The 72,089-nt window shown below is 38.2% G+C and overlaps 3 protein-coding genes and 2 long non-coding RNA genes across 12 annotated transcripts in view; 1 reads left to right on the forward strand and 4 right to left on the reverse strand.

The window, feature by feature from the left end:
- LOC118800903 (B-cell receptor CD22-like) overlaps window positions 1–2,112 on the reverse strand; it is a 22,434-nt gene extending 20,322 nt beyond the window's left edge. The window contains exons 1-3 of the mRNA XM_036561067.1: window positions 2,051–2,112; window positions 702–798; window positions 1–131 (exon numbers count right to left, since the gene is read on the reverse strand). The exon at window positions 1–131 is cut by the window's left edge and continues 205 nt beyond it. Coding sequence (XP_036416960.1) covers window positions 1–131; window positions 702–798; window positions 2,051–2,053 — 231 coding nt within the window. The 5' untranslated portion in view covers window positions 2,054–2,112. The remainder of the gene's footprint in view (window positions 132–701; window positions 799–2,050) is intronic.
- Window positions 2,113–9,432: 7,320 nt separating this feature from the next.
- LOC118800938 lies at window positions 9,433–10,881 on the reverse strand. Its single transcript, XR_005006406.1, has 4 exons — window positions 10,830–10,881; window positions 10,415–10,684; window positions 10,106–10,202; window positions 9,433–9,469 (listed from the first exon to the last, which is right to left on the reverse strand). It is a non-coding gene; the product is annotated as an uncharacterized LOC118800938 (long non-coding RNA).
- Window positions 10,882–10,897: 16 nt separating this feature from the next.
- On the reverse strand, window positions 10,898–32,390 carry LOC118800904. Its single transcript, XM_036561068.1, has 5 exons — window positions 32,132–32,390; window positions 31,762–31,992; window positions 21,572–21,841; window positions 21,218–21,454; window positions 10,898–11,491 (listed from the first exon to the last, which is right to left on the reverse strand). Exons 1-5 carry the CDS (start codon window positions 32,388–32,390, stop codon window positions 11,139–11,141), a joined length of 1,350 nt encoding a protein of 449 aa, XP_036416961.1. The 3' UTR covers window positions 10,898–11,138.
- A 17,778-nt stretch (window positions 32,391–50,168) lies between these two features.
- Window positions 50,169–58,978, reverse strand: LOC118800942 (beta-1,3-galactosyltransferase 1-like). 8 transcript variants are annotated; one of them, XM_036561119.1, is made up of 4 exons: window positions 56,310–56,786; window positions 55,521–56,010; window positions 54,289–54,353; window positions 50,169–52,199 (listed from the first exon to the last, which is right to left on the reverse strand). In XM_036561119.1, exon 4 carries the CDS (start codon window positions 52,184–52,186, stop codon window positions 50,939–50,941), a length of 1,248 nt encoding a protein of 415 aa, XP_036417012.1. In that variant the 5' UTR covers window positions 52,187–52,199; window positions 54,289–54,353; window positions 55,521–56,010; window positions 56,310–56,786; the 3' UTR covers window positions 50,169–50,938. The 8 variants fall into 8 exon arrangements, with proteins under 8 accessions (XP_036417012.1, XP_036417014.1, XP_036417016.1 ...); XM_036561121.1 differs by having other exon boundaries at window positions 55,981–56,103; XM_036561123.1 differs by having other exon boundaries at window positions 55,981–56,038; window positions 56,310–56,365.
- A 4,793-nt stretch (window positions 58,979–63,771) lies between these two features.
- On the forward strand, window positions 63,772–71,487 carry LOC118800950. The gene is made up of 8 exons (XR_005006411.1): window positions 63,772–64,061; window positions 64,158–64,239; window positions 64,431–64,520; window positions 64,960–65,026; window positions 65,175–65,240; window positions 65,318–65,353; window positions 65,431–65,703; window positions 65,792–71,487. It is a non-coding gene; the product is annotated as an uncharacterized LOC118800950 (long non-coding RNA).
- The last annotated feature ends 602 nt before the right edge of the window (window positions 71,488–72,089 follow it).

Below are 72,089 nucleotides of genomic sequence, written 5' to 3' on the forward strand. Positions count from 1 at the left end.
CTGATACCACTCTCTCTCTCTGACTCTGGAGGAATCAGCTGTTGTATATTTACAGGAGATTTTTACTGTAGATCCAGTAACAGCACAGAGACTCTGAGAGGAGAGAGTTACACTGTGCTGAGCCTGAACTCCTGAAACACACACACACACACACACACACACATACACACACATACATACACACACACACACACACGCAAGGAGCATAAGTTAGACATGAGGAGGAAACTCGTGGTGTGACCACAGTGTGAACTCCTGCTGCTGTTGCTATGAGCAACACACGGATGTTTGAAGTTAGCTGGAGGTGTTAAAAACAGAGGAAGTGACCTCAGTTTAAAAGTTGTTTAACGGGTTTATATGAAGCTTTGCACAGTTTAGACACTGATAACATGTCAACTTTAAATACACAAAGCTTTAAATAAACGAGGTTTAGAGTAGATCAGATTTGTACAGTTTAGTATGAACACTGATACAGAAAATCTCTAATTCAAATATAAAAAAGCTTTAACAGGTGATAAAAGTGTGCAGTTATTAATCACTTGTTACTGTTGCTGTTAAATGTTTTTTTTCTTCTGAAGCTTGTTTACACATAGTGTAGTCCAGATGTGTTCAGTTCTAGTCCTGAAGCATCAGTGTCCAGCTCAAACTCACCTAATAAACCTGGCAAATATAATCTAAACATAAAATATGTAAAAATGTACCTGTCAGTAATATGAGGATCACTGCTGCTGTGATATTTCCTGATGTTCTGGAAATCATGACGCCTTCACCCTTCAAACACTGCTGATTCTTAAAGATCTAGCAAATAAAATCAAAATTTGACTGATGAAGTAACAAGGAATGAATTCTGACTAAAATAAATGACCAATCAGAGCCTCTTTCATCTTAAAGAAGTTGATCACTACTCTGCTTACTGTTTCTCGCTCTACACTTGTAAATTATGATCGAACAAAGAACTGGAAGGCACGTTTGTGCATTCTGCACTCAGTCGTCACACCCTCACCCTTTTAGCTCTTCCTTTTGTCTCTTTATTCAAGACCACAGGAAGGAGATCTGTCTTGCCCATCCAGAGAGAGCAAGACTAAATACGCTGTCTTGCCACAGACGGCTGTCGCATCACTGTTATTTGTTTTATCGTCTCTGTAACATCTTTAGTTTAAAAGAAGAGTTAAAGATGCTCTGGGTCAGGCTTGGCCTCTCCTCTGTCCTGCATCATGTGTTCTTGTTTCTGTACTTCCTGTTAAATGCCTTGAGCTCTGGTCAGTCAGGTATGAGTTTGCTCAAACTGACTGGTAATGGACTTCTAGGGTTTTATTTACACCTTTATTTTATCTAAACTAATGTTTTTTGGCAACTGTTTTCCCACCAACAGATGCTATAATAATGAGACTGAATGAAATATGTGTTAAATCCATATGGGGAAATAAGAGGGAAGAGACAAAGAGAGAGGTTTTGCATAGAAATAAGCAAAATGGGGGTCTAGGAGCTGTTAAGATTAGGACTAAATTGAAAATACATTTGGCAGATATGTGAGCGCTTGTGCAGGTAGAAAAGCAAGATGGATTGGCAACATTAAATAATTACAGAAGCTAAAAGTTGAGAAAATAAAATATGTTCCTCATTCTAAGATTTTATTTGCAGATTTTTTTAGAAAGATATAAGGTTTAAAATATTAATTGGACAACACAGTCAAATAAGTTAATTTATAATTTGATCATACTTAATGAAGTTATACAATTTGGTGATTGTAGTATTTGTTAAATTGGCAGGAATGTAATTTAATCTCAGGGAAACAGAAGGACTTAATGTGTTTAGCTGCTTTAGGTGAACTTCCAGTACGAGATGTAGTGAAATGGAGCTGTTCAGTTAAAACCACCATGTGTCCAATGCCAGAGTGTTCAAAAGAAGAAACTATTGGTCACTTGACTGTTGACTGTTATAGGACAAAGGAAATCTGGGAACAGTTTTCGAAATATGGATAAAACATAGACTGTACTAAGAGAAATATAACATAGATAGAAGGCTATCACTATTTTAGGGAATTTACTACCATTCCGACTCCTCTCCCACTCGCTGCTGATCATTTTCTGGTACTAACTTTAACTGTTCAGGGGCTTGAACCAATGCTCAAATTGGTAAGGCTCAAGACTCCCTGCCCCACTGAAGATGGGGGGTGGTGGTGGAGAACAATGTTCGACTTCATAAGATCTCTCAGTTGCAGAAGTGCTGTTAGACTCTGTCTCACTATTTTTTCTATATTTTCTAGTAGCTAACGTTAGCTATAAAAACACAGCAGCCCACCCCACCCAGCTCCTCTCCCAGCCCCACCTCCAAACCCAATCACTGCAGTGCCCCTCCCAGAGTGCCCCTGCCATTTTTGAGCATTTTTCAAAGCTGAACTGGGGTGGAGTTTGCTGAAGTAAGGGGGTGTAGTTACACATCTGATATTGCGATGTTACAACATACTTGTACGATGTGACGAATTTTGTAAAAACTGTGGAACGTTTATATCATGTGATATGATGACCTTTGTTGATACAGAAGTGATGGTTTTGATGCATTTTATTGTATATGATTGTATGTATGTTAAAAAGTTCTTTAAAAACTCTTAAGAATCTGATCTGGAAACTGAAGATAATCTTTACTCATCATGGTTTCACAGAGCCTTTAGTCATGAACATCATCCTACAGTTTTCTCCCTCAGAGTGTGAAGCTGAGTCTGGGTAGAGTCTCTGTATGATATCAGTGCTTTTGGATTCTTCTTCAGCAGGATCTTCACTGTTCTCACTGCAGACACACTGTAGCTGTTCCAGTGTTTCTGTGGGATTAAAAATGAATAATATCTTGATCACAAGTCGTGTCTTTAGCAAATACTTCATATTCCACTGTGGGAAAATATGGGTCACTGTCTGCTGTCTGTCAGTAGCTACGTGCTGCAATGCTAGTAAAATTAGAGCTGTTGTTAAGACTATAGCTGTCTTCACCACAACTCACTCCTTCATCTGTTTGTATAACCTGGACAACTTAAAATATGCATGAGTTATACACTCTATACACCATAGGTCTCGAATTCAAGTTACCTGGGGGCAACTGGTGGGGTGGTCTTCTCAAAGGGGGGTCAACTGAAAATAATTTAGGGAAAAAAGTGCTGCATATTTTTTTCAAGCGTGAATTTTAACATTAAAAACTAAAATATGAGGATTTTTTTTTCCTACTATGAATTTGAACTACACTAGCAAGTTATCAGCAATTCTTCTGACATATTCTTCTTCTTATTATACTATAACTACACAGTGTTTCAATTAACTTCCATGTAAGAGTAGAATTATATGGGACTCTTATTTCGATAGCATTATCGTTCGTGCTGAACACAAGTGAAGTTTTTGAGAGGTCAAATCTGTTCTCAGCGTGTTTTATAATTTCGTTCATTTCTTAATTCTTGAGCATCAAGTTAGCAATGTTGGTTTTTAAATCAGTTATATAGAATTCCAAGCACCACAGAAGAGCTCGTCCTCACAGTCATGTGTGAAGGCTGAGGCCATATTTTGAAGAAAAAAAAACATGTTTTTCTGCAATTTTAACTACAATAATCTATACATGACTATGGAATATATAAATTAAACAGCATAAAGAAAACAAATGCCAAATAAATATTCTAAAATATATAATGAAAGTTGTGGTCCCCAGGAGTCGTGTCACTGGTGTTACTACAAAAATCTCTTATTTTGAAATAAAAATCACACTGATGACATCAATTGGCTTTCTGTTTCCTGAGTATCTATTAAGAAAAGCACATGGTGAGTCCACTGTGTCTTTTCAGTTATCAGAAATTTTCTCATTTAGCTCATGATTTCGTATGAAGCTTTTAGTTTAAGTCACTGGTGTGACCTACTTTATTCTTAGGTAGTTGTGGAAAAATAGAATACAAATGGATTAAATTGCATATTTTAGTGGATATTCCATGATTGACAACATGTGGTTTGATGTTCTGTAGCAGACATTTCGAAAAATGTATTTTTCATTAAAAATGTCTCTGGTGTTACCTTTCTTATGTGTAACACCAGTGAGGATTAGTGACACCAGTAACACCTACAGAGAGATAGAAAAGTGGACATTTCTGTAGAATGACCCAAACATTCTAACAATCACGCTTTGGAAGTAGCTAAAAAGTAGTGCACTACTTTTTCTGGAAAAGTAGCTGAATTGTAGCTGCTACAAATTTTGGGAAAGTAGCCAATTACTAATCACTACTAAAAAATCACTACTAATTTTTCAGTAGCTATTCCAACCCTGATCTGGGGTCACAGGTCGCAGGAGGAAGAAGGTCAAGCTTCAGCGTGTGGCTACAGATTCCAGAGGTGGGTAGAGGAGCCCAACAGTCCCAACAAGTAACTGTTTTATATTGTGTCATTCATGTGGAGCTCCACTCTTCCACAGCAGCCCTGGAGCTTTTTAGACTCTCATCTCCCCAACATAGCACAGTCTATACTAACATACAGCATAAATACTCCACTGAGATCAGGAGCTTTTCAGTTTTTATCATATTTTCATAAACATTTCATTAATCAGAAGCATTTAATACAGAAATATTCACTTTGTAGCATTTATTGTTTGCTAGCAAGATGCTAATTTCTATTAGCATGCTTATGGGATTTTTTTATAGGATGTTAGCGCCAAGCTAATGATGATGTACCTTCATTTTCCACACTGGACTTAATATTACTTATGGTAGTGTTGACATTTAAAGCTGGTAAGTCATAGATTTAAAATACTCTTTACTTTGTATGTTGCAGTTTTACAGTAAAATCTCTTAAATATTTAAACTTAGAGTCTAATTCTGAAAGTTACTGGATTAGCCTGTTAGCCTGTTAGCTATCTGTCGATCTGGTTGTTAAACAAGATCACATTCTTTTGTAGCATGAATATAGAATGATTTTAGACTGTCTGATTCATATACACACAATTTAATACTGCAAACATGCATTAATTCATTCTCTAATGTTCTACAGTAAAAACTGATTCCTACTAAAAATGACTCATCTGGTATTTTCTTATAGGCTGTAAGAACCATGTTAGTAGAGATGCTGTCTGTGAAAATGTAGCTCCTCTGAACGCTTCATCTGAAGTGCACATCAGTACATCTGTTAGGACTGCGTTTTATATCAGTGAGTTTATTTAGTGTCGGGAAAAAAACAAACATTGTTATTGTCTTTGTTGCCTGCTGCTTAAAAAAATGACTAAAGTATGTCCAAAATATAGAAAACCTGTCTGTAAAGAAATCAGAGATTCAGCATCTATCAGCACTGAAGTCTGTTTGGTGCTGTTCTTCTGTTTTTAGACCCTTTTGACCTAAAATTACATGCTAAATCTAGAAAGTAAGTTTTAAGCAACAACAAAGCAGAACAGATGCTGAACCAGTAGAACAGAATGAGACACAAAAAGAGAATTAGTAACTTAATATGAATGTCTAAAGTAGAACTGAGTAAAAAGTCGATCAGTTTCCTCACAAATAGACTTGAGTAGAAGTAAAACTGTGACTCACTGAGGTACAAATCAATCAAAAGTTTACAGAGGTACAAGTAACTGAGTAAATATAACTAGTTATCTTTACTCAGTTACGTATTTTATTTAAATACTCCACTGTAGATGCTTTGTAGATGGATTCAACTAAATAGTCTTTTAAATTCATATTACAAACTCTAACTCACTAACTCAACCTGGTCTTAAGCCTCACTCTGACTTTAGGATTAACTCAAAGTCTTAATCCTAATCTTGGTCCTAAAGCTGACCCTGGTCCAAAAACCCTCCAATACTGTTGAGAATCTACTGAGTTTCAGGTAGTTTGTTAACAGTTTGAACATTTGTAGATAATCTATTGTGGGCTGTTCAGATAAAGTGGAACAGGTTTAGTGCATTTGTGCATGTTTGTGGAATGAGATGAGAAAGTTAAGGTTAATTGTTTCTAGGTTTTATTTGTTGTAACAGGAGATCTGGATGTTTGTAAGATGTATTTTGAAGATATTTCCATTTGCAGTGTCTCATCACACTTTCTGTGTTTTTGCAGGTCTCACACTGGATCTGTCGTCTCCTACATTCGTTGCAGATAAATATAAAAATGCTTAAACTGCTATGCAGCTTTGTATTACTTGTAGCTGTAAAAATAGATTCCAGAGTCTAAAATCAGGAGAAAGCTGTAGACGCCCCCAAATTATTTTAAACATTAGTTCTTAAAATCTGTGACACAGTAATCAAATCCTGAGATCCGGTGTTGACCAGAGGAGGATGGGTTCCCCTTTTGAGTCTTGGTTCCTCTCAAGGTTTCTTCCTCTTGTTCTGAGGGAGTTTTTTCTTGCTCATCTGGGGCTCGGACCCGGATTTTCTGTAAAGCTGCTTTGTAACAGAGCCTGTTATAAAAAGCAATAAATAAATATGTCTTGAATTAAACTGAAATGAAGAGAGAACAATGATTACATTTACAGACTCACTAGATACATGATCCACAGTTCCATTTACAGAAATTTCTAAAAATAATACTAGAACATTTACTTCTTAAGAGTGTTTCTGTTGTTCATAAGTTTATTAACTATTAAAATTAAACTTTTTTTTTTTACCAAAAGTCATTTTCATGCAGAGAACTATTTATAATTTTTACACAACAAATTATTGTCTTATACAGTTTGTTTACTTGTGTTTTTTCAGTGTTGTTCTTCACAGTGTGGACTAAAGAGTAAAGAGGGAGATAAACAACTGAACAGCTAATGTAGTTTATCTGTATAGAAATGAAACAGAACATGATAAAGTAACAACATGTCAAATCACTTTAACAACACAATAATCTCTCATAGTCACTGCACTAAAACTGATGCAGTGAGATTAGATATAATAATGCTAATAAAGCTAACCAGTCCGTGTGGACGGTCATCAAAGTGTCCATCCGCAGGTCTCACTGTTAACTGCAGTGCTGCTCCATCACACAGACGAATGCAGGTAGAAAGAGAAGGATAAAGAGAGAAATCTGTGCTGAGAGGGTCTGTTAGTGCTTTTTAGACATACAGACAGATTGATTTACCCATCACACTGTTTTATTAGCAGAGAGTCATTAGATATTAGTTTAATTAGCAGATAATTAAGTTAGCTCTGTCAGTAATCTTCCATTCTTTACCAGATATTTTTCTTTATTTTGGTCAATTATGTCTATAATTACAAGGGGTTGGAATAACCAGAAGCCCCTGATTATGATACTATCATGACATTTATAAGCTAATAAGGAATAAAAAGTAAGGTGAGAAAAGAGAAAGTGAGACATCTCTCAACAAGTAATAAAATAACTGAACTATGAGAGTGCTGCCCTCCAGTGACTAAATTATGTTATTACTCCTACAATCATTTTAATTACAGTCTAAGATAAAACTCTGTATTAATAAATCATAATTAAACACGTGTAAAGATCTGCTGTTTTTGGAACAATCTAGTGTTTCTAAAATCAACGTTCTGTTTCTGAAACATTAATATTAAATGTATTTGCACCTCTGAATATTAATCACTCCACCTATAAAGATCCTCAAAGGAGCATCTGTTGATTTGTTGGGGATCAATGTTAAAGTCAGAGAGTCTCAGCTCTGGATCATTATGTGTGTTGATTTATTGATTATTGATCAGAGCTGTTCACTGTGATTAAAGATGATGAATTTATCTCAGACTCCAACAGGGTCACTTTCCTGGAGCTGTCCAGAGTGCTGAACTCACCTCTTACTGACCATAACTGGTCATTTTATTCTTTTTTTTATTCTTTATTTATTTATAGTCTGAAAAATGTTAGTTTTTGGAAATGTGAGCTATTTTAATGCAGCATAAACAGTAATAATGAACTAAACAGCTGAACAGAGAATCATCCAGGATCTTCTGAGACAGTGAAAGTCACCTCTGCAGGTGTTGCTCAGATATCGGTCATCGTCTCCAGCAGGTCCAGAATCTCTTCAGAGCAGAAAAGATCATCTTCAGATGAAACTATGGCATCATAGTGGAGTCAGTTCAAGGTCGAGTATGTAGAGGTTTCACTGTGGCCTCTTTATCAGAGGTGGAGTGACTATCAACAGAGCTCTGTGGTGGTCTTATTAAATTAAATGTACAGTGGAGGAAATAAGCAGGAGTGGAGTTCTGAAAATCATTACTTACTTCATTACAAGTATTAGTGAAGAAAATTACAAGTAAGAGTAAATATGTAGTTTACTGTAAAACTACTTGAGTATTTGAGTTACTTTTTTGTACATCTGCATCACAACCTGAGTATATTCACAAACTATTTTAAATAATCTGTATAAACAAAATTGAAGCCAAACATGATATTAAATGATAAAGTTCAGAGAGCTGAGATGATCACAGTCTACTCTGCTAGTGAACATCCACACATCTTTCTGTGAACTGAGTCAGAAACTAGAGGTGTATTAAAATCCATCCTTTTCATGATTAGATGATTATATGTGGTTTCCCAATTTATCTGTTTCCAATAAAGTAGTTTAGAATCCCTGAAAGGCTGAAAGGCTCTGTTTATTACTGTTTAATGCAGGCTGCTTTTTGGTGTGGCCTTTAAAAAACACAGATTATTTAATTAAGAGTCAAAATAATAAGATATGTATAACACATAATTAATAATGTAATTTTAGTGACAGCGCTACAGCCCATTAGCACCTTGTACGTTAGCTTACATTAATAAGTATTCAAACTGTGTAAATTAACTGATATCTATATAGTTTATTTCTGCAAATACAATTATTAGCAACAACAGCAATTTATCCCGCTTAGGTTTATTCCTAAGTATTCCATACTCCAGAGGTATGTTCCTCTGGAAAACAGTCTAATTACAGTTAAACAACCTCTCAGTTTCTTACATATACAAACACAAAGACAGTCAGACAGAGAGAAAAAGATACTTCAGAAATAAAATAACTCAGTTGATAAATATTACTGTAAGACAGTATCTGGTTTGTTATGACATTCATAAAACTGTTTAATCACAAAACCCCTCTCATTCTTCATTTCTGGAGCTCTTCTCTTCTCTGTGAGGATGAACAACCTGAAAAAATCACATCACAGAAGCTATTATATATTCCAACTAGTAAATAAACAAACAAGTCAACTAAGGTTGAGCATGTTTCACTGGGAGAGTCTGTAAGATGCTAAACACAAAAATGAAAACTAACACAACTAAACACACTCTGCAGGGCAACACACACGCACACGCACACACACACACACACGCACACACAGAGGCTTAAAGACTGCAGTCTTACTTGTAGAGTGTTATGATCTGAGGTCAAGGTGGTGGGATTCAGAGCTGTGTCTTTTAGAGAGATGAGGAGAACAACTTCAGTCTTTATTCAGTAGCAGCTTTATAGGAGTATGTAGAGAAAGAGTGAAATCCTCTCTCAGTACCTGAATATCTGAGTCTCTCTCTGCTCCTCTCTTCCTCCTGATCACACAAATGACATTTAAAACATGGCTGTTAATCCTTATTTTGATTTATACAAAACAAAGACATCCAGTGTAGGCCTGGGCGACAGCGCAATGTAATCAGATACTGTCGATGATGGACAATGAACCTGATGGCAAAAGAACTGAGAGAGGGAAAAGAACTGAGAGAGGATTAATTTGTAATTAAACAGATTATAAATATGTTGGGAAATTGGGGTTCACTTTTAAGACATGTGTGGAGAGAGAGAGAGAGAGAGAGAGAGAGTGAGAGAGAGAGAGAGAGAGAGAGAGAGAGAGAGAGAACTTTGTTAAGAAGCTCCCTGTTAATTCTCTGCTGTGCGTTAATGCTAGCTTTACTACACAGCTCTCCCCTTATACTTGCTTTAGAACTTGGACTCGCTGCAGTTCAAAAAATCCAAAAAAAACCTAAAGAAACCATTGAAAAATAATCAATAAAACACAAAAGTATTGTGCACCTTTGAAGTATTTTTAAATATTATTATTTTTAGATATCGCCCAGGCCTAATCCAGTGTAAGAACTTAATTTGAGTGTAAAGTTGAGGTTCTGCTTAATATAATATTTAAAGAAAGGTTCAGATATTCAGAGTAAAATCTACAGAATACAGTCACTCACTTAATGCACAGAACGGCAGTAAGAAGAGAGAGAGCCAGAACAGGAACGACTCCAACAGCTCCCCAAACAGCATTCAGCTTCCACAACTCAGCTGAGTCTTTAAAAACACCACACGCACACACACACACACACACACACACACACAATGCAGCACTGAACAAATGACTCAAATGTTGAACATTCATTACGGTCTGCTGTGAGGAATATGTGTGTCCAGCTATTTAATACAAATAATTTATTCTGATTAGAGAAAAACTGACCAACACAAATAATTAAACATCCTAATGATAGTTACTTTAAAGTACTTACGTAACACATCCAGACGGGTGGGTGTTGAGCTGTGCAGTCCTAGCTGGTTGTGAGCAGTGCAGTAGTAGAGTCCACTGTGCTGGGAGCTGATGTTGGTGATGGTGTAATTCTGGCCTGTTGTCAGTGGTGCGTCTGCAGCTGCTCTCTGCTTAAACCAGGAGTAGATGAGAACAGGAGGGTCTGCATCACTGCTGCAGCTCAGAGTCACTGATTCTCCCTCCACTCTCTCTCCAGAGGAAACTACCACTGCTCTGGTGTTTCTAGGAGAGTCTGAATGGAAATGTGATAAAGATACAAACATTTGAGAGTTGGTTACTAATGCCCAGCAAATTTATTCTGTAATTTGAAACTGCCCTTTATGACAATGTACTGTAGATATCTGTGTACATTAGTGCATGTAAAACTGCCCACTCACACACTGGAGGAGAGACGAGGCTCTCATGACCTTCAACAGCACAGCTGTAGCTGATCGCACCACTGACCACAGCTACAGAGCAGGAAGCAGATTTGCAGTGAATCACAAGTTGTCCGTTCTTGTACCAGATGTAAGTGAGGTTGTCTGGCAGAGTGCAGGTGCTGCTACACATCAGTTTCTTTCCTCCACTGTCTGTGTCTGACACTGTAACCTTCAGAACTAATTTTAAATATGTGCTGTTATTTTTTTTGCTGTTATTGTTAATTTCATCAATAGAATATTCTCACAGTTAACGAAACCTATTTTACTTTATGCAGCTCTACCTGTGACAAATAGAGTTACGCCAGGCTGTCCAGTGTATTCACCTCCATCAGTGTAGAATCTGAATATATATGTTTGAGCATCTCTCTTTCTCAGTTGATTGATTCTGATACTACAGTCATTCTGGGAGCTCTGTCTGTACTGCACTCGTCCCTGATACTCCTCATCCTCTCTCACATCCACAGGCTCAGTACCAGCCTGTTCTTTAATGAACCACACTGATTTAGTCACTGTTTGTCCTCCAGGGTAATAAGAGCAGGAGAGATCAACTGATGATCCTTTCAGAGCACACACACGTTCAGGAGTGTAAGTCACACCCCAACACTCTTTACCCAGAACACCTGCAACACACACACACACACACACACACACACACACACACACACACACACACACACACAGAGTCAGTAAGAATTAAAGGTAACGCGGATAAATGCAAGGCAAGCGTGGACTATTTTTCATCTCATCTTTTGCAGTTTTTTAAAGGAAACAATATTCAAAAATACAGTTTATTTTTTCTTTTTAGTTTGTTTTAGTTTGTTTTAGTTGTATTTAATAGGACCATCCTGCATGTTGTTATTAATGTCTGCAAGTATTGTAGTAACTCTTCTATTATTATTTGAACTCAAGTGCACCCACACTTGGTGCACACTTGGAACTCAAGATCAACCACAGAGCCACTAAGGTCATTTGGAAGCGACTTTATAATTAATATAATTAACCACTTATGTTGTGATGTCCAAAGGACGGGAGCAATTTAATGAGAAAAAACATCACTCTGGAACTAATTTTCCTTAAGCATTAGAACATGCAGCTACATCTGTAGCAGTTTTCAACTTTGTATTTGTTACATTAGTACCTGTAAAACAGCAAGAACTGATGGTGTGAGTGAACGTTTGCAGACACAGTAGCTAATGGCTCACCAGCATATGGAGCCTGAGTGATCTGAGGTTTAGTGAATGACACTTACACACTGAAGGAGAGTGGTGCCGTTTACCGCTGCTGTCTTCTACCTGACAGGAGTAGCTGCCCTCATCAGATGACCTGGTGGAGTCCAGCACAATAAAGGCATCATCTGTATAGGCCTTGTATACTTCATTTCTGTACCAGTCATAGTTAAGATTTGCATCAAGGCTGCAGGTGGAGCTACAGATCACTTTCACCTTTCTCTCTCCTGCAGTCTCACGATCCACCTTCACCTGCAACTCTACACACATCACATCATATACCAGAATTCTGCAAATCTCAGTTCTTGTTTATGTCTTATATATTTACATGTACAGAGACTCTATAAAAGTGTTGGTGTCTTTGTGTGTTTATTTACCTGTAACAGTCAGATTAACTCCAGATGAAGCTGATATCCAGTCACTGCTTGATGTTCTAAATCTGAAGTTATAAACTCCAGAGTCTCTCACTCTCACATCCCTCACTGTCAGATCACAGTCATTCCACCATGTACTTACAGAAACTCGTGCTGAGTATTGAGGATCTTTAGTCAAGACTCGTTCTTCTCTATCAGAGCTCTGGAGCTGATACCACTCTCTCTCTCTGACTCTGGAGGAATCAGCTGTTGTATATTTACAGGAGATTTTTACTGTAGATCCAGTAACAGCACAGAGACTCTGAGAGGAGAGAGTTACACTGTGCTGAGCCTGAACCCCTGAAACACACACACACACACACACACACACACACACACACACACACGCAAGGAGCATAAGTTAGACATGAGGAGGAAACTCGTGGTGTGACCACAGTGTGAACTCCTGCTGCTGTTGCTATGAGCAACACACGGATGTTTGAAGTTAGCTGGAGGTGTTAAAAACAGAGGAAGTGACCTCAGTTTAAAAGTTGTTTAACGGGTTTATATGAAGCTTTGCACAGTTTAGACACTGATAACATGTCAACTTTAAATACACAAAGCTTTAAATAAACGAGGTTTAGAGTAGATCAGATTTGTACAGTTTAGTATGAACACTGATACAGAAAATCTCTAATTCAAATATAAAAAAGCTTTAACAGGTGATAAAAGTGTGCAGTTATTAATCACTTGTTACTGTTGCTGTTAAATGTTTTTTTTCTTCTGAAGCTTGTTTACACATAGTGTAGTCCAGATGTGTTCAGTTCTAGTCCTGAAGCATCAGTGTCCAGCTCAAACTCACCTAATAAACCTGGCAAATATAATCTAAACATAAAATATGTAAAAATGTACCTGTCAGTAATATGAGGATCACTGCTGCTGTGATATTTCCTGATGTTCTGGAAATCATGACGCCTTCACCCTTCAAACACTGCTGATTCTTAAATATCTAGCAAATAAAATCAAAATTTGACTGATGAAGTAACAAGGAATGAATTCTGACTAAAATAAATGACCAATCAGAGCCTCTTTCATCTTAAAGAAGTTGATCACTACTCTGCTCACTCTTTCTCGCTCTACACTTGTAAATTATGATCGAACAAAGAACTGGAAGGCACGTTTGTGCATTCTGCACTCAGTCGTCACAACCCCACCCTTTTAGCTCTTCCTTTTGTCTCTTTATTCAAGACCACAAGAAGGAGATCTGTCTTGCCCATCCAGAGAGAGCAAGACTAAATACGCTGTCTTGCCACAGACGGCTGTCGCATCACTGTTATTTGTTTTATCGTCTCTGTAACATCTTTAGTTTAAAAGAAGAGTTAAAGATGCTCTGGGTCAGGCTTGGCCTCTCCTCTGTCCTGCATCATGTGTTCTTGTTTCTGTACTTCCTGTTAAATGCCTTGAGCTCTGGTCAGTCAGGTATGAGTTTGCTCAAACTGACTGGTAATGGACTTCTAGGGTTTTATTTACACCTTTATTTTATCTAAACTAATGTTTTTTGGCAACTGTTTTCCCACCAACAGATGCTATAATAATGAGACTGAATGAAATATGTGTTAAATCCATATGGGGAAATAAGAGGGAAGAGACAAAGAGAGAGGTTTTGCATAGAAATAAGCAAAATGGACGTCTAGGAGCTGTTAAAATTAGGACTAAATTGAAAATACGTTTGGCAGATATGTGAGCGCTTGTGCAGATAGAAAAGCAAGATGGATTGGCAACATTAAATAATTACAGAAGCTAAAAGTTGAGAAAATAAAATATGTTACTCATTCTAAGATTTTATTTGCAGATTTTTTTAGAAAGATATAAGGTTTAAAATATTAATTGGACAACACAGTCAAATAAGTTAATTTATAATTTGATCATACTTAATGAAGTTATACAATTTGGAGATTGTAGTATTTGTTAAACTGGCAGGAATGTAATTTAATCTCAGGGAAACAGAAGGACTTAATGTGTTTAGCTGCTTTAGGTGAACTTCCAGTACGAGATGTAGTGAAATGGAGCTGTTCAGTTAAAACCACCATGTGTCCAATGCCAGAGTGTTCAAAAGAAGAAACTATTGGTCACTTGACTGTTGACTGTTATAGGACAAAGGAAATCTGGGAACAGTTTTCGAAATATGGATAAAACATAGACTGTACTAAGAGAAATATAACATAGATAGAAGGCTATCAGTATTTTAGGGAATTTACTACCATTCCGACTCCTCTCCCACTCGCTGCTGTTCAGGGGCTTGAACCAATGCTCAAATTGGTAAGGCTCAAGACTCCCTGCCCCACTGAAGATGGGGGTGGTGGTGGAGAACAATGTTCGATCTCTCAGTTGCAGAAGTGCTGTTAGACTCTGTGTTACTATTTTTTCTATATTTTCTAGTAGCTAACGTTAGCTATAAAAACACAGCAGCCCACCCCACCCAGCTTCTCTCCCAGCCCCACCTCCAAACCCAATCACTGCAGTGCCCCTCCCAAAGTGCCCCTGCCATTTTTGAGCATTTTTCAAAGCTGAACTGGGGTGGAGTTTGCTGAAGTAAGGGGGTGTAGTTACACATCTGATATTGCGATGTTACAACATACTTGTACGATGTGACGAATTTTGTAAAAACTGTGGAACGTTTATATCATGTGATATGATGACCTTTGTTGATACAGAAGTGATGGTTTTGATGCATTTTATTGTATATGATTGTATGTATGTTAAAAAGTTCTTTAAAAACTCTTAAGAATCTGATCTGGAAACTGAAGATAATCTTTACTCATCATGGTTTCACAGAGCCTTTAGTCATGAACATCATCCTACAGTTTTCTCCCTCAGAGTGTGAAGCTGAGTCAGGGTAGAGTCTCTGTATGATATCAGTGCTTTTGGATTCTTCTTCAGCAGGATCTTCACTGTTCTCACTGCAGACACACTGTAGCTGTTCCAGTGTTTCTGTGGGATTAAAAATGAATAATATCTTGATCACAAGTCGTGTCTTTAGCAAATACTTCATATTCCACTGTGGGAAAATATGGGTCACTGTCTGCTGTCTGTCAGTAGCTACGTGCTGCAATGCTAGTAAAATTAGAGCTGTTGTTAAGACTATAGCAGTCTTCACCACAACTCACTCCTTCCATCTGTTTGTATAACCTGGACAACTTAAAATATGCATGAGTTATACACTCTATACACCATAGGTCTCGAATTCAAGTTACCTGGGGGCAACTGGTGGGGTGGTCTTCTCAAAGGGGGGTCAACTGAAAATAATTTAGGGAAAAAAGTGCTGCATATTTTTTTCAAGCGTGAATTTTAACATCGAAAACTAAAATATGAGGATTTTTTTTTCCTACTATGAATTTGAACTACACTAGCAAGTTATCAGCAATTCTTCTGACATATTCTTCTTCTTATTATACTATAACTACACAGTGTTTCAATTAACTTCCATGTAAGAGTAGAATTATATGGGACTCTTATTTCGATAGCATTATCGTTCGTGCTGAACACAAGTGAAGTTTTTGAGAGGTCAAATCTGTTCTCAGCGTGTTTTATAATTTCGTTCATTTCTTAATTCTTGAGCATCAAGTTAGCAATGTTGGTTTTTAAATCAGTTATATAGAATTCCAAGCACCACAGAAGAGCTCGTCCTCACAGTCATGTGTGAAGGCTGAGGCCATATTTTGAAGAAAAAAAAACATGTTTTTCTGCAATTTTAACTACAATAATCTATACATGACTATGGAATATATAAATTAAACAGCATAAAGAAAACAAATGCCAAATAAATATTCTAAAATATATAATGAAAGTTGTGGTCCCCAGGAGTCGTGTCACTGGTGTTACTACAAAAATCTCTTATTTTGAAATAAAAATCACACTGATGACATCAATTGGCTTTCTGTTTCCTGAGTATCTATTAAGAAAAGCACATGGTGAGTCCACGGTGTCTTTTCAGTTATCAGAAATTTTCTCATTTAGCTCATGATTTCGTATGAAGCTTTTAGTTTAAGTCACTGGTGTGACCTACTTTATTCTTAGGTAGTTGTGGAAAAATAGAATACAAATGGATTAAATTGCATATTTTAGTGGATATTCCATGATTGACAACATGTGGTTTGATGTTCTGTAGCAGACATTTCGAAAAATGTATTTTTCATTAAAAATGTCTCTGGTGTTACCTTTCTTATGTGTAACACCAGTGAGGATTAGTGACACCAGTAACACCTACAGAGAGATAGAAAAGTGGACATTTCTGTAGAATGACCCAAACATTCTAACAATCACGCTTTGGAAGTAGCTAAAAAGTAGTGCACTACTTTTTCTGGAAAAGTAGCTGAATTGTAGCTGCTACAAATTTTGGGAAAGTAGCCAATTACTAATCACTACTAAAAAATCACTACTAATTTTTCAGTAGCTATTCCAACCCTGATCTGGGGTCACAGGTCGCAGGAGGAAGAAGGTCAAGCTTCAGCGTGTGGCTACAGATTCCAGAGGTGGGTAGAGGAGCCCAACAGTCCCAACAAGTAACTGTTTTATATTGTGTCATTCATGTGGAGCTCCACTCTTCCACAGCAGCCCTGGAGCTTTTTAGACTCTCATCTCCCCAACATAGCCCAGTCTATACTAACATACAGCATAAATACTCCACTGAGATCAGGAGCTTTTCAGTTTTTATCATATTTTCATAAACATTTCATTAATCAGAAGCATTTAATACAGAAATATTCACTTTGTAGCATTTATTGTTTGCTAGCAAGATGCTAATTTCTATTAGCATGCTTATGGGATTTTTTATAGGATGTTAGCGCCAAGCTAATGATGATGTACCTTCATTTTCCACACTGGACTTAATATTACTTATGGTAGTGTTGACATTTAAAGCTGGTAAGTCATAGATTTAAAATACTCTTTACTTTGTATGTTGCAGTTTTACAGTAAAATCTCTTAAATATTTAAACTTAGAGTCTAATTCTGAAAGTTACTGGATTAGCCTGTTAGCCTGTTAGCTATCTGTCGATCTGGTTGTTAAACAAGATCACATTCTTTTGTAGCATGAATATAGAATGATTTTAGACTGTCTGATTCATATACACACAATTTAATACTGCAAACATGCATTAATTCATTCTCTAATGTTCTACAGTAAAAACTGATTCCTACTAGAAATGACTCATCTGGTATTTGCTTATAGGCTGTAAGAACCATGTTAGTAGAGATGCTGTCTGTGAAAATGTAACTCCTCTGAACGCTTCGTCTGAAGTGCACATCAGTACATCTGTTAGGACTGTGTTTTATATCAGTGAGTTTATTTAGTGTCGGGAAAAAAACAAACATTGTTATTGTCTTTGTTGCCTGCTGCTTAAAAAAATGACTAAAATATGTCCAAAATATAGAAAACTTGTCTGTAAAGAAATCAGAGATTCAGCATCTATCAGCACTGAAGTCTGTTTGGTGCTGTTCTTCTGTTTTTAGACCCTTTTGGCCTAAAATTACATGCTAAATCTAGAAAGTAAGTTTTAAGCAACAGCAAAGCAGAACAGATGCTGAACCAGTAGAACAGAATGAGACACAAAAAGAGAATTAGTAACTTAATATGAATGTCTAAAGTAGAACTGAGTAAAAAGTCGATCAGTTTCCTCACAAATAGACTTGAGTAGAAGTAAAACTGTGACTCACTGAGGTACAAATCAATCAAAAGTTTACAGAGGTACAAGTAACTGAGTAAATATAACTAGTTATCTTTACTCAGTTACTTATTTTATTTAAATACTCCACTGTAGATGCTTTGTAGATGGATTCAACTAAATAGTCTTTTAAATTCATATTACAAACTCTAACTCACTAACTCAACCTGGTCTTAATCCTCACTCTGACTTTAGGATTAACTCAAAGTCTTAATCTTAATCTTGGTCCTAAAGCTGACCCTGGTCCAAAAACCCTCCAATGTTGAGAATCTACTGAGTTTCAGGTAGTTTGTTAACAGTTTGAACATTTGTAGATAATCTATTGTGGGCTGTTCAGATAAAGTGGAACAGGTTTAGTGCATTTGTGCATGTTTGTGGAATGAGATGAGAAAGTTAAGGTTAATTGTTTCTAGGTTTTATTTGTTGTAACAGGAGATCTGGATGTTTGTAAGATGTATTTTGAAGATATTTCCATTTGCAGTGTCTCATCACACTTTCTGTGTTTTTGCAGGTCTCACACTGGATCTGTCGTCTCCTACATTCGTTGCAGATAAATATAAAAATGCTTAAACTGCTATGCAGCTTTATATTACTTGTAGCTGTAAAAATAGATTCTAGAGTCTAAAATCAGGAGAAAGCTGTAGACGCCCCCAAATTATTTTAAACATTAGTTCTTAAAATCTGTGACACAGTAATCAAATCCTGAGATCCGGTGTTGACCAGAGGAGGATGGGTTCCCCTTTTGAGTCTTGGTTCCTCTCAAGGTTTCTTCCTCTTGTTCTGAGGGAGTTTTTTCTTGCTCATCTGGGGCTTGGACCCGGATTTTCTGTAAAGCTGCTTTGTAACAGAGCCTGTTATAAAAAGCAATAAATAAATATGTCTTGAATTAAACTGAAATGAAGAGAGAACAATGATTACATTTACAGACTCACTAGATACATGATCCACAGTTCCATTTACAGAAATTTCTAAAAATAATACTAGAACATTTACTTCTTAAGAGTGTTTCTGTTGTTCATAAGTTTATTAACTATTAAAATTAAACTTTTTTTTTTACCAAAAGTCATTTTCATGCAGAGAACTATTTATAATTTTTACACAACAAATTATTGTCTTATACAGTTTGTTTACTTGTGTTTTTTCAGTGTTGTTCTTCACAGTGTGGACTAAAGAGTAAAGAGGGAGATAAACAACTGAACAGCTAATGTAGTTTATCTGTATAGAAATGAAACAGAACATGAGCTATTTAATACAAATAATTTATTATGATTAGAGAAAAACTAACCAACACAAATAATTAAACATCCTAATGATAGTTACTTTAAAGTACTTACGTAACACATCCAGACGGGTGGGTGTTGAGCTGTGCAGTCCTAGCTGGTTGTTAGCAGTGCAGTAGTAGAGTCCACTGTGCTGGGAGCTGATGTTGGTGATGGTGTAATTCTGGCCTGTTGTCAGTGGTGCGTCTGCAGCTGCTCTCTGCTTAAACCAGGAGTAGATGAGAACAGGAGGGTTTGCATCACTGCTGCAGCTCAGAGTCACTGATTCTCCCTCCACTCTCTCTCCAGAGGAAACTACCACTGCTCTGGTGTTTCTAGGAGAGTCTGAATGGAAATGTGATAAAGATACAAACATTTGAGAGTTGGTTACTAATGCCCAGCAAATTTATTCTGTAATTTGAAACTGCCCTTTATGACAATGTACTGTAGATATCTGTGTACATTAGTGCATGTAAAACTGCCCACTCACACACTGGAGGAGAGACGAGGCTCTCATGACCTTCAACAGCACAGCTGTAGCTGACCGCACCACTGACCACAGCCACAGAACAGGAAGCAGATTTGCAGTGAATCACAAGTTGTCCGTTCTTGTACCAGATGTAAGTGAGGTTGTCTGGCAGAGTGCAGGTGCTGCTACACATCAGTTTCTTTCTTCCACTGTCTGTGTCTGACACTGTAACCTTCAGAACTAATTTGAAACATTTGCTGTTATTTTTTTTTTGCTGTTATTGTTAATTTCATCAATAGAATATTCTCACAGTTAACGAAACCTATTTTACTTTATGCAGCTCTACCTGTGACAAATAGAGTTACGCCAGGCTGTCCAGTGTATTCACCTCCATCAGTGTAGAATCTGAATATATATGTTTGAGCATCTCTCTTTCTCAGTTGATTGATTCTGATACAACAGTCATTCTGGGAGCTCTGTCTGTACTGCACTCATCCCTGATACTCCTCATCCTCTCTCACATCCACAGGCTCAGCACCAGCCTGCTCTTTAATGAACCACACTGATTTAGTCACTGTTTGTCCTCCAGGGTAATAAGAGCAGGAGAGATCAACTGATGACCCTTTCAGAGCACAGACACGTTCAGGAGTGTAAGTCACACCTGAACACTCTTTACCCAGAACACCTGCAACACACACACACACACACACACACACACACACACACACACACACACACACACAAACAGAGTCAGTAAGAATTAAAGGTAACGCGGATAAATGCAAGGCAAGCGTGGACTATTTTTCATCTCATCTTTTGCAGTTTTTAAAAGGAAACAATATTCAAAAATACAGTTTATTTTTTCTTTTTAGTTTGTTTTAGTTTGTTTTAGTTGTATTTAATAGGACCATCCTGCATGCTGTTATTAATGTCTGCAAGTATTGTAGTAACTCTTCTATTATTATTTGAACTCAAGTGCACCCACACTTGGTGCACACTTGGAACTCAAGATCAACCACAGAGCCACTAAGGTCATTTGGAAGCGACTTTATAATTAATATAATTAACCACTTATGTTGTGATTTCCAAAGGACGGGAGCAATTTAATGAGAAAAAACATCACTCTGGAACTAATTTTCCTTAAGCATTAGAACATGCAGCTACATCTGTAGCAGTTTTCAACTTTGTATTTGTTACATTAGTACCTGTAAAACAGCAAGAACTGATGGTGTGAGTAAACGTTTGCAGACACAGTAGCTAATGGCTCACCAGCATATGGAGCCTGAGTGATCTGAGGTTTAGTGAATGACACTTACACACTGAAGGAGAGCGGTGCCGTTTACCACTGCTGTCTTCTACCTGACAGGAGTAGCTGCCCTCATCAGATGACCTGGTGGAGTCCAGCACAATAAAGGCATCATCTGTATAGGCCTTGTATACTTCATTTCTGTACCAGTCATAGTTAAGATTTGCATCAAGGCTGCAGGTGGAGCTACAGATCACTTTCACCTTTCTCTCTCCTGCAGTCTCACGATCCACCTTCACCTGCAACTCTACACACATCACATCATATAGCAGAATTCTGCAAATCTCAGTTCTTGTTTATGTCTTATATATTTACATGTACAGAGACTGTATATAAGTGTTGGTGTCTTTGTGTGTTTATTTACCTGTAACAGTCAGATTAACTCCAGATGAAGCTGATATCCAGTCACTGCTTGATGTTCTGAATCTGAAGTTATAAACTCCAGAGTCTCTCACTCTCACATCCCTCACTGTCAGATCACAGTCATTCTGCTCTGTTCTTACAGAAACTCGTGCTGAGTATTCAGGATCTTTACTCAGGACTCGTTCTTCTCCATCAGAGTTCTGGAACTGATACCACTCTCTCTTTCTGACTCTGGAGGAATCAGCTGTTGTATATTTACAGGAGATTTTTACTGTAGATCCAGTAACAGAACAGAGACTCTGAGAGGAGAGAGTTACACTGTAATGAGCCTGAACTCCTGAAACAAACACACACACACACACACACACACACACACACGCACAAGGAGCATAAGTTAGACATGAGGAGGAAACTCGTGGTGTGACCACAGTGTGAACTCCTGCTGCTGTTGCTATGAGCAACACACGGATGTTTGAAGTTAGCCGGAGGTGTTAAAAACAGAGGAAGTGACCTCAGTTTAAAAGTTGTTTAACGAGTTTATATGAAGCTTTGCACAGTTTAGACACTGATAACAACTTAACCTTAAATACACAAAGCTTTAAATAAACGAGGTTTAGAGTAGATCAGATTTGTACAGTTTAGTATGAACACTGATACAGAAAATCTCTAATTCAAATATAAAAAAGCTTTAACAGGTGATAAAAGTGTGCAGTTATTAATCACTTGTTACTGTTACTGTTAAATGTTTTTTTTCTTCTGAAGCTTGTTTACACATAGTGTAGTCCAGATGTGTTCAGTTCTAGTCCTGAAGCATCAGTGTCCAGCTCAAACGCACCTAAAATGAAATAAATCATTTTGAAATCAGATTAATCTTTTTGAATCACCCTGTATATACATATATATATATATATATATATATATATATATATATATATATATATATATATATATATATATATATATACACACACACACACACATATATATATATATATATATATATATATATATCCAAAACCATAAACCCCCAGCATAAACAACACAACACTCACCATGAGCTCAGTGGACTGGACTTTCAGAGCTGAAGATGCAGGAGCTCTGGATCCTGGAGAAAAGCTGAGAGAGATGGACATTCTGTTCTACGTCTGTGGAGCAGCAGTCAACAGACACTTTGATACAGCATGTTATTTCCGTCCTGATAGAAAGCTGTTTTTCACTTAGGTGATTAGAGATAACATTAAAAAACACTCTATAAGCTTATTTAAACCTGCATGTAGAAAAAGCGACATGCTTTTTATTTTCCACAGAACCAATTGTTTATCTGTTTAAATGTGCATCATGTACATAATAAAACGCTTTACTAACTGAACAAAGAGTTTATTAGAAATAAAATGGTCTGACGAAGTCAGGCAGCGTAGCTAAGTATCAAAAGGAGCCACTTAGTAAAAACTAGAGAACTTCCACTGAGGTTCTGTTAGAACGGTTTTACTGCAGAACAAGACATGAACTTCACTTCAGAACTGAGAAACTAAAAAGCTGTTAAATCTGTGAAATGATCGAGAAGCTCACTGTGCTGTTGTTGTTAAATGTTAGATGCTGAGGAGAACTCGCCGTCTCTCACACGAGCTCTTTTAGCACGTTTTAAAGAAACAGTACAAAGAATGGTTTGTATTATTAATGTGCATTAATATTTATCTTTATACAGAATGTTTTAATCACAAATGTGAGGCTGTACAGTCCTGTTTAATCTGACTGACCTAACTGTCAGCAGCTAAATTAAGAAAAGCTAACTAGCTTAGCTAACTTATCTAGACATTTTTCTGTAATGTTTTTATTGTTAGACATTATATTAAATGATTTTTTATCAAGTACAGTAACCCAGATAAAGCTGATCTTACCTTAGAGCCAGTGTGAGTCTGTCTGTTACTAGTTCTGACACTGAGCTGTGAGTTTGCTCTTCCACAGAGTTTAATCCAGAACTTTTTCAGTTTTAGGAATGGAATAAAACAGCAGCAGCTCCAGATGATCAGGACAGCGTGTGTCAGACATTATAGGTGTCGTGTACTAAGAACAGAACTAATAAAAGAAAAAGGGGTTTGTTGTGAAGAAAATATAACCAGTAGACTCTGTAAAAGCTCTTAACCTTTATTTCCAGATCAGAACTCTGATTTGTTCAGCACTCTCATTCTCTTTCTCAGCCTCTTTATCTTTTTACCACCAGAAAGAACAAATAGACCCTCCTTTACCGACACAATAGCGCCCCCTTCTGATTTTTCTCAAAACAACTCCTTCAGGACAAACTCACGTCTTCTTAATATTTTAACTATAATACACTACTGAACGATTCTCAGTCACTCATTTACACCATTTCTTAGTTCTTACAATTCTGACTGTTTTTCCTGTGGAGTTCTTCCTTCACCTGATGGAGGAAGGAATGTTTAGAGATGACTGTGATTGGCTGAGAGGCATCAATCATGATTTTGTAAACAGTCAACTGGAGAAAGACGCTGCACTGTGTATGTAGCTCACATTTCACTGACATTGCAGATCAAATATTTCATTTTTGTTTAAATACTTTCACAAATGTTTTTCTTTTAATAAAATTCTCAGTTCTTTGCATCCATGTACGACATCATCATGGTCCTTTTCATAGTATTATGATGACGCTATGCAGTTGTGCTGCCACCATTTTGTAAGAGCATGTGTTCTGTCCCCTGGATCCTTTTTTTCTTTTTTTTTTTAAACTGTTAACTGTTTGTGCAGTTTGTATACTGACATTACTATAACTGTACTATTTAAACTCCTATAATAATAATAATAATAATAATAATAATAATAATAATGAAAGGTAACTCCAAGTTCATTCAGCAGTGCAGTGGCAGTTTTTTATGAGATTATAAAGCCATAATTGATCCAGCAAAGGCAGAAAAACACCTTTTTTGGGAATACTCACTCATTCTTAAAGCTGGGTCCCAAACTGTATGCAAACTCACTAAATAGTGTGTAAAAACAGTGCAGTGCCTTTAAAAGTGCACTCATTAGTGTAGTAGGTGAAGTTCAGCAGTGTGTTTGAGATGCAGTGTTAGATCAGACAGTGAGAGATTCAACAGTCCAGCAGCTCCAGTGTCTGATTATATCTTTGCTGTGCTGCTCATTAAACATTTCCAAGCGAAAGTTTCAAGGTATTTCCTGATTAAGGCTACATTTATTGAGGTAAACTGGATTTCTAAATTTTGTCTGTGAGTTGTTCACGGAGCATGTCCTCATTTTTTTTTGACAAGAATGAAATCCGATTAAACCGACAGTCTGTAATAATGTGGTTGTTTTTAGAGCAGCGCTGGAGCTTTAATTCCCAATTTGATGATTCAGTTCAGTTTAATAGGTTATGTAGTGTAACAGTCCTGTAGTAATGAGAGTGTGATAGTTATTCATGGGAGTTAAGTTACTTTGTAGGTTTGTCTGAAACCAAAATCGTTAGTAGCCCAAAATGCACCACTGTACACAGTATTTTAGAGTAAAAATAATATTTGTTTTATAAATGGTGGGAAGCAAGTGGCTAACTGTTGAATTACGACTGGGGGAGTCCAAACGGTGGTCGACATTAACGCTAGCTAACTTGGAATCAGCCACGCTAGCGAGATAATCAGTTGCCCCGTCCCAAAACGCATAACGTTACTAGCGCACTAAACAGTGTGCAAAATTAGCACATATACCATTAGAAGTGCACTCATTAGTGTAGTAGGTGAGTGCAGAAGTGTGTGGTTTGGGACGTGGTAACTGTCTTAAACATAAATCTGTCTACTGAAGTTTTAGCTTAGCGAGATTAGCTTGACTAATCAATTAACCAATGAACTGAAATAGTGAGATACGAATGAACTAAAAATATATCAAATCACGAAATTATCCACCAAAATTGGCAAATTATTACAGCTAAACTCCGTGTTCATCTAAAAGTGTCTAACGTTATCTTACCGGGGGAACAGAGCGGCATCGAGACCGTTGATAACGTTAGTAGACTAAACTGGACCCAGTCTCCCCCAGAGACCCCTTACTGCCTTTAACGAAGAGATTCTACTGTTACAAAAATATATCGTGCGCAAAGTATAAACAAAAGCGGTACAATTAGCTAAAATACTTCTAAAATGTGTACTGGCTCTGTAAGTTCATGCCTGAGCCAAACACGGTGCACTGTGGACTTTGTAGTCCTTAACCAACCAGTGTAGTCCTACTAAGGCGTTCACGTATACAGCCTTACATTGACTTCTTTTACGTTTTCCTTACATTTTAAAATGTGTACGGTTTCACATTTATCTCACGCCGTCACATCTGATATTGATAGAAGTGGAAACAGAAGCAAACAGATCAATTTTGAAGTCTCTGGAGACATTGGGAGCGCATTAATTGGCACGTGACCTGCACGCAGTGCGTTCAAGTAATTTCCCAGATAGCAGACAGTTCTGGGCCGATTCTGGCTCACATCCGCGAGTGTTGGTTGACTTCCAGATAGATATTAGGCATGTAGGCCACAACTGGGCCAGATGCTGGACAGTTGTGTAAGGTTTTGACTCATATTTACATTTAAGGGCAAATTCTGGTATGTGTGTTGTGGCCCAACAATGTGGTTGATGGAAAAGGGCCACAGCACAATTAAGTTGCGGGAGATTCTTGCTCGGTTGATTTACACCTCAGTACTTTTGGCCCAAGTCTGGCATGTCATAAGTGGCCCACTGCAATAGCAGACAGTTCTGGGCCGATTCTGGCTTATATATGCGAGTGTTGGTTGACTTCAGGATGGATATTAGGGATTTGGGCCAGATGCTGGACAGCTGTGTATGGTTTTAAGTCATATCTACTTTTAAGAGCCGTTTCTGGCATAAATGTTGTGGCCCAACAGTGTGAATAAAGGAAGAGGGCCGCACTTTAATGCTGTGGCAGACCAATGCTCGTTGATTTGTGTCTCAGTACTTTTGTCCCAAGTCTGGCATATCGCAAGTGGCCCATTACTGAAGTTACAGAAAACAGCCGACACTCGCTGTAAGGGTTAAAATCCTCATTTAACTATTTTTTCCGCCCAAGTTTATCATTTTCAAATGGACACGCCAGGAGGCAGGTTTGAAGAGAAGACAAATTCTCTTCAAGAAGACAAAGAACAAGAGGGTAAGTAATATACTTTAAAATCATATGTACATACTAACATGATTTGTGATGTGTAAGTTTAGTTCAGTGAGATTAACTATGTCTAATTATTGTTCCAGTATGGAAAATCAAAAGTTATAACTATAGCTAATTATGCTGTTTTGACATAACACTGGAAAAGCACAGGCTAACTAGATTAATGAAATCAGTTTAAGGTTTAGTCACGTTATCCTTTGTTGCTAATTCGTCGTGAATAATGTTAACTAACATTCCTTTTAGCTAAATTTTCAGAGTAGTTAAATAGCTTGCGGTTAGTGGGTTAGCTTGGAGCTAACGCGTTAACCCAAGCTAACGCGCTAGCTCCGAGCTAAAGTGCTAACCGCGAACTAACGTTAGCGAACGACCCTGAGCATTCAAAGGAATAGCCAGAGCCGGTTTATGAACTCTACAAGTTCTCTGGAATAGCCAGTGCTTTTCAAGTGTTATGTTATAATGGTGTAGCATGTTAATTCGCGGTTAGCACGTTAGCTCGGAGCTAGCGCGTTGTCTTGACAGCAGTGTTAAGTCCTCTCATCTGCACACATCACCCTTCTGTGTAAGTCAGTAAAACCAGAAGAAAACAGGAAAAACCTGAGGGGATATTTCCTGGCTGAGTGTTCATTGTCAGGAGTGCTTTACATTAGTTCAACCTATAAGTAGCTTATTATTGATTATGGGTTTCTTAATGTTTGTTAGAACAAAACCTTTCTTGTTGATCACAGATCTTGCCGTTGTGGAGTTCTTGCCTCATTATTTAGTTTCTGAAGTAAAACCCTCTGCTCCAGACGAACTGTTATTCTGTGACTGCTTACAGTGACACAACTTCCAAAGTGACAGAGCTCATTATGTCTGCAGAGGGAATGCTGATTGTGGTGTTGCTCCAGATTGTCAGGTAAAGGGATTTGTTGTACAGTGTAACACAAAAACTGTGTTATCTGGAAGTCCATTAAAGAAGTAAATGATAGCTGAATGCTTTTCCTCTTTCCTCAGGCATCAGGAAGTGGACAGGGTTTGACCGATGTAGAATTTTAGGAATGTTTATAAATGGTAAGTTTTTACTTTAGAACAAGTATTCTGAAAACTTTTATTATTATTATTATATTATTTCTTTATTTATTTATTTTATTATTAAGGTCACTGAATAACTGTCATTATCTAGTATTTTAAATACATCTTTGAACAACAAAAACATACATTGCTTGTTTTATCTTGTGTATTCACTAGCCGTTGTATGAGGTTAATTTACAACAGACCAAAACACTTCCGTTTTGTGTGTTTGTTTTTGTGCATCAGTATTTTTTCTACTTTGAAAATGTTTCTAATTGTGATATACAATAAACAATCTGACTACATTCTAAATGTTTTTGCTTTTTGTTTTGTTTAAGGGATTCTGCACTGGTAAAAAAGAATGTATGCAAAACAAAGCAAAATGATCATAATATACCCACGTAAGCTCATGATGGAACCGCTTTCTAAGCCCACCTCTTACTGAACTGGGATCCAATGCAAATCCCAGAACGGGCCCATGTTTAACATAATATAAAATAAAATCATGCATTTAAAATCATTAGCGATACAGCAGATTATCCAGTTTTGTATTTGTATACTAAAAAAAAACCTCTAGTAATTATTGCATACGGAATCAGAAAAAGTAGCTGTCAGATTTAGCCTCTATTTCAGTGGCCTCTCCACTTGGCTGAAGAATTTTTCATCTGCCACTGTTTAGAATGAATGCAGAAATATTGTGAGAAATGTATTTATGAATGTGGAAAACATACGCTTTGATACAAGGCAGATGGTCTGCGGAACGACCAGCAGTATATGTCCTTGAAGATGTACACACAAAGACTGCAGATAATGACCTGTCATAAAGGTCAAGATTTCTGTTTTTATTTATTTAACCAAAATCAACATGGAGTTTTCATTCTGAAATGGCTTTTGTCGAAACCTATCCATTAGTAGAAATAACTAATAATATTTTGCATGTTCTGCAATAAATGAGTGTGGCATTCTGAGGCCCACTTCTGGGCCAGGGACGAAGGTGGGTAGTCAGCCATAACTGTGTGCCATATATGAGGCAGATCTGGCCCACACCTTTTAAATATGCTCACTTTACTGCGTGGGGGCCAGATCTGGTCCACAGCCGTTAAACTTACACACATTACAGTACATGGGCCAGAGCTGGGCCAGATCCCTAGGTTCTACTCACTTTATAGTATGTGGGCCAGATCTGGGCCACATCTGTTAGTTCTACTCACTTTACGGGATATGGGCCAGAGCTGGGCCACATCCATTAGTTGTACTAATTTTGCAGTGTGTGGGCCTCATCTGGGCTGCATCCATTAGTTCTTCTCGTTTTACAGTATATGGGCCAGATCTGGCCCAGGGACCCAGCCAGAATTGGGCCAGAACTCAACCAAGGATGTGGCCCACAAGTGGGCCAAATAAATTTTGCTAAATGCGGAGCGTAAAAGCCTCATCTGTAAAATAAAGCTTACACGCTTAAACTCGCGCTGTGAATCCGGAGAGACTGAAGTGTCGGAGCTGCAGCTCATCACAGTTCAGTTCTCTAAGTAAACTCCTGATTCCCAGAAAAAAACACGCAATTTACGCACGTAATCATAACAGAGCAGCAGGAGGAGGACGCAGCCTTCAGCTCCACTCAGTATCGCACCTCTCTGGATTCGGGTCTTCAGGACCTCCCAGACACAGAGAACAGTAGAGGTTCTAAATGAGCATCAGAACTTTCCAGAAAGAAAATGATCAAAGGAATAAAATCATTCCTGAAACATTCCTGATTAAAGGGCTTTAAAAACCAAACCTACTAAAGAAATAAAGCAGAAAGAGCTACAAAGACTAAAGGCACCAAAGTAGACTCTGAAAAGGAGGATCCGCCATAGAAGATCTTCCTTATAGAACTGATTTAGACAGGATGGAAAGCAGTTTAAGGTTCTCTCTCTGTGTGGAGGTTCTTTAGGTTTCTTCACACAGAAAAAAAAACATTCTCTAAACTGAAGGGTTCTTTAGGGAACCAAATGTGGTTCTTCAACGGAATCGCACAGAGAAGCTTTCTGACACCTTTATTTTACTTCAGGTAACAGAAAATAAATAGAAATAAAAATGATTATTCAGCTTGCAAGTTGTGTTTATGTGTAGTCAGAGGCCCTCCTCCAGAGGGAGACAATAATCATTGGTCTAAAAGGTGTAACAGTGTGCGACTCTGAGTGAGTCAATGAGATTAAACGGAGGAAATGCCTGAACAAACTGCCAATCATAACAGAGCAAATTGCCTGTTCTGTCGTTCATCATCATGTTATCTATCACATGTCCATTTTTTAAATGGTTTCATGAGAGGAGAATAGCAAGATGGAGTTGCGACAGTTAGGGTTCATTTACAGCACATCCGTATATAGTAGGAAAGGAGCAGACAGATTGGGGAAGGCCAAAATGGGTGGCGAGGTCAAAGCATGTTTCAGGGTCTTGAAGGCATCATCAGCAGCTGGAGACCATTCGAAGGGCACTCCTTTATGAGTGAGGCGATGCATCGGTTCAGCAATGTGAGAGAACTGCTTAATAAATCTCCTATAATAGGAGCAGAGCCCCAAAAAGGCTCTCACTTCTGTAGCTGAGCGAGGTACAGGCCATGAAGCAACCTTTTCAGTGTTAGAGGGGTCAGGCCGAACACCTCCACTAGAGACTTGATGGCCCAAGAATGGCTTTAATTTTAGGCCAGCAGACCGAAAACGTTGGAAAACCTCTTTCAAGTGCTGGAGATGTTGGCAAAAATCAGCACTATATACAATGATGTCATCAAGATAAACAAATATTCCAGTGGAGGCCACGGAGAACCAACTCCATCAAGCGCTGGAAGCTTGGGGGGGCATTTGAAATTCCCATAGGCATCATCTGGAAATGAAAGAGCCCAGTACCAGTTGAGAATGCTGTTTTGTCTTTGTCTCGAGGGTGAAGCAGGATCTGCCAATATCCAGCAGTGAGATCAATGGTGCTGAATATACAGGCACCAGCTAGCCTACCCAAAGTGTCATCCACATGAGGGAGTGGATGTGAGTCCTTAATTGTAACTGCATTAAGTCGGCGATAATCCACACAAAATCGGTGGGTGCCATCTTTTTTCCGGACCAGCACCACCGGAGCTGACCAAGGACTATGGGATTCTTCTATGATACCATGCTCCAAGAGCTTGTCTACTTCCTGCTGTAACAAGACCTGTGTGGCTGGAGATGTGCGTTACGGCCGCAACTTAATGGGTTTAGCATCACCTGTATCAATGGCATGATGGGTAAGATCAGTATGGCCATAGTCATAGGGGTGGGAGCTGAAAACATCAGCAAAATCTTTCAAAAGGTTCTCAAGTTGTGGTATTTCACTTGGCGTCAGACACGTATGAGATAGATCCACTGCTGGAGTGGGGCAATTGGAGGTGCTAGAGGTGGCAGCTACTGAGACCAAAGTGTATTCCTCTTGTGGGAAGGGAAAGCACCTGGCCTAATGGGCATCCACCTGCAAGGGAGACTGGTTCTGGGGAGGGGTTAACTACCCTAACTAGCCCTTGTCCATCATGAACTGTCGTGAGTGTCCTAGCAACAGCCAATGCAGAAGTTGAAGGGGGATGTGGTTCAACAATGCCTACGTAAGATTCAGCACATGCCACCTTGGTATTGCCACTGTTAATGGAGACAGCAATCACCATTTCAGACAGAGGGGGGACAGTAACAGGGGAGGCAGCAATAGCCGCACATTGTAATGGAACAAGGTGTTGTGGGGAGGAGAAATGTACAACAGTGTCATGTATCTGTAAATGTGCATGAGGTACCGACAGAGAGGCAATGTGTTGTGTAAGAAAGTCCCATCCTAAAATCACAGGGTGACTGGAGGTGCGCACAATGTGAAAAATATGGGATAAGGTAACATCACCAATATGCACAAGGGCCGTAATACATCCTATCATATCCAATAAATGTCCCGTCACTGAGGAAGCCAGGACAAAAGACTTACTGATGGGTTGAGAGGCCAGAGCAGGGATAGCTTTACAACACTCCTCAGCGATGAGGACTAGACCAGAACCAGTGTCTACCAGGGCATACTGTTCAGAGCCTGAGAGGGTAAGTCTTATGACAGGAGCAGGGAATGTGTCAACATTAGGGTCAACAGATTGAGAAGGGGCCGACTGGGCTGGCGAAGCTGACATGTGGCCCGCAATGCCAGCTTCTAGTAGTTTCCCTGACGCTGGGAGGAAGGGGCTACAGCATCATGTGGTGTGGAAAAATGGACATGGCCTGAAGGGGAATAGTGAGAAGGGCAAGGAGGCCGATCATGTGAGGTTGAGGGTGGGGAAGGGGACGAGGAGTATCTCGCTTGTGCATACCGTGGAGTAGGGGATGGGGACCGGGCACTACAGGGCTTAGAAGTATGGGCTGTGTGAGAGGGATGATGAACTGGGTGCGAGTGACGTTCCTGGGAAGGGGAACGAGCAGAGTACCTGTCATGGCGATGCCTGGGAGGAGAGAAGTCCTCCCAGTACCCTGAACGCTGGCGACACGTTTCATAAGGACAAGGAAGAGGGTGGCGTGGTCTTCGAAGTTGGGCAGAACTGATGTCAGTTCTGAAGGTGGGTAGTCAGCCATAACTGTGTGCCATATATGAGGCAGATCTGGACCACACCTTTTAAATATGCTCACTTTACTGTGTGTGGGCCAGATCTGAACCACAGCCGTTAAACTTACACACATTACAGTACATGGGCCAGAGCTGGGCCAGATCCCTAAGTTCTACTCACTTTACAGTATGTGGGCCAGAGCTGGGCCACATCCATTAGTTGTACTAATTTTATAGTGTGTGGGCCTCATCTGGGCCGCATCCATTAGTTCTTCTCGTTTTACAGTATATGGGCCAGATCTGGCCCGGGGACCCAGCCAGAATTGGGCCAGAACTCAACCAAGGATGTGGCCTACAAGTGGGCCAGATAAATTTTGCTAACTGGGTTGTTGCTGCAGATCGTGACTAAAAGATCAAAGTCTGATATGTTGACGTGCATCTTATTCCTATAACAGAACGTTGATCTGCAACGTGTATCAGGTGCTGCAGTTAAGATGTATATTAACCAATTTTCTGTTAAACTGGGCTGCTTTATGCTGAGCTGTGCTGCCCTCTTGTGGCTGTTCTGAGCTAAATGTCTGAGGTGGACAGTGCTGGTGTGGTCAGTTCTCCAGCTCTTCTGTACCGGATCAATCATGTTCTTTTGTCATTTTAATCACTAATTTAACCAGAATTTCCTTCATTACCTCAGAGCAGTTTTCAGTTCATTAGCAGTGCGCTATCGTTTCTGTGGACATATTTTAAACTCGAAGCTCAGGATACAGAAAATATGTCACTGAAAAAGTAACAACAAACACACATTTAAGAAATATCAGTTAAAGGTGTTCATCAAAGGTATTTACAGACAAAAGATGTAAAAAAAAATAAAGTTGGAAAAACTTCAGAATTAAAATAAATGCAAAAAATCATTAATAAATGCAATGAAAAGGAAGAAAAGTTCATATCTGGGATATAATTATTATAGTAGTAAAAAGTCTGGAGCTGCAGTTTTTACACTGTGTTTTGTGGGGGGAGAGAATCTGTGAAGAAGGAATCTGTCCTGAATAAACACTTTATTTTAAGCCAGTTTGGGTTCCTGTGGTTTTATTAAATAAACACTGTTTTACTGACCTTCATTTTGCAGACAGAACTGGACTAATCAGTCTTACCTGCTTCATTATCTCGCGTTCAGCCAATAAGGGATGACTTTGTAAATAGATCAGTATTTCATTGGTCGCTAGATGGCGCTGTCACTCTTTGGTATTTAATGCTGGTGGTAAAAAGAACCAAATGCTTTTCTGTGATTTAGAGTCTCAAACATGATCAGAAAAACGCCTGAACAAAGAAACTACAGCTCATTTCAGTAAAATAAACCCATCAATGTTTTCAGTCTGTTAACGCTGTTAGTTTAAATGTGTTGTATATGACAGGATGATCCCATACAAATAACTAGAACAACAATATTGATAGAAACGAAGGAATCAGATCAGATCTCACCCCATTCAACTTCACACAGCTTAAATAAAGAGCTCAGTGTAGATTTAGTATCTGATAAAGTCTGTTAAGCTCTGTTTACAACATCAACAAACGAAAAACGACAAATAGTGACTGAACCTGGTACCGTTAGCTGGCAGCTATAGCTAAGAATCAAAATAAGCCATTTACTGAAAAACTACAGAGAACTTCCACTGAGGGTCTGTTAGAACAGTTTTACTGCAGAACAAGACATGAACTTCACTTCAGACTGAGAAACTAAATCAACACTCAAAGTTATCAACACTGTCAAACTGTAAAAGCTGTTAATCTGAAGTGTCTGAGCTCTGAGTCAACCTCAAATCAAAACTGATGTTTTTACCTTGTTAGTTTGAGTCTCTGATCATATTAATGATGATTCATAATTAGAAACACACAGTTCTTATTTTCTGTCATCTTCCACCAAAATATAATAACTTGCCTCTGAAACGTCTTCTGAGTGTTGGTGATGTCATCAGTGGGCGGGGAAAATAATATTAACCAATCATATCGTGTTTCAGCCCTCCCTCCCCCCCATCACGCCCACCTATCATCCAGTGAGTCTCAGCTGGTTCAGAGACCCTCCCTGATCCCGAGTTTCACTCAGAAATATGTTACAGTACTGAAGGAAATGCGTTATGATTTCTGATTGACTTTAAAGTAACAGGAACTGTCTGTGTTCACACTGTCAATCACCTCAACAGCCCTTTAAAATCATTACTTCATTCATTTATAGAACAGAATAATGTAACTGATCAATAAATAATAAACAACATTCACATTCAAATGTTTCTTCTTCTCTGTGATTCGTGTTCAGTTCTAGTTTATTATAATGAAGTGAATCATCAGATTAAACTGATCATAGTTTTCATGAACTGACAGATTCTCACTGTAGTCTTTAGAATCAGTGCATCAGTGAGAGCTGATCTGTTGTTCCTCTTCTAATATTTCACATTTATTTAAGCTCTTTAACACATTTTACTCTTTAATAGATTCTCAGTCCTTCACATACATGTATGACGTCATCGTGGTTTTAGTGTAGAGACGGTAGTTTTGGTAGAGGACCACTCTCCGGGCGATGATGTCATAATAGAAACACGCCCATTTATGACGTCACATTGCCCAATGTAAAGACCCGTCTTTTAACATTCTAATCATTCGATGTGATGAGACTGTGGAGGAACGATTATCTCAGATGATTATTATGAACTGTAAGAACTGACTGCAGAGATGAGGAGAGAAGATTCACAGAAGAAGAACAGCCGGACGACAGCGGTATTTAAAAGAACTCACACTTATTAATCTACTCTTAAATCTAAAGCATGTTCTTTATTGATATTCTGATCAAATCTCAGGTCTATATGACTACAGATCTGAGACAAATGAATGTGGTACAATTAAAAACTGTTCATCTCTAAATAAGTTACAGTAAATGTATTTGTTCTACATAGAGAACAAAGTAAAAAAAAAACATTTATTCTGATTATTTAACAAAACCTAAATGAAATCTATACAGTAGAGGTTGACAATATGGTTTTCTGAGAATATTGTGGATCATCAGTACTTATAGAGACTGAACAACTGCATATTTCATTACAAAGAGAGCAAAATCAGTCCAGGTTAAGTGGATTTATTGCAGTGCAGTGAAACAGAGTACAAAAACATTGTATTTGTAGTTTTTATAATATGTTTTAAATGTGGCTCTACTGGTTCTTGTTTGTCTGTTCAAACATATTAAACCATTGAAGAACCAATATTTTTATGAATAATGTGTACTGAGAAAATGTCTTAAAGTATCAGGATATCATATTTTTTCAACATATTGTCTACCCTTACTATGTAGATCCTAATTTACCCTGGTGTGTAGACTAACCAGTGGAACGTGTTCTCTGTTCTGTTTTCCAGGATTCCATTCGGAAGAGCCCCGTTATCCCCGATCCCTCCTGTCTGGAGAGAATGGAGCGAGAGAGGCAGGAGTATCTGGAGGGTCGTGGTCATATGTTGAGGGAAATGAACGACAAATATGAGCAGACCCAGGAGGTCATCCTCAGACGGATCCGCAGCTCAATCCAGGATCATGATCACCCCAAAACCCATAATGAACTGCACCACCAGTCCACCAGGAGGCTCCAAAGGTCAAATGACATCTGTCTGGAGCCCCAGGTGAAAAGGGGTCATTTAGGCCGCATTCGGCTGGAACCCTTAAGAGAGAAAAAAACGTGCAGCAGCCTGGAGAGCCTGTCTGGCTCTGATGTGGACCCACCCTACATGGAGCCTTTTCCACCTTCAGATGAGCCCCGGAAAAGGGAAAGGCCCCACCACAGGGCTCAGGGCTTGAAGATGGCTGTTGAGCAGGAGTGCTCCCCCTTCAGGCCAGAAGACCCCTCCCCAGAGCTCTACGAAGATGTAGAAGCCATGCAGGACCACCTGCGTGACCAGGCTGAGTTAGCAGCTTGGATTGCAAGGTCCATGGGCCGCATTGTGCGCTCCACTGAGGTGGAGAACCACACACCCATGGAAGTGTACTCACCTGTAGACTCCTGCACCCCTGAAGAGCTCCGTGCACTTCCCTTTCTCCACACACCTGTCCCTCCACCTGTTGCTGCCAAACCCAGCAGACTGCCCAGACTGAAGAGCCTGCTCATGGGGGCCAAGGATGGGAACAAGGCCAACTACACACCAGGTGAGTTCCAGTAATGAAAGAATTAGTCTATTATTAGAGTATTTATAGCAGGAGTGAACACCACAGAGTTCATATGCAGCATCATGACCAACTCCTCATAACTCAAATAGAATAACTTTCTATTTGCAAATTCATATATTTATAAAGCTTGATAATTGTTTAGGATCCTTATTCCCTACTAGTATTTTTAAAGAATACTAAACTTAGGTTTATCTTAAACCACCAGATAGTTTGTTAACAATTAAAGCATCTGTAAATTATCTATAGGAGACTTTTAGAATAAAGTGTGACCAAATTCTGTTTTTCACAATTTTAGTGAAGAGGAATGAGAATATTTCAGTTACTGTAACCACAAATATAAACTGTGTAATTGTAGGCAGCAAAATACCCAGACTGAGAGGTCTAGTTAGGCAGAGGAGGAATCCAGGAGAAGGTCATGTGGAGCCTAGAGACAGCAGGAATGCCCCAGAAGTGGCTGAATTTAGCCAGGAGAGGAGATCAGAAGCCCAGTTGGATCCTACTGGCAAAAAACCTGTGAGAGAGAGAAGGAGAGCAGATTCACACCTCAAGCCTGTAGAAAGCAGAGCTGCTCCAAAGGCTGTTGAAGTTTGTCAGGGAAGAGCAGAGACACTGGAGACTCCAGCCCTGATCAGTGAACAGCCTCTGAAAAATCCTGAACTGGCTCTCAGACAGACGTTTAAACTACTGCAGGATGAGGAATGGTATGACTTTAGTGAACCAGAGTAGAAACACCAAACTTACAGTGTGCAGACAGAATGAAGATCAGATTCTAATGGAGCAGTGATGTGTTTTAGGATAGTGTTCAGACTAGAGTTATAATAACTGATGATACCAGAGATTATACAGTTTAAATGCTGTAGATTATACACACAAAATTAACCATCTCTACTGAAAATGTCCATTATCCACAGCTAGTGCTGCTCCTGTGTTAAATGTTTAACATACTGGCTGAATCAGTCTTTATCATGTTTACTGTGATGTTCATCTCATTCTAATGTCTCTCTTTTGAAACAGGGAGAGGAAGATAGAGGGGCTGAAACTGGTGCGTGCTCTGGGGGAGCACCACCCTGAAGTCCTGCTACCTGAGCTACACGACATCTGCCTGACCGTCATCCAGGAGGTCAGACACACACTTCATACGCACTCTAGTCAAAAGCTTCTGTAGTGATAACTGAGTGCTCTGTAAAAAGACTCCAAATAGCAGCTTTGCAGTTTCCATCTGTACTGAAAATGATTCAGTTTGTAACTAAAATCCTGAGAAAGATTTCTTTCTTCATAGAGTTTTCATTTCATTACACACAGTCATAGTTACTCATGTTCTAAGACAAAAGTCAGTGACTGAACTACAGACAGAGGCTCACTGTGCTTCTTTTGTGTTCACTGTCTCAGGTGAAGAACCTGCGCTCCATGGTGTCTCGTGCTGCCATGACCACTCTGGCCCACCTGTATGCCCACCTGCAGAGGAAAATGGACCAGGAGGTGGAGAGCACTGCCTGTGTCCTGCTGCACAAGGCTGGGGAGTCCAGCCAGTTCATCAGAGAGGATGTGGAGGTGGCCCTCAGCATGATGGTGCAGAACTGCTCACCTGGTCGGGTCCTGCACGCTCTGCTGACTGGTGGATTCAGGTAAACATCACAGTACTATTATTAGGATACAGTATTATTAGGGTAAAATTGTAAACAAAAATACACCAAACTATTAAAGACATTCTAAGTAAAAGTGGCATGCAGTCAGTATAAATACATATGGATGTCTCTCTCACTGAGTGTTCACTCTTCACTCTCCAGCCACCGAAACGCCGCTGTGAGAAGATGCACTGCGCAGCATCTGGAGAAGCTCGCGTGTTTGCTGGGAGCTTCACGTCTGCTGAATGGCAAAAAGGACTTCACCTGCAGGTTCCTGACCGCCATCAGCAAACTGGCCCTGGACTCTGCACAGGAAGTGAGGTATGTAGCTCTCCTGCTTTTTACGGCCCCCGGGTCAGTACTGTCCCCCATGAACATGTTTCATTATCCACCAGCACTGAAAAACATTTTTATCATTCTTCCTCCACAGACTCCATGCACGCAATGCTCTGAGATTTCTGGGCAGCCATGAAGACTGTATGAAGATGGTGGAGAAATTTGTGCCAACGAGAGATAAAACATCTATTAAAGACATCATCACAAAGAGCAGGTAAGAACAAGAACAAGGAAGTGACCCATAAATAAATGAGCAGAACTGTCTATGAACAGTTTATTTGAAGTAAACTGTTATTAATGAGATTGTGTCTCCTTTTAACTGTACAGATAAAAATCTCCAGAGACTCCAGAAATGACCTCACACTGGAAGAAAGGCGGCGAATTTCAGCAAAACAGCAGCAAAAAATAAACAAATTAATTAATCAATAAACAAATAATAAATTATGGTCTCTCAATTCAGTTCACTTAAAAATGTACACAGTTTTCCTTCAAATGGTGTTGAAGTAGAGCAGTGCTCTCTCCTCTCTTTTAGAAAAGCTGCAGGTCATTAAAGTTGAGACTGGCCAAGCAACACCCTTCAGATAGATTACCTGTTTTAACATGAAGGTTCTTATAATTTTGTCTTTTTGTTAACTTTTGAGGAACTGCAGTTTAATATATGTCTACTGTCATCACTACGTTAGTTGTTTATCACAGGTGGAGAAACTAGGGACACAAATGGACACTATTTCAGATACATGACTTCAAAAAAACATATAAATACAGAATACAGTCTTGTATATTTTTATTTAAATGCCCAGCTTGTCAGTAAAGAAATAGAAAATACAGTGGGAATGTGACAGATAATGTCTTTTGTCTAATGTTGTTCATACTGGAAATTACAAGATGAGCAAAATACTCCTAGTGAGCTGTGAGATACTTGGTCAGCATATAAATACAAGCTAACAGACTTTCCAATAAAGAGTGTAAAACTGAAGATCTGTAACAACATTGAAATGTCTGTGTTTAAGCTAGAGCTGCCATAAACTGTTAGCTTGATGCTAACACAACATTAGAAACCCTATTTGGGACTGTGTTCATAGTTTTCTACCAGTATTTCAGTGTAAACTAAATTCAGTCAGTGCGCACAATGTGCAATAATCAGCTGATTTCAGTGTTTGTGTGGAATCCAGAAACATTTTAATACAAAACAAATTGTGAAGCTGGAAAGTAAAAAAAAAAAAAACATTCTGATGCTTTAAATTTAAGCTCACTATAATCTGGTCACTTTGAAGGCCTTGCTTTGATGCATGCTGTCGTGGGCTGTTTACAATGAATGCATTTGGTATGATATGATTTTTATGATTATTATTTTTATTTTTATTTTAACTTCTAGTTGTACCAAAAATATTTGCAACCCTGAATCTGCAATATATTTTGGTTGATTGTCTGTAATAAAATACTACTATTGTGCTAAAATAAATTATCTACTAATGTACTGAACTTCAATAAATGTAAAATGAATTGAATCTACATTTAGTTCTTAGTTGAGCTTTAATTGTACATAAAACAAACAATATACATTAATATTAAAAGGGGTTTTGATCTTCTGAACAGTTCAGTAACTCAGTTCTAGAGTGTCAGTGAGCAGGTGTTGAATCTTCTTGTCCTTCTTGATTCAGACTGCAGAGAGGAGGGAGAAGAAGGCAGCGCTGCAGGAGAGCTCCATCCCTCTGCTGATCCACGGTCACACTATAGAGGAGTGCAGACAATCTACCACTCTGTGGTGGACTCCATGGTCAGCACGGCCTCTGGACAGCCTCATCCATACAGCCTGGAGCTTGGCCTGAGGATGAGGCAGCGCCTGTGGGAGACACTCCGCTGTCCCACTCTGAGAGAGGAGGAGCAGCCTGATGGACAGCTCGGCGTCACTGAGGGCTTCAGCACACCAACGCTGAGAAGCTTCGCTCCTCTCATTGAAGTGGACATCAGTGGAGAGCCCGTCTCTAAACATCCTCAGAGGCCATGACAGTGAAGAGACCGGAACTCTGTTTAATTTTTATCATTGTTGTTATTTTTATTATGAGTATTATTGCTGTGATTATTATTAAGTGGTAACACATTATTTGGATAGCCCACTGTAGATGCTTATTGTTAATGCTAATTTGATTCCTTATATTCAACTAAATACTTTTATAATTCATCTTAACTTTGACTAACCCTAAACCTGGTCCAAATCCTAATGCTGCCTCAGAGCTGTTCAGAATCTACTACAATTCAAACAGTGTGTTAACAGTCTCATCTATTGGGGCTGTTCAAAATCTGTTAAGCTTTTTCTGCATTTGTGCATTTTTGTGTCAGGAAAGTTAAGGTTCATTTTAACATGTTTTCTGTTTCTGGGTCTTATTTTTTGTTACCAGAGATCTGGATATTTGTAAAATGTAGGTTGATCATCACTCTTTGTGTTTTTTTGCTGGTCTCCCAGTGGATCTGTAGTCTCCTTGCATGCTTTTCATAATATAGTGTTTATATTGTTATGCAACTTTATATAAAAAAAAAAAAATAGATCAGAATGATGGACGGAACTGAAAATGCCTCTAAAATGATGGAGAAACCTGTAAACAACCAACAATTATGAATCCTTTATATTTGCAATGTAGTAATCAAATCTCGAGACCAAAATGACTATAAAAAGATCATTACAGTATATTTAACATTTAATAATGAATAATGAACAGAATTCTTGAAATACTGAATGAAACATTTAAAAGCAGCTGTTGGTTTGAGAGCTCGTCCCATGTTGCTCTGCTCTGCTCTGATCTCTCTCTGCTTATAGTGAAGCTTAAAGTGGTCAGATTAGAAGAGGAGATGCTGCTCCTGTTTCTGTCTTTTATGTTTCTCTTTCTATGCCGCTCTGCTGACCACAGCCTGCTATAGTCCTCTATCAGAGCAAAGTCACACTCAGCCACTAGAGGGAGACAGAGAACAGTTAGCGTTAGCAGCATTTAAAGGGCAATTCCACTTAATTAAAAAAAAAATTGCATAACTCAATCATTAATCATTAATTTATTCAAATAGTTCTCATTGTATTATTGTTTTGCTATCCAGTGTCGACCAGAGGAGAATGGGTTCCCCTTTTGAGTCTTGGTTCCTCTCAAGGTTTCTTCCTCTTGCTCTGAGGGAGTTTTTTCTTGCCACTGTCGCTGCTGGCTTACTCATCTGGGGCTCGGACCCGGAAGTAAATATATAAATAACAAAACAAATGTGATTAGTTGAAACTTAGACACCTAAAATACTATGATTAGTCGAGTAGTTGAGGAAACAGCCCGAGCCTGAATGTAGAAAATGCTAAATGATTATTAATTATTCCCAGTTTAGGTGTTTATTTACTCCTTATTAAAAGAGCATTTCTGATATTCATAAGCTTATTAATTGTTAAAGTTAATCATTTTTGATGATAGTCATCACTTTTTACACTGAACCGTTTATCATTTTTATGTAATAAATAACTGTTTTTGTACACTATTTGTTTACTTGTTTTTTCCAATGTTGTTATTGTTATTCTTTTGTGTAAACCAAATAGTAAAGAGGGAGATAAACAACTGAACAACTAATGTAGATTATCTGTATATAAATTAAAAACAACATGATGAACTAACAATGTCTATATCTACTAGCAGTGGGAATTACTAGAAGCCCCACAATATAATATTATCATGATTTTTGGGTCATGTTATTTGTTGGGTTGTCTGAAATGCAATATATTAAACATTAAATACTACCAATAATAAATATTCTTTTCAAAAAAGCTTTGTTTTGTGTAACAAATCTTATGCATTATGAATCTGATTTTAATATTTAAATCCTAATTTTAAATAAAGCAGAATTTTAAAGTAGATAAGGGAACATGTTTCTATGTTACAGTGAAGCTGTTACTCACTACACTTCCTTGCTGAAATGGATGATCCACAATGCTTCAGTTTACAGGAAGTAACTGACACAGAGGCCTTATGTTGGTGCTTTATGGTGGGGCTACCTGTACTTACACTTGATTAGTGTCTGTATGAATGTATGTAGTTTCTAATGTCTGATCTCTGTTTGTCCCAACACAATGTACAAATAACACAGACTGAAAACAGATTTCCTCTTTGGAGGACAATAAAGAATCTAATCTAATCTAATCTCTCTAACCATCACTGATAGAGGCCTTGATCTCACCATAAAGCAGAAAAGACTTCGCAGCTCCATCTTGTGGACAAAGAAAACAATTCATCTGGGTTTCCTATTAGTTACCAATGAGTTTAGAGAACACACACACACACACACACACATACACACACACCCACCCTCTAAACTGTTTATCCTTCTGGGTCACGGTGGGGGGCTGGAGCCTATCCCAGCTATCATTATATCATATTCATCTTATCTATAAGTGAATTATTTATCCTCCACAAAATATTTTGATGATTTGTTGTATGATTTTATTCTCTCAGCCCTAAAAAATATTCATATTTACAGTAAGTAGAAACTCTATCAGAACAGTCTTTATTTCATCTTGTTCCAGCACAGTCATTAACCAGTGAAGACAGTTTTAATCCACTCACCAACATGCAGACAAAAAAGGGAGACACTGCATTCATTTCCACACACTGACAACTGAATATCATTTAATACACAATACATCATTATTTCAGACAGTTTATTTACTTTTCTTTTTCAGTGCTGTCATTCTTCAGAGTGTGGAGGGAGATAAAAAAGTGCTGTTAGTGATATTTAGATATACAGTCATATGAAAAACTAGATTCATAACTGGAATAGTTGTATAAAAGCTTATATAATATCTGAAATAAGCCAGTTATGGCTGATTTTAACATCATCATATCTTAATAAAAGTTCATTTATTTACAAGCAGTATTAACTGTTCCACTATGATGGACGTGCAGACACATCACTGTAACAGAGAACAACAGTCAGCCAGTATCTATGTATGTTTATCTGTGATGTAGAGCACCGTTAGCTTTTCTCTGACACAGTGACTGTAGGACTTTTTAAGGTGGATCCACAAAGGAGCCATAATGACTGTACTGGGGCAAATAAATACCTTTAAATTCAGATGTCAGTAATTGACTTCACTGTTAAGTAAAGATTCTGCATCAGCATCTTTAACAGAGTCATGACAAAAATGATAAACTATATCAAAACTATGAGAATAAATGGAGAATAATGTAAATAAATACATTTATTCCTGCTTTACACCATCTCATGTTTATAATTTACACACACTGATCAAAAATGTTTCCTCTAATGTCATATTCATACTGTTAAAAGGATCAGAGGATTAAAGTCTGTACAAACAGCATATTAAATAAACCATAATAAAAGATATAAGTAAAGGTCTGTTTTTGGATCCAGTCCATTTTTTACAACAACATTGCTATTAAGAATCTCTCAATATTGTTTTAATCAATCACTTCACCTAAAAATCCCCCAAAGCAGCATTTGTTCATTTTTTGGGGACCCCTGTTGAAGTGAAAGAGTCTCCAGATCAGCTCTGGATCTTTATGTGTGTTGATTTATCCATTATTGATCAGAGCTGTTCACTGTGTTTAAATTTGATTAATTTATCTCAGACTCCAATAGTGTCACTTTCCTGGAGCTGTCCAGAGTGCTAAACTCCATCACCTCTTACTGACCATGGATATTTACTCATTTCATTCGTTTTTTGTCTTTATTTTACTTATTTATACAGTACAAAAAGAACTTGATTTGTTGGTTGTATATTTAATGCAGCACAGGCAGTAATAATGAACTAAACAGCTAAACAGAGGATCATCCAGGATTTTCTGAGACAGTAAAACTAATCTCTGGAGGTGTTGGTCAGTTGCAGTCAACGTCTCAAGCAGGTCCAGAATCTCTGCAGAGCAGAAAAGATCCCCTTCCGATGACAACAGTCATATCTTGATTCTTTAATGACCTGGTAATTCAGAGGATCCAGTGATATTCGAGAGAAAATGTTCAAAAGACAAAAACGTTTTAGCTTTGGAACATTTTTTATTATCACAGGACGCAATAGAGGCAATTTTAAGAAGAGAACCAAAGCCAGGGTCGTCATCTCTGGAGCGCTGCCCACCTCCTGGAGAGGAAGCGAGGTGTTCAGCAGTTCCTCGCAGTAGACAACGGACAGGTAAGTAGAATCATCAGGAGACAGGTAAGTGCCTTTAATGATATAGACAATGTCCCCTTAACTGCTACCATTCCTCGCTGTTTCTGCTGTCTCAACACTAAAGCTAGTTGTGTAGGGAGATTTTGCTCCAAAGACGTCATTAGAGTCATCAAACCCCATGTAATTAAAAAATCAAAGAAAAACGTGCGCGGTCATAACCCTGATAATTTAATTAGCATAGACCTTAATAAGACCAGTCCCAAACACATAGTGTAACTAGCAGAGAATTAAACCTTGCTCAACTCAATGTAAGGTCACTAAATAACAAAACCCTGCTGATTCGAGATCTTATCAAGGAGCATAAGCTGGATTTTATATTTCTGTCGGAAACATGGCTCAGTGATAATGGCACAGCAACTTTACTTGAAGCTGCTCCTGAAAACTACAGATTTATGCATACAGTAAGACAGGGCAGACGAGGAGGAGGAGTGGCCTGCATTTATAATAGTGACTTTATCTGCAAAAGTACCTCTATTGGTGAATTCATGTCTTTTGAGTATGTTGCAATCAACCTTTTTAATGATACACCTGTGTTAATAATTGTAATATACAGACCTCCGAAGGAAAATAGTAAATTTTTGTCAGAAATTGCGGAATTATTATCTGTAGCGTCCACAAACTATGATAAGATTCTTCTGTCTGGGGACTTTAACTTACATATCGATAGTCCTTCAGATAGTAATGCATTAGAATTCATTAGACTTCTAGAGACATCTCTACCCACAAGCTAGGTCACATCCTGGATCTGGTCATCACTAAAGGTTTAAAAACAAAGGTGTCTAAAATCTCGGATGTTATCAGATCACTTCTGTATGTTCTTTCAAATCAATTTAGAAGTAAAGAAGAAAGTACCTGAAAGTTACTTTAAAACACGTTACATAGACTCAGAAACAGTTGAAAAGTTTAAAACTGTTTATAATAGTTCAGTGAATACAGATACAACTCCATCCTGTAATGATCTAGTCTCCGATCTAAGTGCTAGATTACGGGAAGGCCTTGACCTTCCCGCCCCAATAAAAAGGAATAAAAGCTCGCACACTCTTAAAAATCCATGGATGAATGTGGAAATACGCCAGCTTAAGAGAAATTGTCGTAAATCAGAGCACTTATGGAGGAAAACTAAACTGCAGGTACACTATGATATTCTCAAAGAGCAGATCTCAGTCTATAATAATGCTATTAAAATATCCAGACAGTCATATCTCTCTAGGGTAATCAATAGACACAAAAATAATACCAAAATCCTTTTTTCCACTATAGGCCGACTAAATTAACTCTAACTTCTCTGCTAGTGCGTTTAATGATGATTTATCTTCTAATATCTGTGAAGAGTTCGCAATTCATTTCCAAAATAAAATAGACCTGATATGACAGGGTGTAGCTCAGCAGACGCAAACAAGCTCCTATAATGTTCCTGATAGGTCACCCACATCAGTAATGACATCTTTCTCTGTTATCGTCTATGAGGAGCTCACAACTATTTTAAACAAACTAAGTTCATCCACGTGATCTTGACCCTGTTCCTACTTCATTCCTTAAGATGGTTTTTGATTGTGTGCACAATGATGTTTTAACTATTTATTAGTTTATTTATTGTTCTCTGTCAACAGGTGTTTTTCCAGATGCTTTCAAAACTGCCCTGGTTAAGCCTCTGCTAAAAAAGAGTAGCATGGATCCTTCTGCACTAAATAATTTTAGACCGATTTCAAACCTACCTTTTCTAAGTCTTAGAAAAAGTTGCTTTCAAACAACTAAATACGTATCTAATATTAATTTATATGAGAAGTTTCAGTCAGGTTTTCGTTCTAACCATAGTACAGAGACAGCATTGATTCGTGTAATGAATGACCTCAGGCTCAGCGCTGATGCACAAAATCCTTCTATTTTGGTTTTATTAGATCTTAGTGCAGCCTTTCGTACCGTTGACCACAAGATTTTACTCCAGCATCTTGAATACTGGGTCGGCCTCTCAGGCACAGTTTTAGAATGGTTTAAATCATATTTAAGTAATAGGCAGTTCATGGTTTCACTTGGAAATCATTCATCGAAACGATTTGCCGTTTCTTGTGGAGTCCCCCAGGGTTCAGTCTTAGGGCCTTTGCTTTTCTCTTTGTACATGCTACCTCTGGGTGATGTTATTAGGAAACATAGTATAAATTTTCATAGCTATGCTGATGACACCCAGTTATACATTTCTAGACAGACTAACCAGCTGTGTGTCAGATATTTCTCAGTGGATGTCGCCAAGTTTTGTACAATTAAATCATGAAAAAACTGAATTACTGATTGTTGGTACAGAAAGTCAGAGAAAAATGATTTTTGAGAAACTTGGTTCTTTAGCTTCATCTACCAAACCTGAAGTACGAAACCTGGGTGTGATCTTAGACTCTGAGCTCTGTTTTACCCCACATGTAAACACGGTCACTAAAGTAGCTTTTTATCGTGTAAGAAAATCCTAACAAAAACAAAAAAGAGAGATCACATCACTCCCGTTTTGAAAGAACTGCACTGGCTGCATTCAGGATAGATTTCAAGGTTCTGCTACTAGTCTTTAAAGCTCAAAACAACCTAGCACCTGCTTACATCACAGAGTGTCTGTCTGTTTATGTTCCGGCACGCAATCTAAGATCTGCAGATAGTGGCCTTCTACAGATACCCTCTGTAAAATACAGAAAACATGGAGAGGCCTCTTTCAGTTATCATGCTTCTAAACTGTGGAACTCAATTCCACCTATATTAGACAGTCAAGCTCAGTGCTCACTTTTAAGAAGCACCAAAAAACGTATCTCTTTAAATTAATATTTAACTAAAACTGAATGTCTCATGGTGTTTATCTTGTAATTTAATCTTCTTCATTTTCTTCTGATTCTAATTAAGTACTAATGATCTTTTCTATAACTATGTTGAGCTGCCACCGGCATGAAAAGTGCTATATAAATAATAATAATAATAATTATTATTATTATTATTATTATTACATTATTATTTTCACAAAGTCCATTCATTCTTCTCATAGAGAAACTCTTTTAGACCAAGATTTTTGTATCTGGGCGTAAGAGTGTGGTGCCGACCACAGAATGATGACACGACTTCAATGGTCTAGTGACTTGCCGTTAACACTGGAAATTATCTGTATCAACAAAAATGAAGCCAAACATGATAATAAATGATAAAAAAAGTTTAGAGAGCTGAGATGATCACAGTCTGCTCTGCTAGTGAACATTCACACATCAGGAACAAGCTTTACTTTAAACTACATCTATGTCATGATTAGATGATGATACAAGTCCTAGTTTATCTGTTTCCAATAAAGTGGTTTAGAATCCTTGAAAGAGTTTGTTACTGTTTAATGAAGACTATTTTTGGTTGATTATTTAAGAGTCAAAATAATTAGTTTTAAATAAAATAATAAAATCCACAAGCAAAATATTAACCATACAAATGTCCAAAATATGTTGCAAATACAAATACTTTCAAAAAGTTTACTACTCCGTTTTTGCTTCTGGAATGACTTTTTTCTTCTGACTTTTGGCACTTTTTAACAGGGGGCAGGTCTTAGAAGAGGGCGTTCACCTGCACTCTCTATTGGTCAACTGATTTAGAGTGACAGGACTCTGAACGCACAGCCCACTCAATGAGCTGTGATCTGCCTCTAACATGGTGGAGCACTTCGTACTCAGTGTAGTAGCGTTATTGCTAGAGAGGATTGTTTATCAAGGTTGTTAATGTAACACACGCTCATTGTCCTATTCACCCTGTGTAAACTTGGAAATTGAAGTATATTAGCTGTTCGCTGCTTTATTTTGCTAGCGCCACCTACCACAAAGTGTCAGCTAAAGAGCATCCTCATACTTGTATGTTGCACACAAAATGTATTATTATCCCTTGCACTTCCATACAGTAGACTGTTCACTGTATGTAGAATACAACACATAACTGCTTACTCTAACAGTATGAAACATACCTTATATATTACAGTATTTATGGTATTATGTCTTAGTAATATGTGTATATCATTCATAGATATATTTATAATTGCGTATATTTTGTTCATATAGTTATATATTTCATAGATACGTCATATTTATGCTTGTTATTGAACATTTGCACTGTCTGTTTTGCATTATTGCTACTATTTGCACTTCTGGTAGATGCTAACTGCATTTTGTTGCAGTTTATCTATCAATCTATCAATCTATCTATCTATCTAGCTAGCTAGCTAGCTAGCTAGCTAGGTGAGCTTTGCAGCTGTTTAAATCAGTGTGTATTAGCTCTGCTTCTGGAGACCTACAGCTTCACACAGTTTCAACTATTCCTTACATTGCAACACCTGATTCAGCTAATAATCAAGCCCTTCATGAGCTGAATCAGCTGTGTTGGTTCAGGAAATCGTTGAATTTGCTGTGGGGTCAAGGGAAATAACGCAGCACTGACCTAAACACAGTGAAGAGTGGAAAATACCCCTGATACCTACTGCTGCTGTGAGTTTGATCACTACAAAAGGAATTAAGTTAACCTGTCATGGTTGGCTGTAAGTTCTGGGGGTTATGACAGCTGTTCTGTCAGTCTTTTGTTGTTTCTATCTGCAGAATCCCTCAGTGTCAGTCAATGAAACAGGCTTCCTATCTCAGCACACTAGTTTACAGAACGCTGCTGCTCTAAATTACATAGCCTAGTCTATACATAGTCATAACATAGTCTTTACATAGCATAGCTAGCATCTGAAAACTTTCACCTGAGCAGTTTCATTCAATCATAAATAACTACTTTTGTTCTTCATCGCCCATATTAAGTTCTCTCGTTTTACCCAGGTCGACACAGGACCCATTAACTTATGTAACATTAATAATATAAAAGGAATATGATAAACATTGTTCATAATGTTGGATATGCCAGTAAAACGCTGCTCTCGTAGCAGCACTCAGTATGACGTGTTCCGCTATGCTGGGGGCGGTTTGCGCTGAGTGGCTACTTGTTCAGAAGACCTGTCACTCCAAATCAGTTGACCAATAAAGTATGCAAGTGAACACCCTCTTCTAAGATCTGTTAAAAGGTGCCAAAAGTCAGAAGCGAAACACAAGAAGAAAAAGAAAAACAGCGATTACACAAACAAAAATACATCATAAAATAAAAATCAGTAAATATCAGAATGAGTGAAAATGAGTAGTAATCTTCTTAAAAAGTTAAGTTTGATTCAACTCTCATTGTTTGTATTTGCAACATATTTTAGACATTTCACTACTTAATATTTTGCCTGTGGATTTTATTATTTTTATTTGGTAAAAAATTGACTCCATGATGTAAAGTCTTCTCAGCAGAAATAAATAAATACATAAATGACAAAATAAAACCATCATCGTCATCTTGATTTTTTTCAAGTGATAACAAGAAGCCATCTGCTTAATGTACATTAACTGGTGATTATTTTGCAGAGTTTATTGCAGCCCTAATTATCTCCATTTAATATGATCACTCAGATGCTTGTGAAGGTTTGATCAACGACATCAGTTTTGTGCATTTAGAAGTTCATAAATAATGAACCCAGTGCAGAAATGTGGATATTTCTGGTGTTTAATCTGCTTTTCTCTGTTAATCATGTGATTTCTCAGTGCTGTTTTTACATGTATTTGATGTTTAAAGAATGTTTTATAACAAAGCTGAACATTCGAAAATTATTGTTAAACAAACTACAACTGAATGAAAAGAAATAAAGTCACACTGATTAATGAGAATGAATGTAGCCACAAAAATGAATAAACACATACACACTGTGTTCTGCTTCACAGGGAGAAAATACTTCTTGAAAAAGTATTCAACCCCCTTAAAAGTCATCAGATTTGTCTGATTAAAAAACTGATCCTCAAATGTGATAATGGTTTTATATAAGAAAATATTCTGTGAGAAAAGTGACTAACTGAAAAATGCTGTTTGCATAAATATTCAACCCCTGTGCTGTGGAAGCTCAGATGAAAGATATCGCCCTAATGAGACACAAGTGGAAATTAGAGATAAAGTTCTAGACATGGCTACTAAATAATATTTAAGTGTTTGGATCCCTTTGAGGACTGTTGGATCAACTGTGAGCAAATGGACACTGCATCATACCACCCAGAAGGTGGTTCTATCAAATACTAGTCTGAAGCGATTGAATATTTCTGCAAGCAGTCTTTTTCAGTTCTGATTAAATTGTGAGAAGATACAGGAGTTTTCCCCATACAGTTATTGCAAAAGCTTTGTAAGAAAATCTAAGCCAAATATATCCCAAAAATAAGCAGTTTTGAGTTTTTTCCCTCCAAGTGCCTCATGTGGGCCCTTTAGGTCCTGCCAGAATGTGATCAACTGCTGTGGGGAGTTAAGGATGGTGGTGATCACACTGGCAAACTCTTCTCGATTATACTTACCGCTAAAATAATCCTTAAACTGGGACGGATTGGGAGAAGTTGAAGGTGAAAGTCCTATTCGTTCCAGACAGGCACCCACGTATGCATCCTCTATGTTAAACGGCTTTATTTCTTTCGAAACCTCAACAATCTTCTCTGAAAGGTCATTGGAGAAGACATAACCCATCCCCAGCAGGTATGTTGGGTAGTAGTCTTTAGCATATAATTCCTTTGGCACGTACCACTTGGAGTTCTTGTTCCGGATGACCGGTATGTTCCACATAACCTTTCCCGTCATGTAGTTTACTTTAGGCGTATCAGGTCTCAGTAACAAGCTCATCAAGTTCTCCAGATTCAAGAACATGTCAGAGTCGATCTTCATAGCGTAGGATGCCTGTGGGCAGTGTGTGGCCAGCCAGTCCATGATTACCATGGTCTTTATCGTTAAGTTGAGATACGTGTCCATGAAGTCACTCTGGACCAGGTCATGGTACTGCTGGCTTTCGAGCCTTAGTTCCTCCTGTTGTTTCTCAGCTTTGATCCCAGGCAGACCCAGCGAGAAGATCACCATGATGGTTTTGTTTTGGACCACGCTCTCATTACCCCATGTGCTTCGGATGGCGTTGCGAGCCTCCAGTTCGTGTGGAGCCACTGGAACCATGAGGACCAGAAATGGGTTCTCTTGTTCACACTTATGGGGCTCATCTATGATGAAGCGGTAGTTGTGTGGATGCGCTTCATGGTAACGGATGGATGATGCTTCTTTTACTGGAACAGCTGTCATGGACTCCATACTGAGCATGTCTGTCTTGTTATGTCTGTTCACTGTAGTTACTGCTGTGTGTTTGGCATCGGACGTCTGTTGGTTGACTGTTTTGTCATGTCTTTTGAGAGAGGTCACATTTATTAGTGTGTGATTTTTGGCTGTTTGGAATGTGATTAACTTGGCGAAGTTGCTGTACCACACTTTGGACGATTCAGAGTGGATGCCAAACACATAGATAGTGACAGACACAGTGAAGGTTATGGACAGCAATAATATGAAGCAGCTCTGAAAGCGCAACCTGCTGAGGCTGAAGGTGGCCATTTTCTGGGCTGGACTACAAGAAAAAAAATAAATAAAAGAGAGAGAATTAGTCAAAATGAAGTACCCTTTTTCTTGAAGTAAAATCCATGGTGCCGCCTACCTGGAGGCGCCATGCGGCTGGGGTCATAGATAGACTGTGGTTAGTAGTGAAAAAAGCCCCATTTATTACTGCCATTCCATCTATTAACAACATTTGCAACCAGACATGTCTGTAAAAAGACCATACTGACCACATCATCCTTATATGGGTTTTAGATAGTGTTTGTCAGAACAACTATTCCAGATCAAAACACTGCATGTCCGTCACAATAACAATGGGTCTCATTCTGACATTCACCACTGTTTTCTTATTTGGGATTTGTGCTTAGGTAATAACAGAATCTACACACACTCATGAGCACAAAGATGTGAACAGTTCATGTCTTAAATCTGATGTAGACTTTTTCTTGAAACTTTTCTTAAGAACATATTTAAGAAAAAACGTGTTTTGGAGCTTAATTATTCTGGCCTTTCCTGTATCTAATTTTGCAGAGAAGCAAATCACTTTCTGAAACACTCCTATCATCATCTAGCTTGTCATCTTCTTTATACAAATGTGTAATTGTTGGCATAGCCACACTGTTCTGTCCCCTTTTGTTTCAGAATCATCAACTCTGGATCCAGCAAAAGAGCCCCCCTATCACACTCACTCGTCCATGTTTGATAGTTGGTGAGGAACCATCCTTTTACCAACTCAACTCCAAACAAAACCCCTGTGTGACAAACCATAGACTTCAACTTTTGATTCATCAGTCCATCAGACCTTCCAGTCTTCAGTAGTTCTGGTGGTGCTGCAGGACCCAGGAAAGCCTCTTTTTCTTATTTGATCATCTTAGCAATGGCTGTTACTTAGCAATACTGTTAGCAATACTGTTACTCAACCAGTCAAACCTGCAGCTTAAAGTCTACTATTCACAGTTGAAACTGAGACTCGTCTTCTGACTCTGTTGGGGCTTTGAGCTGTCAGACCTCTTCCTGTCAGCGTTTCCTCCAGTTTCAAGTGCCTTTGGATGGTGCAGGAAACTGTACTCACTGTCACTCTGGCTTTCTTTGCCAGGAAAGACCTGCACCTTTAAGGGTTATAACAGTGTCCAAATACTGCCCTAGAGGGTGTAATAATTCAGTCTGTTCCAGCACTGCTGTTGTCCAGACATAAGGTTTATAAGTAACCAACAGAAGTAGCGACACCTGTAGCAACTGTTTGCATGAACTTTAAAAACCTTTAATTTCAATTAATTTACTTTCATTGAACGCTTTAATTCAATGAAATTCAGTTAATTGGTTAAGTTGTTAATCAATTAATTGTTCTCTGAAAATAGAATGTCATGTAAATACTTAACACCTTCTGATATCTTTGTGATCCATCAAGCTTAAACAAAACATATTTTTTTGCTTATTTTCTTTGATTATAATTGAGTTATTTTTTTATCCAGCTGGAAATTCAGCTTGTCAACCACACTGACCACCAAAGATCAGCTTAGACCATCTAAACCCAGCTAGCAGCAAAAGCTGATCTTAGCTGGACAGTTCAGCAGGAGTGTTAATGCTGCTGCTGTTGCTACAGGAAACACAAGTTGGCTGGTTATGTGAAAACCACAGAGGAAGTGACTATAGTTTGAAACAGCTTAAAACACAGAAACAAGCACTGATGATAAAGCTCTGTAAATTAAATATACAAACATTTAAAGAAACAGTTTTAAAACAGGTTAAAGTAGTTTATGTGGAATTTGTGTAGTTTAAAACACAAACATTAAAAGTGGAAATATATAATTTAATTGTAAGAAGCTTTAACAGATCATAAAACATTGCAGTTATTACTCGTTTGCTACTGTAGCTTTTGTGTGTTTTTTCTAAAGCTTGTTTTTGCAAAAAATCTAGTCCAGAGTATTTCATTCCAGTCTTGGAGGACCAGTGTCCAGCAGTTTGGTCATTACCCTGCTCAAACACGCCCACTAAACCTGGAACTGAATAGCGCTGATCTACCACTGCCTCAATCTACTCATCAGAGTTTGTACCTACAGCTTTATGTTCAAATGGATATAAAAATGTAAAAGGTTACCTGCCTGTAATATGAGGGTCACTGCTGCTGTGATATTTCCTGATGTTGGGGAAGCCATGGCAGCATGATCTTGAAGATAACAGAATACAGAAAAAAGAAAAGGTAAGAGACTTGCTCACTGCTCTCCTCACACTAATAAGATATTATGATCAAAGCAGCAGAGACCCAGAAGACATTGACACCTCCCTCTTTCAGCTTATTGTCTCTTCCTTTTTTCAAGAACAGACACTGTCAGTTTCCAAGTCTGAGTGTGCCTGTTGCTTTCCTTGTGTTGTGACCATGTGCTTTTTAGCCATGTGCTTTTGTTTTTGTTTTGTTTCCTTTGCTCCGCACTTTTCCCTCCTTCCCTATTAGGATTCTCACCTGCTTGTAGTCCTTTTCTCCTCCCTCTCTCAGATGTTCACTATTGTTTGTAACCTATTTCAAGCCCTTTGTTCCAGTCATCGTTGTCTAGTCTGTACACGTTACAATTTTACATGTAACTTGTAGTTTGGGTTTGACAAAAACATGTCACAACAGATGTCAGATTCCCCATGAGCGAAAACTTTTCTTTTTTCTTCTAATTTTCATCACCCTGTGTTTTTAAATGTTGGGACACTGTAGAAGTATTTGATTTACTAGGTTGTCATACTGTGAAAATATCAAAAACGGCTGAATGTCTAAAAAAAAAAGCTTGACCAGCAGAAGCTGATTAAACGTGTTAAGTTTGCTTGACTATCAAGCTGAAACCAAACCCTTTCTTTTGCTTAGTCCAGCTGGATGCTCAGCTTGTAAACCACACTGACCACCATCTTACTGATCTTAGCTGGACAGTTCAGCAGGGGTCTTAATGCTGCTGTTGTTGCTATAAGAGACGCAAGAGCATGTGACGTTGGCTGGTGATGTGATAACCACTGAGGAAGAGAGCTCAATTTAAAACACACAAACAAACACTGATAATGAAGCTCTGTAGATTAAATATACAAAACTCTGAAGAAACAGAACTCAGTTTTAAAGCAGCTTAAAGTAGTTTATGGAGATTTGTGTAGTTTATAACAAGCATTAAAGTTGAAAATATATCATTTAAATATAAAACACGTCAATAGTTTATAACACAGTGCAGTTATTACTCACTTGCTACTGTAGCTTTTGTGTTTTTTCTAAATCTTGTTTGCAAAGAATCTAGTCCAGAGCATTTCATTGCATTCCTGGAGGGTCAGCGTCCAGCAGTTTGGTCATTTCCCTGCTCAAACTTACCCACTAAACTTGGAACTGAATAGAGCTGATTGGAAGCTGAAGCTGAAGGGAGAGCAGATAAGCATGCTGGTAGTGGAGCTGAGTACAATGGTTGGTCAGACACACCCGGCGTTCGGGAAGTCTGCGCAGGAAGAGTTAGCATTGGAACACTTCCTGAACACTCTGCTGCTGCAGGATGAGACACCATGTCCAGCCCTCAAGTAGCTGCCATTGAGGCACAAAGGACAGAACTCATCCTCAGTGAGAAAACACCATGCTGACCAGCATAGTGCTACGCAGCAGAGTAGCTCGAGGAGGAGGCCCTGAGCAAGTGGCAGTGGAGAAACTGGTATGCTGGCGGTGCAGGAAGAGGGGGAACTGTGCCAATTTTGTGATCCTGAGTCAGCGGAGAAACAGAAGCCAGCCATAATGCCAGGCGACCCCTTGTAGCTGTGTTGAGTGCGGTTCCCACGGCCCTCACCGTTAAAGTAAGCGCTTGTTATAGTCACATCTGTTCATCAGAAACAGAATAATCCTATCTGAAATACACAGCAGGGTGATGAGTGATAACATCCCACATTCAGAGCTCATAATTCCACATTTACTGTTAAATAAAGACACAGAATATTATCTTGGGGTACTTCAACACATTAATATAACAATCTAAAAATCTGATACTCCATTTGCTTCTTACTGAGGAAACTGAAACTCTACTTTATGGCTTAAACATTTTCACCATGTGCACTGTTATACTCTGATAGTTACAGTAATATATTTGTAGATCAGACAGAGAAAATCTTTACTACTCACATTCTTCTGTAAAGACATTGCCCAGCTGTGTAACTCAGTGGACGGTGCAGAGTGTGTGTGAGGGTGGAATGAGTAAATGTTGCGTTTAAGGTGGGGTTTTATCAACACTAATTGGTTTCCTTCCTTTTTTCTGCATTCACAGGAAAAAACCACCACCCTAACGGCGCTTTATAGCTGTCACTTTATAGTCTTCGGCCACACGCACACACAGCATCTTGTTGTGTTAAAAACTCCAATAGAGATCCACTCATTCAGAATGTGTTAGTTAAATCAAGATATAAGATTGTGGTTAGTGTTAATTTCTGTGTGTACAAGCTTTAACTTCTTAAGAGGAAGTGGAAGAAATACTGAAAGGAACCAGTACCCAGCAGAGGAACCCATCCTCCTCTGATCCATAATGGATGGAAAAACAATAATACAACAAGAGCAACATGAATAAAAACTGACAATAAATGTACAATTCTAAATATAGAATAAAGAAAAGCCTCCCTTTTTTTTTACTCCCTAACCCGATAACTGGTTGTGCCATCCTTGGCAGTAACAACTGCAATCAAACGTTTGCGATGAGTCTGTTACATTGCTGTGGAGGAATTCTGGCCCATTCTTCTTTGCAGAATTGTTTAAATTCGACTACATTGGAGGGTTTTCAAACATGAACTGTCCAGTTAAGTTACTGCCACAGCATCTCAACGGGATTCACTTTGACTGGGCCACTCCAAAACCCTAATTGGGTTCTTTTGAGCCATAAAGAGGTCGACTTGCTTGTGTGCTTGTGTGCGATCTTTGTCCAGCTGCATAACTCAACTGCGCTTGAGCATTATGTCACAAACTGACGGGCGGACATTCTCCTTCAGGAATTTCTCATAGCAGGGCCGCCGGAACCACAGTGGCCAGCGGGCATTTGCCTCGCCTCACCAAGGCGCTTTCAGACCTGCCTTGGATGGTGCGAACTGTCCAACTTTTTCTTTAGTTCAGTTTAGACGTGACTTAATCTTAATTCTAAGTTTTCAAAAAGAATCAAAAAGACTTCAGATGCTAAGTTCTTGTGGAAAGGAGAAAAAGGTCTTCACTTTATTCGAGCATCAAGGGGCAAGCGGTCCCTGGAGACCCAAGTGCAAAGACGGGTTCAGCACATCCCTTTTTGTATATCCTTCTGGGGTGATAAGACAATCACCCAGCCCCGTTTACAAAGTTCCACACCATAATAGACCCTATTAGACCCAAAATGTTAACCCTTTTTGGCTACCCTTAAAATCTAATGTATATGATCCTTCTTTAAGAACTGGTCTGATCCTGCTCATACCAGGCTGTCCTATCCTTGAAAGATCATGTTACACAACTTTCCATATGAGTTCAGGAGTCCACTACAGTGAGATTTTTCATGCACACAGCCTATGGCCTATTCTTCTTCCTATACCAGCTCTTTGTAAAAGAAATCAGTATTCTCATTTCAATCAATACCTGAACTATTGATTATTGATTATCATTGATTAAGAGAATATTTATTCATTAATTAGTCATCAGTGTGATGTTGAATTAAAATGTAGTAGATACAGGCTGTTTTATTTGTCCTGTACACAAGCAGCTAACAGCTCCCTGAAACAGTCCGACAGGTTCTGATGTGTTAGATTGATGTGATTATGGACAGAGATGCTCATTAGGTCTGATTCTGATTTGGGGTGTTATGAGGACACTACCTTCTCTTCACAGCGGGGCTTCAGAATCAGCAGTAGGTTCATCAGTGCAGCTGCAGTTTGGAGGTGAAATGAAGGAAGACAATAAACTACAACCACAACCTTCACTAAACTGCGCTTTCTAATGATTATATTTAACAGAGATGAAGCCACAATGCCCCGTTTCTGCTTGAGCGTCAAGCTGCAGTGTTAGGAGCGTCACACACTCACAGGAAGACACAATCAGCCTCAACGTTTTAACATTCTCACATTAAACACACACACAAACATTCATGTGGCTCAAGGTCAAATAACGAGAGTTTCATAGATTTATTAGACTATTAAAATCATTACCAAATAAACTGCTTTATTATTTACCAAAATAAGCCAAGCATAAAGGGAATAAATATCTGCAGGGGTGCAACCAAAGGTTCAAGGATGGGGGGGGCTAAGCCTGTGTAAGCTTGTCCAATAATTTTTTTTTTTTAATGGCACCAAAATGTTTGTAATGTACTTCTAGAGTATAAACAGACAGAAAAAAAATTCATCTGTTGTGTTAAGTATATCAAAAAAACAGTTATTTGGTCAATTTTGCACATGGTAGTTCTGTCTCTTCATAGTTTGTATTAAGCACAGAGCTAGTATAACAAACATTATATCCATCCACTTACAACAGGTACAGATCAAGCAAAGGTACTGAAGTCCAGCAATGCTCTCTCCTTTGTCTTAGATAAACTGCAAGGTCTTACATATATTATTGAAACACCCAGATTACCAGTTCAGTCTCAGTTGGTACAATCAGAAAGAGTGTCAGAAATATTTCACGGTCATGGTGACTAATATTTTATTTTTTCAGTTAAATTAAAATAAATTCAGTATTAATTTTAACCGAAAGATTAAACTTCTTTTGGATCACTAACCTCTATCAGATCTGTTCCTTCAGTCCTGTCTGTCTCCTTCAGCTTCTTTCTCTCCCTCTCCTCCTGTGTTTAGTTATACATTAATTTTATTAAATTCATATCTACAAGAACTCAAACAAATAAAGAACAATCAATTTAATTTTTGTTTGTTTTCACTGGTAAAAATCTTCTCATCTGACTGGCCTTCAACGGAGCTGCTGCCTCTGAACTTCCTTAATTTCTAAATTGAGGAACTGAGAGATATAAACTGTGTTATGATGATCTTTTCACTCAAAGCTGAATCAGCATCTTGTTTGAATTTTCCACTTTAAATGCTGCAGCAGGTTCATTTTGGCGCCCCGAAGCGGAAAATCTGAACAAGAATCTGGCGAATAGGAAACAACTTCAGCCTCGACCTTTTCACTGACATGAACGCACTGTAAACAACAGTATGTATCAAATACTGGTGTCATTCTTTCCAAATACTGAATAAAGATCTAAAAACAAAGACTATAAAGGCTGTTAATAACATTATGTCTGTCTCTCTTGTTCGTTCACTCTGTATGAAGAGAGGCTAAACTAGTCGGCTTGTCAGCTAGTTGCTAATGTCAGTGTTAGCTTAGCCTCTTTTCTTTACCTCACTTAAACCCAAAGGTAACTAAAGTTAGTTAACTAGAGTTAAGCAGCCGAGTAAAACAGATATCCAGCTATACTGACAATAATGTGCCACAAATCCAGACTGTAGGTGGATAATCTCTCTGTTTAACACCGTTTCACTCTGTATATTATAGATTCTGAATGAGGTCTGATGTTTATTTTACTGAGCTTTTAGACAAAATCTTCAGCTCAGTTACCTGTTACATTACAGTGCATAAACAGAGCCCCGCCCCCAGGCCTGATATGATTGGCTTACAACGTATGAGGTCTGATATGATTGGCCGAACGTTACGTTAGTCAATCTCTGGTGGTGAAGTAGAGGCAGCACTGCATTAGGGCAGCAGCAGCGCCTCCCTCAGGTCGCGCCCTGCTATAACAGTTTATTGTGAATGTGAATAAACCATAGATTATTTGGACCAGTGATGTAGATTTACTAAAGCCCCCGTAAAATTGGCCTTGCAACACCCATGAATATCTGTTTATTTCTATGTTGGTTTGACTTAGTGAAGTCTAAAATGAGAGAGTTTAATAGATTATATATATATATAAAATGTTAGAAATTATAAAAGGAGTAAATAATGTTTATTATAACTATATCTGCTGTAAAGAATAGATTATTATGTACCGATATATAATGCGAACTATAAAAATAAAACCATTAAAATGGTTAAAATGATTAGCACAACATAACATTTATTTTGTTTGCGCACAAATAAAAGAAAATGTTTGCACAATTAAAGGGAAAACGTGTGCACGATTAAAAGAAAATGAGAAACTGAATTCTTAATCGTGGGAACTAATTAAGAAATTATGGCGACTGATAAAAGAAAACATGCGCACAAATTGCAAACAGTTCCCTCAAATTAATTTTTATTTTGTCCCACTGGGGCTCCGTGCTCTTCTGATAATCTGTTCAGTTTTTAAAGTGCTGCAAAAGTCCATTATTATGTGTATGAATGTTTTCTTTCTTCCTATTAATCTGTACTTATTCATTTATTTATTAGATTGTGTGAATGAGCTTCAGTAAGATGGTCATTCTGTGAGATGAACACAGGATTGATGGTCTCAGCTGCTTCAACCAAAGGACTTTAATAAAAGTGTTTTAACGCTTCTGAAAGTTTGAGGATGAGCTGTGGAAACGGAAACTGTCAGGAATATTTTTTCTGTTCAATTTGAGCAGAAAAATTGTTTGTATGCACCTGAAATGTTGTGAAAACCTAGGAAGCCTCTAAGGGGGCGTAAAGTGCGTCATAAAAAAAATTAGTATTATGTGACAGATTTATTTTCTGTTTTTGAGCGACTAAAAACTGTTTATTGTAAAAAATAATCCACAGTAAAATAAATAAATAAGAAAAATAACGTTTCTAAAAGTGCATTCTGAACACGTGGTGCAGCAGCAGTGCATCATGGGAAGCTGTAACAATATATATACAGGTGTTGCGCGACAGAGCCTCACCTACTTTGGCTGGACGTTCATGAGGTAGGACTTGCGCTGCTGCTCTGTGTAACTAACTGACCTTCACTTTAGGTCTGCGTGGTTCTCTGAACAGTATGAGTACAGAACCGAGCTGTGTTCTTCAGCAGAACAGTGAGGATGGTTCTCTGAACAGTATGAGTACAGAACCGAGCTGTGTTCTTCAGCAGAACAGTGAGGATGGTTCTCTGAACAGTATGAGTACAGAGCCGAACTGTGTTCTTCAGCAGAACGGTAAGGATGGTTCTCTGAGAGCTCCGTTTCTCAGCTCAGTGAAGGAGAGAGTTAAACTGCTGTGAGTCTCTTTATTCTCCGCTCCTCCTCAGCGCTTCTCCAAACGGAGCTTCATCTCTGATTCTGTGGGAAATTAGACAGTCACTAAATCACACTCAGCAGAGCGCGCGCACAGATTAAGGCCTTTTGAGCGCGCGCCCTCACACCGCGGTTCATTTTCCCGCGTTTCGCTTCAGCGTTACAAACTGACCAGAAGAAAAAGCGCCGAGCTGAAGCTGCATCTTATTCTCCAGCCTCTTATTCCAGTTTTCCGTTCCACCTTAAATGATGCAGCGGTTACGTTCTGGTGCCTTGGGCGCCGTTTAAGGTGGAACGGAAAACTTAAATGAGAAGCACGATGCTCCAGGCTGTAACTGCTGGTCATTTAAGGTGGAACAGAAAATTCTAATAGCAATTCACGCCTCGTAAGAAGAGTGAAGCGTTTTCGCGGGAATTCAGATGTTTACTTCACCCATCAGAGCAGCTCTGAAGAACCACATTCCCTGAAAAATGACCCTGAACTTTATAATTTCTGTAGTGTCCTGTTACTTTATTTCTACAGTTTTATATCTGTATTTATGAGTAAATATGTTTACTGTTCTGTACTTGTCAGTTCAGGTCCTTTAAAATAATGACAGCGATTTACACATTAAAGTTATTTTAGATTTACAAATCTTAGGTTTAGATTTATTGACTTAATACAGCTTGTGGGCTTATTAATAGATAAATATTAGTTTCTGTTCACTTTATTACACACTTTTATTGAAGCTTCTCAGTGTATTTTGACATTTATTTCAAAGATTAATTTGTTGTAGATTAAATTCATTGGCAAACAAGGCTGCTAAACACACTGAACAGTTCTCATGTCAAATGAGTTTAGAAATTTTACAAAAAATGTTAAGTGACTCCATTGACTTTACTGTACCAAACTTTGAAACAAACTAATACAATAATTGCTAATATACTACAGGCTTTATTTTTGGATATGATGCTAACAGTAAAAACTATAAACATTTAACCTTAACCTCACCCAGGGGTCGGCCTATAAACAAAAACGCAGACTTACTTTGTTCTGCTTTGAGCTTTGGCTCAGCTATAGCGCTTTTCTTGCATCTCCAGCAGGAAACTTTTCCAAAATTGCAACAGTTAGTCTAAACTTTAAGGATCATTCAGTGTCATAATTTATTTGCATTTAACTGTGTACTGTTATTGGTAAATAATGCTGATGTTTATGTATTATGAAATGCTCAAATTATGAATTTATTTACTTCAATTGCGATATTTCTATTTGCAGTGATTTCATATCGCCTGCATATAATCTTAATTATCTAACGTTTTCATTGTTACTACGCTTATGGCAGAGTTGGTAGGTGGACAGTCTTTTCCACTCAACACAGAGATGGAGCTTGGCTAAGTATCACTTATCTTTTCATTTATTCCTTTACATCTCATTACTGCATTTTTACTCTTCCAGCATGTGATATTCAGTATCTATCTACAAATCTCACAGATCTAGAGTACCCTATAATCACAAGAACTGCAGTTCATCTCAGCTTTTGCATTCCTCAGTTTGATGCACTTCCCGGCTTTGACGGATGTGGATCAACTTCCGAGAACTCAGCACTCTCGTGGCTCTGTCCTCATCCTTTAACTCTGAAACAGACTGGCAGGTGTGGTGGCACAGGTTTGCTTCTGTCTAGAAAGTGATGTTTCACTCCACTCTCATTTTCACAGCTTTAAATTTCTTCTTTTGAGTGATGCTGTTACTGTAACTTTCCACACTAAACTTTGTGTCATTGCTATTGTAATATTTTCAATTAAATATAAGCTTTAAATAATTTGCACATCATTGCATTTTTTTTATTTACCTGTTGCACAGCATCCCATCTTTTTAGAAACAGGTTATATGCGTGTGTGAGGGTTATCATTGGTTGCTTTGTTTGCATACCAAATTGTTTTTAGGATCATTCAGTGTATTACTGGTATTGGTATGTGATGCTTGTTTATTATGAAATGCTCAAATGTTTGATTTTATTTCAATTGTAAATCCTATTTGTAACGATTCTTTTTCTCTTATTTTCAATTAGGGTTCTTCACTGTATTGTGGCTATTATGGTCACTAGGTGCATATAATGATCTTTCCACTCCACAGAGATGAGACCCTTCAACCTTGGCTAAGTATCATTTTATATCCTTCATTTATTTCTTTACCTCTAATTACTGCGTTTTTGCCCTTGCAACATGTCTTTCAGTATCTGTCTACACATCCCACAGATCTAGACCTTACTGTTGCAGGAAGTGCCATTCATCTCAGCATTTGTGTCCCATTTGCTGCACTTCCTGGCTTTGACCAAGACTTGGATCAGCTGCCAAGAACTAAGCCATGCTAGTGGCTCTATCCTCTTAACTTCTCCCATTCTCTGAGACAGACTGGCAGACTGGCAGGGGTTTGCTTTTGTCTAAAGTGGTGTTTCTCTCTCTTTTTTCCTTCTTTAAATTTCCTCTGATTGCCATACTGTTACTGTATCTTTACTCACTAAACTTTTTATTTACATTACTGGGCTGAGTGTGTCTTGGTGGACCTACCAATCTTTTCCACTTTAAACAGCCAAGGTCAAACGGGTTCCCTCTCTAAATATCACTTATTATTCTTTATTTTTTTTTGTCTCTAATTATTGCATATTTGCATTTCCAACATGTTATTTATACCTCTGGACTGATCAGGGTGAAGGACATTTTAGAGCCAGTCAGTGAGGCCCAGTTTTCCTGTAATTGGGTAAGATGAGATCTCCATTTGTTTTGTTCATGTCAGTCCAAGTGAGTTTCTTTATTAAGCACCACTTTAAGAACCACCAATTCTCCTTTCCTGTAGACCTTGGACCCTGTGTCACAGGTTGAGGATTTGCCCCTGTGGTCCTGCAAGTGGAGGAAGTCCAAAAATGTGGTGACCTGTAGTAAGATCCTGTAAAACACCCTTATTGACCAACACTGGGTCTTATTTTACTACACTTTGTGTGCAAATGAAAAGCTGTTAGGAGGAAAATTGTTGACATAATCATTGCCATTAACTTTTGCATAGGTTTGAACTTGAATGTTGGTGAATCCAAATTTAAAAATGTTTTAATTGGCTCAAATTCCATGCTAGGTTCTCCTGGCTTGGACTTGCTGATGTCTGTGCCTGGCTGGACTGACTAGAGGATGAAGTGCTCAGTGTTCTGAGAAGTGAACCAACATGGTAGGATCCCATATTTGCCTGTAACTGCTTTCTTTTAGATTTGTCGAGTTAATTTTATAGTTTTCTGTAGTTTTAACTGCAGTTTTGTTCCTAGTTTGTATGCACCAGTACACTAATGTAGTAATTGACAATTATCCCACTGATGTAGTAATTTAGTTTCTGGTAATCAGTTCAGCTGCATTTTGCTTGAAATAGATTCTGTAACAGGACTCAAATTTTAAATACTTTTGTTGTGAAATTCAGCATTCGCACATCAAACTTCTTGGATTTTATCAACAAGATGGAGGGTTTCTTTTGATATTTGGCAGATCAAGCTGTCTATGCAGTCTAATCTCAAATTTGGGATTTATTTATTTTAGCTGTGATATTTCTATTTGGAATTTTCCTCTTGCAAATAGTTAAAATTAATATTTTTTCTATTATTGTTGCTGGATTTTAGGCAGTATGCCTAGGTGGACCTACCAGTCTTTTCCACGCAACAGAGTGAACCTTTCAACCGTGGCCAAGTATCATTCATTATTTGTGTTTTTTTTTGTTGTGTTTTTTATTTATTTTTTTTTTAAACACCTCTACTGCTGCAGACTTACCTAATTTTATGTTGTAAGTAATTCAAACAGCGTCACAATTTTCTTTAACAGATTTTTCTTGGTCTAGGTGCATCTGAGCTTGAAACAATCCTTACTGTTAGAAGTATTGAAGGATTGTCTCAACTTTGTGAAGGTATGTCACAGCTTTTTATTTTTATTTATTTGTAGTTGCTGATGTTTGTCAAAATAATTCTTACATTTCTGTTACAGAATCTGCGAATACAGCGGATTATGAGAATCCATTGGGTGAGTTGACGGTTTATAGTATATATTTTTTCTGTGTTAGTTGTTGGTGTGTAATGCTAACTCATATTTTTCTGTAGTAACTCTGACCCATTTGGTTGAAACAACGGGTCTCTTAACGCTGCCAGGATTCAATGCAGTACCCAGTACCTCCGCGGGTTGCGAACCCCGCGCTTTGTCGAAGTTTAAGCCCTGTTTAACAAGCAGTCCTGGGTGCTTGCCACAGAGTCCTCAAAGTGCTGCTGATAAGTCTGCTTCCGGCGGAAAACATCCAAGGATATGTATGAGCACAAATAACGGGTCAATTTCACGTGGGAAACGTCTTGGGTTTGATGATGGCTACAAATCTTTAGGTAAGAAAATACAAATTAAAGAACACTTTTTACATTATTTTTAACATTAGCGGTTGTGTGTAAAGGTTTTTTCTCAAACTGTTTTCAGATTTGCGCACCAGTGACCGCACTGCATGTGGTGATGTGCTGCGGACAGGAACGGCGTCGGAGGGTGACTGTCGTCTGAACTGAGGAGTTTTTGAATACTTGAGACCAAAACAGTTTCACAGAAAAGCCAGATGAGGCGGAGGATACTGGACCAATTAATACTGGACTAACTCCAATATCGGAACAAGTGAGAGACATTGATGGAGAGGGCTTAAAATCGAATCAGGAGCATGGACGTCAGGTAAGCGGCTCTTGCCTTTCTAGCGATGTTAATGAGTTTAGGACATTGCTGGGTCTGCATTCTCAAGAGATTACCAAAAATACCATTGAGCAGCGTAGACAAGGTGCTATTGTGCATAGATTAAATAATATTGTTCAAAAACTCACTGAAAATAATCGGAAATTAGTAAAAGAAAACCGTATACAGTTAGAACAGGTATCAAAGCACATACAGATGGTACAGGTTATGCGTGAAGAACAAAATGCACATTTTAAATCTTTAACAGATGTAATATTTAAACTCAACAGGCTTTTACAGTTAAAAACTTCACCAATTGTCTGTTGCAGGACCATCCAAATAGTTATTGTGTGCCAATTTGAAAATTTTTGTTCTTTACATACATTCCTGTTTACCTATTAAACAAACCACATCATCAGTACGTCATAAATTGTTTAAATAATTTAGTAAAAAGAAACAAACAAAAATAATGGTCTAAAAGTTCTCGGGAGTCAGACAACAATCCGTGTGTTAGCGACACAAATGATGTTTGGGAACAGATGTCTATTAGCGAATTAGTTTAAATGATGAGTATGAGTCGTCTACTAGTATTAATCTGCAAAACACACTCAACACAACGCAAATGTTAATGATTATCACACCTGATGGTTTACAGACCACATTGGATAAATGGTTCTCAAATAAAAACAACGCAATACACAGCCCGCCAACATGTTGTAGATGCGGTGATAATTATGGACATTCCGTAGGTTTTATGTATAATACCACCATAACCAATGCTTGGGAGCAGACAGCTATTAGTGAACGACTGCTATGCTTAAATGATGAGTGAGTCAGCTCTAACTTTCTTAGAAAACCCAGTACAAAATATGCTACACCTAAACAGAACACAGGCACTGGTCTGCAGACAGATTTCCTACACTCGATCCAGCAACTCCTAACTTTGGTTTATCTAGTAATGATATGGCACAGTTGGTGAGAAATGGTGGTGAAATAAGCGGATATACTGTAGTGCTGAGAATTAGGTTTAATAGTGTTGTGCTACACAGGACGCTGAATTTACATGACGCCCCGTCCACAGACATGGCCTCATACACCGTCTATGTACACAATATACTATCAGACATTGTATCGTTCTCCAGGGTGTTGGCTGGTGATGGTAGTGTTATCAACATTACCCTAAGAGGTGATAGCATTTACATCAGATGTTAAACTGTTGTCAAGAGACAGTTACAATGTTGACAGGTTTGCAGACACAATTGAAAAGGTTATGCAGAGTAACAAGAACATTACAACAGACAATAGTTTGATGTTGACTGTCTCCATAGCTATGAGTAAAAATGGCGGTGTTCAGCATAAGGTGCTTGACCTCGCGCACAATCAGGTGATTGATAGGAACAGAATGAACCTCTTTTGCCCAACGAACATTTCAAATCTGTTTTGCGATCTGTCTTGCTCATTTTCTGAACCCACATGCACCACAACACGTTAGAAACTATAGCCAATCAGATACAGGCAAAGGCTGGTTACATGCGTGATCACAAGGTCGGGTTTAATGACTGGTCATTTGGTGTTAAAATAGTTGTTTCACAAATAGTTCATGTGGTTTAGAGATGTACCAAACGAAAGACAAACCACATGCCAGGACTGTTTCTATATCTCCATGATGGCCATTATTGCTTGGTAAAAAATTTGAAAGCGTTCATGGGTGTACTGTATGTTTAAGTTTTGTTGGTGTGCACTAACACAAGGGGTCGTAGTTGTAAATATCATTGCGATGTGTGTCAGGACACAGAATGCAGTCAAACCCAAACATGTCAAATATTGTGATGACTGTTCACGCTACTGTAAATTTAACTATTGTTATGACCAACACAAGAAAAAGAAACAACCTATTACTGGGGAGATGGCGTCCTCATGCAATTTGACTAAATACTGTGGATCATGTGGTCAACGTTATCATGCTGGTTTAACTAAGTCAAAACCCCACAAGTGTATGTCAGGTCATTGTGTTCACTGTCATGAAGAATCATCAGATACAACACAATGTTACATACAGCCGATCAAATTAAAAGAACCAAGTGAGGCTTGCATCTTCTTTGACTTTGAGACATGATTTGAAAATGGTAAGCATGAAGCTAACTTTGTTCAGCGAAACTTATGTTCAGAGAAGGGGCATTTTCAACAAACATTTAATTTGACGCAAAATGAGAACTATGGGACCTTTTTACAGCTATGACTCAATGAGTAACAAGGACAGAAAGCAGTTTGACAAGTGGTACAGCACAGTCTCTGATGTGTAACTTCAAAAAGGAGTTGTTTGTTTATACAATGTTTTATTACGTGAAGCTTGCATTAAGTATCATGACGAGTTCATTCAGTGTACAAAGCTAGACCCGTTTAATTATACAACATTAGCATCATGTTGCATGGCTGTGTACAAGACACATTTTCTACCAAACCCTAACTCATGTTGAAATGAAGTTTGGTGTGTATTATGTGGATGGGTATTATGAAAAGGATGGCGTACAAAAAGCCTTAATTTAACGGGTGTAGGCATCATGGTCATGAATGTTGTTACAGTCCGAACCAGCCTCATCTGATGTCAAAGGTGTTGTATGGTGAATTGCAAAAACAGTAACACCAAGGTACAGATCCTTGTTCGAGCATATGGTCTAGAGGTGGAAGTAATGTGGGAATGTGAGTGGGCCAAAGCTAAGAGGGATGACTTGGGTGTAGCCGCTTTCATGTCTAACTACACACCGCCTGAAAGGTTGAAACCAAGAGATGCGCTCTTTGGTGGCAGAACCAACGCATATAAGCTGTATTACAAAGCAAAGGAGGGTGAGAAAATCAGATATTTGGACTTCACTAGTTTGTACCCGTTCTGTCAGGCTAGAAAGAAATACCCTGTAGGTCATCCTCAAATATTTTTCAAAAATTTTTGACCTCTGGAGGAGTACTATGGTTTAGTCAAGGCTACCGTACATCCACCAAAAAAACTCCTACACCCTGTGTTACCATACCGCTGCAATGGTAAGTTAACGTTCCCACACTGTCGTATTTGTGCCGAGCAGGAAAGCCAACTTCAAACTTGCGCACACAGTGATGAAGACACATCCATCACCAGGTCTTGGGTTAGTATTGAGCTGATGAAGGCTATTGAGAGGGCATGTGGTGGCAAAAATCCATGAGGTTTGGCATTTTCCAGAGAGTTCAGAGACGTTGTTCTGCGAGTATGTAAAGACTTTTTTACAGTACAAGCAGGAGGCCAGTGGTTATCCAGAACATGCTGTCACAGGGGAAGAGAGGGCAGAGTACATCAGGGATTATTTTGAGAAGGAAAAGGTTCAGCTGAATCCTGACAAGATAAGCCTTTACCAAGCACGTCGGTCTATTAAGAAATTGTTAAAGCTTGTGGGGTTGTTTTTTTTTCAATAAGGGAAAACTTGCCAGTGTCCGAGATGTTGACTAATCCAGAACAGTTTTCACTGCACATATTTGGTGACGGATATGACGTTAAACACTTCATTTGTGTCTGATGCCACAGTGTTGATTCAGGAGTGCTATTCTGCTGGAGACAGCTGCCCAACACGTGACGATGTGTTTCTTGGTGCTTTTACAACAGCGCACACTCATTTAGAACTTTACAATCTGATGGATAGATTAGGTGACAGACTCTTGTACAGCGATACCGAGTTATTTTTGTTTTCTCGTGAAGGCGATTGGGAACCCCCTCTGGGGCCCTACTTAGGTGATTTGACAGACGAAATTGGTGGTGATTACATTAGAGTTCTGCTTGGCAGGGCCTAAGACATACGGTTATCACACAGCAACCGTTAAAACATGTATGAAAGCAAAAGGTATCACACTAAACTCTGACAATTCAAGTCATTAGACTATACATACTGATTGGTCTTGTCGATCATTATGTGGTAAATCGTGACCGTAGTCGACATGTACTGGCTCGTGCAGACGGCATCGTAAGAAATAAAAAGAACCTCACGCTGAAAAACAAGTCAGTGGTGAAACGCTTTAAAGTCGTATACAACAAACGGGTCCTGTTGTCTGATTTTTCAACACTCCCTTATGGATACTAAAGGTGTCCATCACTATCATGGGGTGCGAGATGTTGAAGGGTTTGATTTTAGATTACATCCTTTTTCTTGTGTAATAAGTGGACCATCAAATTCTGGAAAAACATTTTTTGTAAAACAGTTGATGGAACGTGCTGATGAGTTGGTTTCAGAGAAAATAGAAAACATGGTATTCATTTGATTGTTGGCAACCCTTTTATGATGTTAAATAATAAATATTAATTTTGTTCAAGGGATACCAACATCACTAAATGACAACACACTTTTGCCACTTAACAGAAATAATTTGTTAATTATTGATGTTATGAAAGCTGCTAGCAATAATGCTGAGGTGGAAAAGGTAATTATGCAGTATGTACACCATCGAGATTTAAGTGCCATTTACCTAATACAGAATTTATTTTTTAGTCTAGTAGGACAATTTAGTTTGAACACAAATTACCTCATTGTTTGAAAATCCTTGAGGCAACAATCAGGTATTAGACAGATATACCCTGGTAATACAAAGTTTTTTTTGAACAGAGACACGTTATTTTACAAGCAGCATCTAATGAACTTATTTTAACTCTGAAGTGGCTCTTAACGTACTTAACGGTACCATACCTCTCACATCAACACAATATCATGTGTTAAAGAAGTGTGAATTTTTTTGCTGATAAAGATTGGTGTTTTCATGAAAAAAGAGTAAGTAGTCAGAAAGGGGGTTTTCTTCTACCGTCGTTAAGAAATGCTTTACCGTTTATAACAAGTTTGATAAACAAATGTTTTTGGTACCACGACACCAGTTGGATAAGTTAAATTGTAGAAAATGACTTGGATGTGTCTATTAGAAATATTTTTTTGGGTAGGAATGATCTTGACGCTCATGAGAAAGCCGAGCTTTATGCCGCTCTTTTGCAGAGATATTTAACCATTTGCTAAACGGGGATATGGAGACCAACACTTTAACATTGTCCCTACCACACGCAGATAATATTAATAAGGATGTAAATGTTGATCAGACTGACAAAATGATGTAATCATTGTTCTTAGAAATGTACTCTCACGAAGGAAGAGGAATGTTCAGTATGTTTTAGATAAAATGTCTAAATCAAAAGATTTGTCTTCTTGGAATGAATCAGGAGAATGTGTCTTGCATGGAAATCCAATCCCTGGGTCACATTCTGGACTTGGTGAAAAGTATCATGATTTTCTAGAGGCTTTTGCTGTTCTAAATATACTACTTTCTACCATACCAAACAAGCATGTAAGACAAAATTATTTTGTTAAAGTAAAAATCTGTTGGTTATGCTACAAGACTTTTCGCAAACACCTGTTAAGTGTTGAAACCCCACCATTTATCTCCCCCATTCTAGTAAATGGTTAAGCTTCTAAAATGTGTTTTTTTTTGTTTTTTTTTTTTTTGTTTTGTTTTGTTTATCATTTATTTGTTTAACAGTTTATCGTGACTATGTAAATACGTTTCAGGAAATACTGTGTTAAATTGATGTTTCACTGTTACATATTTGTAAATAAATGACTGAGTAGAAATTTTCTTTGTTTTATTTATCAACCATTACATCACATAGGGACACAATTATACAATAAACATGCACCCTGTTTGAACATGCTGCACACATTTAAACATTCTGGTCTTACAAACACGCATTAAATATTTTCACCAAAGTTGAAACCATATTGTCTTTTTTATTAAATCAAAACTATATTTAGACATCACTTCATAGCATGTCCCATTAGCCATGTGATGTAGAAAAGTGTTGACCACAAGTGGTTGATGTAAAATCTTGTACATGTCTCATTGAATACTGTTGTGTTCTGTGTGATGTTTTAAAGTCACTAATCATTTTAGGGAACTTGTCATAGTCTGGACCATTTCCAAAACTGTCAAAAAAACACCAGACACGATCTTCACTTATGTAGATTGCAAGCCAGTGTTCTCCGGGGAGATCAGATGTATGTGTATT

The sequence above is a fragment of the Colossoma macropomum genome, unplaced genomic scaffold (assembly GCF_904425465.1).
Source record: "Colossoma macropomum unplaced genomic scaffold, Colossoma_macropomum, whole genome shotgun sequence".
Classification (NCBI taxonomy): domain Eukaryota; kingdom Metazoa; phylum Chordata; class Actinopteri; order Characiformes; family Serrasalmidae; genus Colossoma; species Colossoma macropomum.

Bases quoted from the DNA above. Each gene is read 5' to 3' on its own strand.
- LOC118800904 (XM_036561068.1), bottom strand. From the start codon at position 32,390: ATGGCTGACTACCCACCTTCAGAACTGACATCAGTTCTGCCCAACTTC. The intron at 31,993-32,131 runs GTATGCACAAGC...CCTTCCTCCCAG, and splicing joins TCCCCATCCCCTACTCCACG to CGTCAGGGAAACTACTAGAA. The intron at 21,842-31,761 runs GTAAGTCTTTTG...CTGGATCTACAG, and splicing joins TCTGGCCTCTCAACCCATCA to TAAAAATCTCCTGTAAATAT.
- LOC118800942 (XM_036561125.1), bottom strand. From the start codon at position 52,186: ATGGCCACCTTCAGCCTCAGCAGGTTGCGCTTTCAGAGCTGCTTCATA.